Below are 70,447 nucleotides of genomic sequence, written 5' to 3'. Positions count from 1 at the left end.
GGACCGGTACCGGTCCGTGGAACATTTCCTACTGGGCCGCCGGTTTGCTGGGCACCGCCATCTTGTTTTGATGAGAAAGTGCTTCCGGGTGAGCTTTTCCGGTTGGAAAGCAGCGTTTGGGTCCTGAAGGAATCCTCGCGCCTTAGTTTCATCGAAGTGGGGGGGCTTCGAACGAAACTATGGCGCAAGGATTCTTTCAGCACCCAAGGCAAGGCGAGCTGAGCGACCGTCCCGAAGCCGTCCCAAAGCAAAGCCCATTGACAAAGGTACAAAGGAGGAGTTGAAGGTGGCGGGGAGAAGCGGGGGGACGGCTGGCTGGCCGGTCGCTCGACTCACCTTGCCTTGGTCGTGCGTGCTGATGCCAGTACCGGGCCGCGGATCATTTTGTGATGCCGGTACCGAGCTGTGGCACAAAAAAGGTTGGGGGCCACTGCCCTAAATAACCATCTTGAGGCCATTAATCAAAGTTTATTAAACTGAAGAGTTTTCTGCACAGAATGCACTTGGAGGCAGTAGTTTAAAATGGCTGAAATAACTATAGAGATATAAATCAGAACAAACCTCTTCCGGATCTGGCTCTGGGAAGTTCTGCTGCTGCTGGCAGGGATGCAGTCTGAAATAATAACACATGTCAGAATTAAAAACTTTGAAGAAATCACCTTATTTACCCTTCCATGAGTTCCAAGCTTTAGACCAGCAAATACACAGCACTATAGGAAATAACAACGAGGAGAAAAGCCAACAGCGCATTCTCATGCCTATTCTCTGTTAGAACTAAGAATTCAAATGTATCGTCCTATACTGTCTCTGGACACAAAGGTCTGGTTTAGCTAATATATTCACATTCTAATGCCTTTTAGAAGTTATTTAACCCAAAGCCCTCTTTGGCTCCTGCGAATTCCAAACACAAATGGCATTCTATATGAAACCGTGTTTTATCTTGCCTACTCTAAATCTTCCAGATATTTGAATTTTGTTACTGGAAAATTGAAACGCTTTGAATTATAGTAACTGAATTATACTACAAATTGTATCCAACTTTGCCATCTTAATACTCTATGTTTCCTTTTCCAAAATAACTCCCCTTCCAAACACAACTATTTTCTCAGAGGGAAGATAGACAAACCCACCCTCTCAGTAATTGTGGTTGCCCTTTGCCAGTTCTGTAGAATGGATGTTAGAAGTGCTGTAAGAGAACATACCTAAATGTGCTCTATTAACAACAAAATTGCTGATAATCAGCTGGGTATTCGCTGATTAGCTATCATTAGCAATATAATAATTTAATTCCCTTCCGCTTGTTATCTTCCCTTTTTCATTATTAAATCTGAAGGTTATGAGATGCAGAATTTTCAAATGTGAGATATTGTTCTTTTTTGCCTGGTGTCTACCAACAGCAATGGCATGAAAAAAAATCCAGAAAAGTTTTGAGTTTTTTCCCATTGTGGAGAGCAGAAGTCATACTTTCTTTAGTCTCTCTCTCTCTCTCTCTCTCTCTCTCTCTCTGTGTGTGTGTGTGTGTGTGTGTGCATATAGAATGGAATAGAACAAAACAGAATTCTTTATTCGCCAAATGTGATAGGACACACAAGGAATTTGTCTTTGGCACATAAGCTCAGAGTGTACATAAAAATAGCAAGTAAAAAGTCAATAAATATACAGGTACATGTACACATACACATACACGTACACACACATACACACACACATACATATTTATATCTTGCTATATTCATAAATGTAGAGCAGCTAAATCAACTGCCAACTATGTAATTAACTATACAAAGATTATCCCCCACTCATTGAGGGGGATAAAAATGAGATCAGATAAATGAAACGCAGAGAATACAGGGAGTGATAATTACATTATTAATAAGGTAATTGCCACAGCCAGTATTTCCTGCATTTCGTTCCCTCTGACTTCATTAGTTACAGTTCTTCCCCTTCCTATCACTCAGAATAATATGTTGGATATATCATGGCACAATACAATCACCAGACATTAAGGTGCCTTCAGATACTTCCTTGTTCTTACTGCAACAACCTAATTAAGCGACCTTTTTGGAAACGGGGAACGCAGACACTCATCTTTAAGGACGGCTTAAAGTGCTGAGCTGCACTTCTTTTTGGCAAGCATATTTTGCTTTTTTAAACCAGCCCTGTTCTCCTCCGAAGGCTGAAGATACACCAGGGATAAGAAGGGGCAGAAGTGCTGATTTAGGTTCAAAGCAAAGCATTAAAAAGTCGCTAATCTCTTTGTGAGCGAGTCTTCCTTTGTGGACTCAGCATTCATGGCCATTTCGAGAAGAAATAGTGGCATTAATCACAGGCAGTGACGTCACTAACTCAAGAGAACAAAGCAAGTAGGAAAGTCTCGTTTTCCTTTTCAATTCAATTGATTTAGTCTTAACCCCGAAGTTCCAATAAGCAAGCTCCACTCTCTAACCCCAACTCCAACAACTGTCACCTAGGTTTATAGGTAATGTATATCTTTACCCAATAAAACTCCAGTTATAGGGAATACACCTTGTCAACCATAAAGCAACTTCAGCTATCCCAAAGGTATTCGTGGTTTCCAGTTTAGTCTGCAAAGACTGACTTAGAACCCTGTTTCGTGTGAGGCATTACCTTAAGGCAGCCTTAAAAGCAGGCGGCTGAGGGAGTGGATGAATTCTTTTCAAAGAAAAACTCAGCCTTGTGTATGGCATAGGAAAAGGAAGTGGACTCATTTACAACCTCTCACACAAACTTTCTGGGTGCCTGAGATTCTCTTTAGATGCTTTCATTCGGATTCCTTGCCGATGACCCCCTAAAAGGGCATTTTTCAGTTGGGTTTCGCTGCTTATGACATGATTTTTTTTCCAGGGCCGATTTGAGCTGGCAGCAACTCCATCTTTCTTTTAAGACTTTTTAGAAGGTTAGTTTGGTGTGGCGGGTAAGATGGCAGCATAAAACCAGGAGACACGTGAGTTCTAGTCCTGCCTTAGGCATGAAAGCCATCTGGGTCAGGTTGGGCCAGACACCTGCTCTCGGCACAATCTACCTCACAGGAATGGTCTTGTTGCTGGGGGGAAAGGCCCGAATATTATGAATGTTCACTTCCTTGAAATATGTATAAAAAGAATGGGATAAAAATCTATAACCCACAGTAAACATTTATCAGATTATACTTAAATGTGAAGTTTTGTAAGGCTTTATATGCTGCTGTGGTTTGATGCTGCTTTACAAGATATATTCATTTGTGATTAACTTAACTATGCAGATAGATAGATAGATAGATAGATAGATAGATAGATAGATAGATAGATAGATAGATAGATAGAAAGAACGATAGAACAGTAGATGATAGATAGATAGATAGATAGATAGATAGATAGATAGATAGATAGATAGATAGATAGATAGATAGATAGATAGATAGATAGCTTAGAATTCAGGCAAAAGGGTTCATACTCTGGAAACAAGAATAAGCTTTGTTTACCTAAACTGTTGCTTTGATCTCTTATAGCCCATGTGTTTCACAACTCAGAGAAGAATTTTTACATTTAAATTTCAAGTTTTTTAAAATCATAGCTGTTAAGCACTTCAGACTTAAACAGCACTCTAATGTAATACAGAACAAATAAACAGAGAGATTTCTAAAACCAATTTGAAGCTTTTTCCATAATACCTTGATGCAGAATGAACTGCTGGATGAGAATGGTGCTCCAGTGAAATATTTCAGTGTAAAAATCTTACTCCAATTAAAACATCAAACTTTCCTATTGTAGCACCAAATATAGTCAAGCAGAATAGATAATCCGTTGACTCCTACATTGTAATTCTTTTGCCCAAGATAGCATACTGTGCTAGAGCTTTTATTAAAAGAACTATTAAAAATCCTGGAATGTGTTCATAAAGAACCAAGATTCTAAGTACACTCTCCAACTTGACCATCAAAAGAAAAAAGGCATATCCGTGAGTCATGTCTTTTGAAGAGAAATACAATTTTTTAAAAAAACAAAAACAAATTCCTTATTAAAACAGGCTGCCATAAACAGAGAGCATAGTTTAAAATCTGCAAGGGTACAGATGCATTTGTGCGTGTGTGTGTGATCTTGTCTTTACTAAGGCCTGGTTTTTATTCACAGCAGAATAAAATGTAAAACTTATGAAATTGTAGAATGGACTACAGTATTATAATTTTTGAAACACCACTGGGGGAGGGAGGGAGGGAAGATTTTTTTAAAAAAAAATTTATATTTTACAGTACAGTACTGAGCACAGAGAAACAATAAAAAGATTACCATCATCCTTCTGGGTATTACAATAGGGAAGCAATTGGGTGTGATTTTTTTTTTTACCATTTTGGTGAAATGGTAAATTCATTGGTGATTATCCAGCAATCATTACATCAGATAGTGGGGAAAACTGAAATTTATGTAATAGCTAGAAATGGTATCTGAGGTCTCTACTTTTCCTTCTGATGCCCCCCTCTGTGTCTTTTTCATTCTATAACATCTTCTTGATCTCTAGAGTTCACTGCAAAAATTGTCTCTTTTTATTGATCATTCAGTATTGTTGAGTTCCTTCTAGAAAAAGTGAGGAGCGCTTGGCCTTTCCCTAAACAGAAGGTTTGGTTTTTAGGATACCACAGGACGCTAATGTATATATGTGGGTTTGATCATTCAAAATCCAGAAGTCAAAACACTGCAGCAAAAAACCTAGTCACACAGATGTACTTGAAATCAAGTCTAAAGATGGAATTTATTCTAAATAAAATTTTAAAACAAGCACTTGAACCTATATTCTGCTTGATAAAACATCAGAGCATGAGATGCTTATTTGTCCAGGTGGAGAGCTTCCAGCAACCAAACCACTCTGTGGTCATTGTTATATTTTCATCCCATCTTTTTTTTATGGAGAACTCAAGAGAGCAACAAGACAAGACAATGTTGGCAATATTTTATGTAACGGAAATCAAAATCTCCTGGTTTCTGGGCCAATCCCTTCACCATTACACCAAACTGGCTCTCAAGTATGCCAATCTCTCACGTCAATATTTCCTCCTTTAATAAGCTGTGCTGCCAAAAAAGTCGAGGGTAGGCTTAAAGAGAGGGTTCCAAGTTGCCCAGAGCTCAGAATGAGTGGGAATTGGGTAGCGTACAAATAGAATAAATAAAAGATGGAAAGGCTACTTTTAAAAAGTCATAGGGGCTTTGCAGGGGGACCAAGCAAAGATGAAGCGTGTCTTTGTAGGGGTTGCAAAGGGATGAGAAGGAGAAAGAGAAGAAGGGAGACAGACCCTCACAGGAATCAAAGGACCCCATAAAATCCCCTCTGGGCTCCTTCACTCAAAATAAACCCTGCCCCCCGATCTTGCATCCCATATAAATTCTAATCTGCCTAGCCTGGGCCCCCATAAAATGCCCCCCAAGTTTTGCACCCTTTATAAGCCCTAATCTGCCTAGCCTGGGACGCCATAAAATGCCCTCTGGCTCCTATACCCCATATAAACCCTAATCTATCTAACATGAGACCCCATAAAATGCCCCCCAGGTCTTGCATCCTATATAAGCCCTAACCTGACTAGAGTGGGACCCCATAAAATGCCCCCCAAGTTTTGCACCCTATATAAGTCCTAATCTACCTAACCAGGGACCTCATAAAATACCCCTCGACTCCTGAACCCCAAATAAACCCTAATTTGCCTAGCCTGGGATCCCATAACCTCTCCCTCCCCACAGATCTTGCACCCTTTATAAGACCTAATCTACGTAGCCTGGGACCCCATAAAATGCCCCCCTCCCAGGTCTTGCACCCAATAGAAGCCCTAACCTGACTAGCCACGGTTTGCAGGACAAGTCACAATGGGCTGACCTGGCACAAGAGCTAAGCCATGGCCTGTAACTAAGAAACCATAGCTAGCTGGGTTCCCACCGACCCAGAACCACCCTGACCCGAAGCAGGGCCGGGTCTAGCGGGCGAGGCAGCCCAGGAAGAGGCGCAATTAGGCCACGGAAATGCCTGGGCAAAAGAGTCCCGTCCCTTCAAGGCCCTCCCTCGGCCCTCCGAAGGGGAAAGAGGCGCACAGGCGAGAACGGAGAATCCCGCTCACCGGCCGAGCTGTCACCTCCGCCATGGCGCCTCGGTTCCTACAAGCCTCCACCAAGTGGCCCGTTGCCTAGGTGACCAGCTAGACCGGAAGTAATCGCTCCACTCCGAGGACGAAAGGGCCCGGATGTCTTGTTGCCATGGGTTACCAGAACTTCCGGGTCTCTCTGAGCCTCAACCTCTCCGGGTAGGTACAGAACCCTATAGCGGGCCGCGGCGTCAAGGCGGGGGGACGGAAGTGACGTCAGGTATCTCAGTCTGGATTAGGGTGGGCTCCAGGAAAGGGGTGGACCGCTCGCGCTCGAGAGATTCCAAGGTTTGGCTGACTTCTTCATGTCCACCATCCCCCCCATTTTTGGGAATTGGACTCGCCCACCGTGATTGGTGGCAACAAGAGGGAGTGAGCTACTTTGAACAGCCAGAGGGGGAGGAGAAAAATATGATCCAAAATCCCCTTCCTTGCAGACAGAAATAATTGTCTTGCCTTTCGGGGGATCCTGCTAGTTCGAGGAATCGGAAATTTTTGTATGCGTTATTTTGCATTTGTATGGCTCCCCTAGAGCGGTCGAAAATCCTTGCAAATGCCAACGGTGTTTTTTTTTTTAAATTATTATTGCGGTGGGATATCCAGATTTTTGCAACAGTTACTATAGCCACAAATATTGGGATGCCCTTAAAATCACGTTTCCAAACTTGGCAACTTTGAAATGGGTGGGCTTCAACTCCCAGAATTCCCTAGCCGATAATCTGGGATTTGAAGTCCATATAAATTTACAGTTGCTGAGGTTGAAGCCAATTTCCATATTTTTTTCACCCTGAAGAGTCTTAGAATAGCCTTTTTTGGGGATCACTCCATCTGGAGAGTTTTATATATATGAAAGGACCTTGGAGGTTTATCTATCTATCTGACTCTCTGCCTGCCTGCCTGTAGGACCTCCTGCTTGAGCCAGAGGGCTGGACTAGAAGACCTCCAAGGTCCCTACCAGCTCTATTCTGACTCTATCGAAGTCAACCAAGTATTTAGTCTGGATTTCGCATTTTTATCCACCTATTAAGTCCTTCCCAAAGACTTAGGATAGGCAGAGGTGGATATTTGATGGTGTGAAAGATAACACTGCAGGGTAGAAGTTGTTTCCAAGTAAAGCTGCCTTTTGCAATTGATGGATGGTCTTCAAGTGGTGCTCCAGATGTTTTAAGATTATACCCAAGGCACCCATCACTATTGGTATTATCTTTGCTTTCTTTTGCCACATTCTATTTTCTATTCTTCCTTTTCTATTCTGCTGTATCCAGGTACTGCCATTGTCCAATTATGGCCGTATTTCTCAACTTCAGCAACTTTTAAGATGGACTTCAACTCCCAGAATTCCCCAAGTGGCATGCCAACTGGGGGAATTCTGGGTGTTCCAACTCCACCCATCTCAAAGTTGCCAAGTTTGGGAAAGTCTGCCTTACATGGTTTTACATGGCGCTTATTTGTTGGTTTGCATAGTTTGGTATAAAAGATTAAAACAGCAAATTCAGTGAAGCAGAACAAGCCATTCAGGTTTTGTTTATTCCTTATGATGTCCACAATTAAGGATTCTTGGGTGTCCAAGGTAGGAGGACAAAAATTTATACACCTCACCTGTTGGAGAAAAAAATATGTTGACTTCATTCAAGCTTTAAATAGGGCACATTTCAAAGGAGAGCTTGCATAACTAGGAAATAGAAGTGCTTGTTTTCTTCCTTCATAACTTAACCTGTTCTCAGAGGTTTAATTTTAAACATCAATCATTAAGCATCATTTAATGGAACTTTGTTTACCCAAGATGCAGAAAAAACACTCCCCTACAATGCATATTGGTAAACCTGGTTGTGTTGTTCAGCAAGGCCTGTATTCAATGCACCCATTGCAAAATTGCACTTGTGCCAACGTTTAATCAAGTGATTTTAAAAAGTTCCAATGATGGAAAACAATATTCTGATCAGCACCAAGGAAATGCTGCTGTTTCTATGGGCACAGGTCTGGACAATACGGGCCATGTTGGCAGGGTTAAATTCGCTAGCTATTGAAAAATTTAAAATATCCACATACAGCTCTCAAAAATTCAACGGCATTACAAGCAGGGTACGAGAGAAGTGAAGAATCAAGGTCTTTTCACTCAACACTTTGACCTGGTTCACTGGTGTCTTTTAAGTTTCTTTCAATGCTGGTGTAAAAGATTTTATGAGCCTTGAGAATTCGTCTTACTGGAGACATTTAGAAAATACGGGTTTTCTGAATTTGCAAGAAGCGGAGCTCACATTGTCATTCATAGTCATTAGATTTCTTTTCCACTGAGTCACTTGAGGGTTATTATAAAATGGGCTAGCTTTGGATAGGTTTTTAAGAGTTGTTTACAACAGGTTTTGCTGGAAAGAGATTTTAGACAAGGATAACAAAGTCAGTTACTTGCTCAAGAGGCAGAATCTGAAGAGCTAATCTAAAATTTATCAAATGAAGCAGGAAGGTAATGGTTTAACTGCTGAACTTAAGTTCCATCATCTGTGAAGGTCACTGATCAAAGTTCATGCTAATTTTAGTCTGGACGGTTTTATTTTAATTTATTTTTCTCTTAGGAATCCCATTTGAATCTTTACAGGACCCAAAAAGTGTGTGTATATTTATCAATATTTACTGCATTAACAATTAAAACCAATGCACTTGCCACCATTTTTCACCCTTGATTGGATTTTAATATTGTATTCTTTTTCAACAAGACTGGCAAAATAATTCTGGCTCTTTGAGAGGAGAGGGTCTTTGGGTCTTCTAGGACAGGGGTCTCCAACCTTAGCCATTTTTAAGACTTGTGGAGTTCTGGGAGTCTCAGAATTCTGGGAGTTGAAGTCCACAAGTCTTAAAGGAAAAGTCAGCTATGTTCTTCTGAATTTGATTTTTTTTGTGGGGGAAGTGGGGAGAAACAGTACCAAAATCAAGATAGATGGCAGAAGGTGATGTGACTATGGGCCCACGGCAAGGCAAAAGGCAGATTAGGCTGCGTATGAAAAGCTATACATCCCAATGAGGGCTAACATCTGTTTGGCGTTTTCCAGCTGTTAACCTGCTCAAGATGTTTTCCTTGAAGATGCAAAATCACTGCAAGCGAAACACTTTTTTAAAAAAATTACAAATGAAATAACAAAATAAAAGTTTATTAGAATTAGAACGCAGTTTCTCCTTCTGATTAGCCTTAATACGGAACAGTCCGCCAGTTACAATGAAGTCTAAGAACAGTTAATTCCACAGCATGAGATGGAGGTCTTTTATGATGGAGTGGGGGATAAAATAAAATAAAAAAAAGAAACTTACAAGCCTTCAGTCATAGCCCAGCCCACTCGCCTTACCCTCTCCCTTACATGCTGGATTACAGGAGCTTTCTATACATGGAAAAGTCTGCCAAAGAACACCACTCTGGTCTCACACAATAACTGATTTCTAATACAGCAGTTTGTACTACAACACTTTTTGAGTTAAATGGTTTCGAAAACTTAAAAAGACGGTTTTGATACATACACTAGCGATAAAACCCAAATACAGTCACTTTAATGGGGAAGAAGAGAATGAGCGTGAGAAAAAAGGCCAGGATCGCCTCTTGTCGGGGGTGGCCCTCATTCCATCTGCCCATAAGATGGCGGCACAATACTGTATCTTCCAACAGATTGCACCAACCAAAATTTAAAAGTAGCCGAGAATTTATTTTTAAAAAAGAAGAAGAAGGTACTATTTGTTTTCTAAAGGATTGGGAATCAAGGAAGGAGAGGAGTATTAGGTCAAGAAATAACCCTATATAACAGAGTTTCTCAGCAACTTGAGGATGCGTGGACTTCAACTCCCAGAATTCCCTAAGCCATGCTGTGGGGGGGGGAGGGGAATTCTGGGGGTTGAAGTCCACACGTCTCCCAAGTGGCTAGGGTCGGGAAATATTGGCTTAAACCATTTGCAAATCCCAATTTTAGGAAGCTCCCCCTCCTGACCCCACATGAATACCCAGGGTTAGTAGAAGATACAGTGCAACAATGCTTCTATATACATTTCATTAAAAACAACCCTATTGTTATAATAATACAGGGGCAATGGCAAAATAGTGAGAGAAAGAGCCGAGCATGAGACGTATGTGAGGAGATAGAATGGGTTTATTCCATGGGACTCTCCAAGGAATGGACCCCTTGTCCCATCAAGCTAGTTCCAAGCAGGGATGATAAAAATGATCGATACACACACACAGACACACATGCAGAGACACACATCCTCATCTTAACTGGATTGGAAGCACTTCGTCATGTCTTACTGCAGAGGTTTTCAAACTTGGCAGCTTTAAGACTGGTGGACTTCAAACTCCCAGAATTCCTCCTCCAGTCATGTTAGCTCAGGAATTCTGGGAGTTGGGAAATCCACCGGTCTTCCAAGCTGTCAAACTTGAAGGCCCTTGTCTTATTGGGAGCATGCAAAGACTGCAGGGGAAAAAAATCATTCAAGCAACAGGGGCATTGCACTTGAAACGCAGAAATTTGGGGGGAAGAAATATGTAGTTGCACCTTTCCAAAACCCGTTGACGAATTCCGAACTTTCATTCCAGGTAGGAAGTCACAAAGCAAAAACAACCTTCTCTCTCCCTTATACCGAAAGAGGTTGTTTCGGGAACTCCGCAGGTAAGCCAAAACTAGGTCTTAAAGTCTCATCAGATGCAAAGCTGAGCTGCCCAAACAGGGAAACTGAGTCACTCCACATTTGCAGGAAAATCCCTAATCCAACAGCAGATTGTGCAAAACCCTACACTTCCTGCAGTTACGGAAATATTTGCCAGGGTGGGCGAGCAGGCTGTCCCTAACACACACACACAACCACAAGCGACACTGGCACACACGTATGAAACTAGCTGGACAGATCCTTGGAAACTTAAAATAAGTTTCTTTTTTAAAAAGAGGGGGGAAATGTATCGGAAAATCAGCCCTTTGAGAAATCAGCTAGATTTTTGGGGGTATATCCAGCTTTTTTTCCCCACCCCCTGAATTTGAAAGTAGAAATACTGCCACGTAAGCAGGCTGGGAAAACTCACAAGAGGCTCCCATACGGTAATAAACAGCTTCCAAACCGTGCTTGAAGGTAATTTTTATTATAAAAAAGAAAATATGAGACTATAAATGACTTGTATATAGTTTGATATTCATGATTTCCTCCTCATTCGGGGAAATTAAAAAATACTCAATAGCTCCAGAAACTATATAGATCAAATTCTCAACTGCAGCAAAGATGAGGTGTGGACTTCAACTCCCAGAATTCCCCAGCCAGCTGGCTGGGGAATTCTGGGAATTGGAAGTCCACCTCTCTTAACGTTACTGGGGGAAGAAATGCTACAGATTCTTGCAACTAGATGGGAATATCTGCTGCACCGAGCACTTTTTCCTCACCAACCACCACCAAACGCCACAATTTTTCCCAGCGGTTTCCAAGATCCGACACCTCAACAAGGAATGTTCCACACAGAGACCTTAACCCACATGCCCAAAATGTCCTATGAATGAACCGGTTGTGGAATTAAGAGAATTGGGATTTTCACACGGGCAAACGGCCGAGGTTAGGAGGAAATTGGGGGGGGGGGGAAGGGGGGGCATTCAAAGCCAGGGGAAAAAAAAAAAAGGCAGCCAGAATTACAACACTTTGATTTCCAAAAACGGGAAACGCACACCAAGGAAGCTGCAAGTGTGCAAGGGACGGTGTCCGTTGCCAGCAAGGAACACACACACCTGAACAAGGAATGGGTTGCAAGGCGTGGGAGGAAGAGGAAGCCCCCTAACCCCCCCAAAATAACCCCCCCACCCACAATCTATCTATCTTGTTTGAGCCAGAGAATTTAAGTTGTTTGCAGCTGCGCATGTCGCCCCCTCCCTTTCCGAATTAAAAGCAAACTGAAGGAAAAAAAAGAAGAAGAAGAAGAAGAAATGCACGGCAAATAGAGACATCTTGAAGGTTTTTAAAGAATAAATATTTTTTTTTTGTAATTAAACATTATGCAAACACGTGCCACGCTTGCTCCTTTTTTTTTTTTTTTATCCATGCATATGCGCTATTTACAATTTTGAAAAATACTGTGTTGTCCTCTTTTGTTTTTTGTTTTCGTTTTTTTTTTTTAAAAGTCATATACAAAGTGTTTTTTTATTTTTCCTTATTTGGTGCCCCTTCTCCTCCCCCCCCCCACTCCCCTCCCCGCCCTCCCCCCCCCCCACCCCCAAAAAATCATCTTTACAATAAGCCAAACAACATTCACCACCCATGAACTGGTGTGTATTTGTTACGGAGGGGAGGGGACAGGGCAGGAGGGGAGAGGGCGGGATCTCATACCAAAGTACATCAAAACGGCTGGTCGGACATGAACAGCGGCGTTCAAGGGACTGTTTTAAATTTCATCGGTCGTATGCAGAGGAGAGAACCAAAAATAAAAGTCAGCTCGGGGAAAGGAAGCTACGAGTTAAAAATCGGAGGGCTGTTTTTGTTTTTGTTTTTTTAGTGCGTCTTGTCGTACTTACTGGCCACCTAGAATACTGTTGTACAATGGGTTTATCTACCTTTTTTTTATTACAATATAATTTACTTAAAATCCTTTTTCCGTTAACAAAAAGAGGAAAGAAAAACAAAACAAAACAGAATTCCGGTACTACAGACCAGCGGTGTAATAGGCGTGGTGGCCCTTTTGTGTGTGTGTTTCTCTGTGTGTGTGTGTGTGTGTGTGTGTGTGTCTATGTGGGTTTTGTTTTAATGGTATGAGCACTCTAGATGGGAAAAGATTTTTTTTTTCTTTTTTCAGAGTTCGTTTTATGCAGGCCAAGTTTCAGTCCTCGATATATTCCCACAGGTCCTTTTCATAGCCTTCATGCACATGTTGCAATAACACCCTTCGCCGACTCTCGCAGTATCTGCAAGGGGAAAAAAAGGGAGGCGAGCGCCTTTAGATGCCAAGGCCAAACCAACATTTCCCGGGCAAAAATACATTTATAAGCCACAAGGTTTTGCCTTGGGGTGGAGTTGAGGAACTGGGTACATGGTCTGGCCAGTCACATGCAAATAATTCTTTTCCCTGTGCAGTTAAAACGGTGTATCTCAACCATGGCTGCTTCTAAGATGTGTGGACTTCAACCCCCAGAATCCCAGAGCCAGCCATGTTTTGCTCAGGTGCTGGGTCCCCTAAATTTGGCCACTTTTAAGATATGTGGACTTCAACCCCCAGAATCCCAGAGCCAGCCATGTTTTGCTCTGGTGCTGGGTTCCCTAAATTTGGCCACTTTTAAGATATGTGGACTTCAACCCCCAGAATCCCAGAGCCAGCCATGTTTTGCTCTGGTGCTGGGTTCCCTAAATTTGGCCACTTTTAAGATATGTGGACTTCAACCCCAGAATCCCAGAGCCAGCCATGTTTTGCTCTGGTGCTGGGTTCCTAAATTTGGCCACTTTTAAGATATGTGGACTTCAACCCCAGAACCCGCCAGCCAGCCATGTTTTGCTCTGGTGCTGGGTCCCCTAAATTTGGCCACTTTTAAGATATGTGGACTTCAACCCCAGAATCCCAGAGCCAGCCATGTTTTGCTCTGGTGCTGGGTTCCCTAAATTGGCCACTTTTAAGATATGTGGACTTCAACTCCCAGAACCCGCCAGCCAGCCATGTTTTGCTCTGGTGCTGGGTCCTCTAAATTTGGCCACTTTTAAGATATGTGGACTTCAACCCCCATAATCCCCGGGCCAGCCATGTTTTGCTCTGGTGCTGGGTTCTCTAAATTTGGCCACTTTTTAAAGACTTGTGGACTTCAACTCCCAGAATTTTCCAGCCAGCTATCATCTTTAAATGCTGGCTGGAGAATTCTGGGAGTTGGAAGTCTGCACATCTTAAAAGTTGCCAAGTTTGGAGACCTCTGCAATAAGAGGAAGAAAACGCACTTTTTTCGCTGAAAAGTTTTAATTGTTAATTTAATTCCTTTATTGCACATTTGGGGTTTTCTTTCATTTCAATGGTCTTGGACATTTGCTGGAATCAAAAGTGGCCGCAGAAGGAATACGTTTCCTGCCCGTTCAACCCTTCTACAGCTTAATTCAAGATCAACGATAAATATTTTGAGCCGTATTGCCTGGAGCAAAGGGGTACCTGTATTTATCTTGCACTTTCTGCTTTATATCCTGCAGTGAATCTTGAGATATATCTCGTTCCAGATACCCAGAAAGGACCTCGGTAGCATTTTCCAAATCAGCTTGATTATTCTAAAAATGCAAAACACTCTGATATAACTTCAAGTAACATTTTTAAGTAACCCCCTTAAAAACACAAAAAACATCAGAATAGCAATTTCTTTTTAAAAAATCTTAGTATAGTTTAGTATTTTTATTAGCAGGCAGGAATTAGATCAGTTTTGGAACCTCTTCAAAGCTTAAGGTATTTCTCTCCTATGGACTTTCTTTAGAAAAATCAGGAAACATCTGCCTTCCTAAATCACCAATTGATTGAGATACTTGGGACTCTGATGAACTAAAAACAGAACTATGTTAACATTCTGATGAACTAAACACAGAACCATGTTAACACAATCTTCTTCTTCTTCTTCTAATCACCCCATAATCCCTTGCGGGGTGGAGTATGAATGGAGCTAGCAGAGCGTTTAATGGCTGGGTGCCCTTCCTGTCACCAATGCGGAGTTCCGGCAGATACAGTTTCATTGTATCCAGAAAGAGAAATATCTGCCTCTACCTAGGATCGAACTCACAGCCTCCGGATTGTGAGACAAGAGCTCTACCTCTAGGCCACCGCATCACTCAACTATGTTAACACAGTGTGGAAAATAAAAGGTTGGTTATTTGAGGAACCACCTACTTTCTTTCTGTCTAGTAAAATCAGGCACCCTGAGAGTCTGTTTGACTAGACAATATTAACATCAGGACTAACAATATTAATATCAGGACTAGGCCAGCTCTGTCCAGGTGCCTTTTATGTAGAAGAAACGCCCTCTCCCCCAGGAATCCAATTGGTACTCCCACCCCTGATGACATTCAGAAAGTTTGGTCTATTTAAAGAAAGTCCTTGACTTATAACCAGTGCCATTGTAACTTCAAATTTCTAGGCTCTATCACACTACAAGACCTAAAATGGATACCTAACATCAAAAACACCCTCAAAAAAGCACAACAAAGAATGTTCTTTCTGCGCCAACTCAGAAAGCTCAAACTGCCCAAGGAGCTGCTGATCCAGTTCGACAGAGGAATTATTGAGTCTTATCATCTGCACCTCTATAACGGTCTGGTTTGGTTCTGCAACCCAACAGGACACAGACTTCAGAGGATAATTAGGACTGCAGAAAAAACAATGGCTACCAACCTGCCTTCCATGGAGGACCTGTATACTGCACAAGTCAAAAAGAGGGCTGTGAAAATATCCCCTCACATCCCGGACATAAACTGCTTCAACTCCTACCCTCAAAACGACACTATAGAGACCTGCACACCAGAATAACTAGACACAAGAACAGTTTTTCCCCGAAAGCCATCACTCTGCTAAACAAATAATTCCCTCAACACTGTTCAACTATTTACTAAGTCTGATTACTATTACCATTAATCTTCTCATCACTCCTTATCAGTTATCTTCTCTCACTTGTAACTGTATGATTGTAACTTTGTCACTTGTATCCTTACGATTTATATGGACTGTTTGCTAGTATGATTTGATTGCTTATTGTACCCTATGACTATCAGTAAGTGTTACACCTGATGATTCTTGACTCTTCACGAATGTATCTTTTCTTTTATGTGCACTGAGAGCATTTGCACCAAGACAAATTCCTTGTGTCCAATCACACCTAGCCAATGAAGAATTCTATCCTATCCTATCCTTTCTATCCTAATTCTATTCTATTCTATTTTTTTCTGTTCTGTTCTAATTCTATTCTATTCTATCCTAATTCTATTCTATTCTATTCTATTCTATTCTATTCTATTCTATTCTATTCTATTCTATTCTATTTCTATTTCTATTTCTATTTCTATTTCTATTTCTAATTCTATTCTATTCCAAACCATCAGCAAATGAATGGCTGTTAAGTCGATGGTTACCTGTACAGAGTTGCCTGCTTGACCTACAAAGGAGAATATATGCAGCTTAGGATTGAAACGAGGGGTCCTTGGTGCTCTCTGAGCCTGGCTGTTTTCTGGTTGTTTTCTGGCAGACTTTTTCTGCCCACAGCCAGCAGTTCGATCCCAACCGACTCAAGGTGTGACTTCCCTCCTTCCCTCTTTCCGAGGTGGGCGAAACGAGGACTTACCTCAAAGATAATGGATTGGTTATTCTTTTTGAGGTAGAAGGCAAAGACGTAGGTGTACATGAGCGTGGCACGGCACTGGCAGAGGACGTCGACCGCTTTCTTCAGGAACTGGACTTCGATCCAGGACATGTTGTGCTGTTGCATCTCCTCCATCTTCTGCTTGACTTGGGCGTAGAGTTTGTGCTCAAAGCGCAGGCTCTGCATGTGGTTCATGTAGCGGTTGCAGTAGAAGAGGTACCTCTGCAGGGCGGCTCGGGAGCGCTGCATTGGATTCCCCATTAGCGAAAGGGAAAAGCGAGAATTAAAGCGGATGAATCCCTAAGGGGATCCCCCGGGGGTGGGGGGAAAGGAGGAACCCCCCCACCCCACCCTAGGGGAAGAAGGGAGAGGGACAACCTTGGCCTCGTTCAGCAAGTTCTCCAGGTGAAGCTCTGAATCGGATACCCCGGGAGACCACCTGACACAACGTCCCCTGCCAGCACAAACCCCCAAATTGACTGAAATAACTTGGAAGGGGCTCCAATTTCATAAGGTCACAAGAGACTGGAAAAAAGACTTTCGAGCTGGCTTGGTGGCCACATTTTATTTAGGTACGGACGTATTTATTTATGGGTGGCTGAACTAAAAATGGTTTGAACTCTCAAGAGGATGAGGGAAGAGAAAGGGCGGATCCCCGAGTCATCCCAAATCGTAGCGGAAAGCTCCGGGTCTAGAAAAAAAAGGGGCTTCGCGATTAAAAGATCTCTACAAATGGGAAGAACAGACTTTCCCGCAGTACTAAAGATCTAACAGATTACTTTTTTTTTTCCCCCCGTGAAGGTATACGAAAGGAAGGCCCTCCAGGTAGAAGCAATGGTGTGCAGCCAGAATGCCAGGTAATAAAAGAAACCGCATAAAGAGCGGCGACATCCAGCGCACCTGTCTATCCACAGCAAAACATCTCAAGGAGAACTGCATCAAGGAAAGACATTGAGCACCTTCAATGTCCCCGTGGTACAAATTAGCCAAGAACTCTGACATCAAGGAAGCAATAAATCAATCAATCGGCCACTTGTTGTGCGTTTAAGGCTGGAAGCCAACCCTACTCCACATTCTCCCTCAGAGGGAGACTAGCAAGCGGTCAACAGCTTCCTGGGCTGCCAAGAGGGATGAACTCACCTCCTGGGCATCTCTTGCTGCCTTGGCATCATCCTCGTTGTAGCGGTTGCAGTTGTACCTGAAAGAGGTTTGTGAGTGTGTAGATTTCTAAAATCATCCCTCCCATTCGTATCTATCAGGCCAAGTTCTGGATTCATTCGTTCGTTTTTCATTCATTCATTCATTCACTTTTTGTAAGCAGGACGAAATATCTTGTGGTGTCTTTGCTAGCCTTCAGGGCCTAACAGCCGACTAGAGAAATGTTTCTCAACCTGTACAGCTTTTAAGACAAGTGGACTTCAATTCCCAGAATTCCCCAGCCGGCAAGGGGAACCACTTCAGGTCCAAAGCATCCTTCTCAGGATGCCAAAAAACCCGGCGGGAAATAGAAGTGAATTTCCAATCACACCATGATGAGTCGATCACACAATATTTCTTCAGCTCATACGAAATGTTTTCTACGCGAAGAACCGTATGTTTGCTCAAACTGATGTTGAATGATTCCCTCCACAACTTCTTGCAACATGCTGGCTGGGGAATTCTGGGAGTTTGAAATCCACACAGCTTAAAATGGGTAAAAAAGGTTGAGACAAAGCAGACTTAAGGCTTCTCTGAAGATCCTCATGTCTCACCACAAGTAATGTAAGAGTTAAAGAAAAAAACATTCATCCATATGCAGCAATTATCTGGCTCATTCCTCCTACAGAAAAAAACAAAACATTCCCAACCATCCAACTGTTCCCAAACCCCCATAAGCATTTATTTAAACATACCAGGCAGATCCATGCGGCTCCCAGGGGCCGAGACACACCCAGCAAAACTCTGCTTTACAGTTCTGGTTCCGACAGACCATGTGGTTGCAGCCGCCATCTTTTTCGATAGTCACGTGGCATTTGGGACACTCCTGCGGGCAACAGGAAGGGTGGTGAGATCCAAAACCAGCAAGGCATTATTCTTCCTATTTAAAACATCATGTCAGGGCTCCGACAAATCCACCCCTGCCCCACATTCAAATCATAAGTCTCTAGCCGCATCTCTCAGAGTTTAAAAAAACTCATTTATTAGGAGTGACCATGTCAGCGTTACTTGGGTGCAGCAGATACTAAAATACATCATTCATTTCCCCCTTGACCCTGGTCTTCCCCCCACCCCCTGGATGTATATTTTCCAATGGGACACATCCATAGCCAAGAGTCATCAATCGTGCTCTCCAGTAATAATCTTGCGCACCAACAGCTTCGGCTGCCTAGCAATTATCTGAAGCATTTAGGGAATGCACTGCTTTCCCCCACTCCCTTTCTGCTGGCAAAAAAAAAAAAGACCAAAGAAGTATTTTTTTAGTTGACACATCACTTAAGAGAGATAGTCAGTGCAGGATGAATGCAATCAAAAGACTCTTTGGATTGCAGATTTAGCTATCAAACTGCCTTAAGCAGCATAAAAAGTTGGCCTTGTGTAATGAGAACGCAACCAATAAGAATTCCACTGTTTCCAGGTCAACTTTTACAGAAAACCCTTCATGTGGTACAAGCCCTCTCTAGACCTTATAACGGTGTTTCTCATTCTGGGGCATTTTAAGATGTGTGGACTTCCATGCTGGCCCTGGGGAATTCTGGGAGCTGGAGCCAAACATAACTTCAAATGATCCAGGATGAGAAACACTGGCTTATAAACGTTAAATAAATTCTGAACGCATTGACAAGCTCTGGGAGAAGAGTGGGGAAGATACTTAGCACCTGTCTATCAAGGCAAAGACCAACACAGTCCATCATTTCGGTTTCTGGCTAACGAAATGCTGCCAGGATGCTCATGAGAAGAAAACAAACTCATCTCCAATCTATCTAAATTCTCCCATCTATCTATCCTTCCTGAATTTATCCAAATCCCTCCTCAAAGCTATCCACATTAGGGGCCATCGCCCCACCTTGAGGTCATAAAGTCCAGAGGTTATGGGCTGTGAAAAACAATGGTTTGAATCAGGTGTTATCAGAGGGCCCCAACCTCAGTATTGGGAAGAGCAAAACTCGTCTACTTTCTCCATTTCCATGGGTTGTTTTTTTTTCCCCACACACCTTAACTAGTTCCTCTTCTCCACCACCGACAACGAAAGACTGTACAGAATTTGTTGAAAAGCTTGTTGCCTAAAAAGGGTGAAACGGGCCACCCATTTTGAGTTGGGACCCATTTCCGGAAATCTGAGATTAAAAAGGGCTGTGTAGAAGCAATCAGGTCAAGTTTTGCAGTTTGCACAAAAGGATTCGGTAAAAATTTGCCTGAACCCTGGGAAAGGCACTGAAGATCAATACGGCAATAAATCAATAGCCAGACTTAGAGCACAAGATCACCTTCCTGCGTTTGCAGAAGTGGCAAAAACTGACACATTTCAGATCTGCGTTGCCTTTAATAATTGCAAATGTGTTAGTTCTCCTCAGTTAGACAATAACACCCGATTTTGCAGCAATTCAAAAAAAAATAACAACCCCCCCGCTCCCCAAAACCAGGCGTAATAGATACTGGTACTTTTTTTTTGGCTCTTCAGTTATTTGAGTTGGAAAGAGAAGAAACCAAAGAGCTATTGTTTACAGGCAAAAATTATCACTCACTATATGCAAATGGAATTACCGGACTTCACAGAACGTTCTTGTAAGGGAGAAAAGAGACTCTGTTATTGTGAGGGTGTCAAGCCAGAGAAACAAACCACCAAACCTTTGTGTTTGCTGCAATCCAATTCGAAGTTTCACTGTCATCATCACACTTCTTAATCCATTTCTTTAACCACTGTTCGGGAGAGCGGGGGAAAAAAAAATCACAATTGTTCTAATGGCATCATTGCAGGATTGTTAAATTAAGAGTTTATCAGATATAAGGGACTGCCTGCAGAAATATGGGGTGAGCCATTCAAGTTCTCTACATGATCATCTAAAAGCAAGAGGAAGGCGGCAAGAATGGACATAGCAGGATTTAAAATAAAACAATGAACGTAAAATTTACAGCTGTCATAAAATTTAAAATTCCTCATCTTGTGAATGAAACAACTAGTTGAATATATATAGACTCCTGTCACCTTGAGAAATAATTGTAAAACTGTTTTATTTACTTATTCAAGCCAGTTCAGGTCCAAAGCCTCTTTCTCAGGATGCCCACAAAAGCAGTAGGAAATAGCTAGGAGTTCATTTCAAATCTCACCATGGGGAGTTGATTGCACATTTCTTCCGTTTATATGGAATGCTTTCTAAGCAGAGCCCTGTGTGTTTGCTCACCCTGATTTTGAATGCTTCATTCCAACTTCCTTGGAATGGAATGGAATTCCTAGGATGGGCCATACATTACTATGAAGTGGGTGTGTGTGTGTGACCTGAAGTGGGAGGGTTTTAGGCAAAGCCCCTCGGCCTATTCTTCAAAAGCTGTAATTTCCAGGTGATCCTAAGGCCCTTGGTTATGTATTGCTGCTGCTATGCTGATCCCCCATGAAGCTATTACTCTTCTATACTGCCACAGGTAAGATGCAAACCAGAAAGCTTGGAAAGCTCACCTTGCATTTAACAGGATCATGCCAGTTCTCACCACAGTTAAAACTGCAACAAACGTTTAAAATATCTTTTAGTTTTCCAGTTAAGCAATATTTTCAACAGGGGAATGTTTAAGACACAGAGCTTTGCTATACAACCCAAAAGCTTAATTTATGACCAGCAGTCAGCAAACATCTGCCTGTCCCCCCAAAAAAATATTCAGCAGCCCGTGTTCACTCGGCTTGGCTATCAGAGGAAGCCAAGGCGGATTTCCCCCATCACGCCAAGGTCCCAAAATCTAACCTTGGTAGTTCTATCATCCAACCTGCTTACCAAAACTGCCGGCCACATTTACAGCGAACAGGCTTAGCATCCGGATATTGTACTTTGACAACATGGTGGCAATCTGGAGCGGGACACCATTTTAACAGTCGATTGCACTGCAAGAAACAAACGTGCCCGTTGTTAGCAGGAAGGAAAGCCAAGGGGAAAAAAAACTGCACAGCCTCACTGCTTTCAATGGAGGTTTTTATTGCAGGGAAGGCAAGAACAGATTGCACTGAAAGATGGCTTGTTAAAAGAGTCCACCCCATTCCCTTCTCGTGCCAGAAATCCTTTATCCGAAGCTTCCTCTCAGCGGAGACGAGCCTGCTGTTATTTTCTCTTCAAGATAATTCCACCGCTTTAGTTAGAAGCGAGCCATAACTTGCTCCAATGGTGCCTTTCCAAAAGGCCAACTGGACTTTCTCGGGGTTTTTTTTTTTTCTTCCCTTTCTTTGAAAACGTTTCACTTTTCATCCAAGTAGCTTTTTTCAGTTCTTCGGGAACTAAAGGAATCTCTTGGATGAAAAGCAAACCGTTTTCAAGGTGGTAGGGAAGAAAACACCAAGAGTGTCCAGTTTGCCTTCTGGAAAAGCACCTTTGGACCAACCACGGACCTGGATGGTTGAGGTTTTCCACAGACGAGTCTTAAAATTCTGGAATGGTTACATTTGGATGGCGCCCGATTTAGAAAGATTGAACTCATCATTTCAATTTCTCCAGAGGCATTCCAACTTCCACCTGTTTATCCGTGTGCTCTTTGCTGGGACAAACTGGAAGCCAGAACGAATGCATGCACAGTGGGGGGTGGGTGGGATGGGTGGGGAATATAAAGACATAAAAGACATAAAAAAATTATTTGTCATTACACTCGCAAGCGGGTGCAACGAAATGAGGTGCTCTTCCACAAGTAAAACTGGACAACACCATTGAAAGAAAAATAAAACTAAACACAACAAACCATACAATAATCTCTATACAATTTAAAAATGTAGATACCCCATTACTCTCAGCCATTAAATTCCACGAAAATCTTATGACCCTGCATTCAAACTCAAAACTGCACTTGGATAAAAACTGTTCTTAAATCTAGTCGTCCTTGTTCTTAAAACCCTGAATCTCCTTCTCGACGGTAATAGTTCAAAGAGCTGATGTCCCGGATGAGAGGAGTCATTCAATATATTAAATATCTTCCTCTTACATCTATTCCTATACAGTTCTTCCAAAGAGGGGAGTGTGGGAGGGAGACCTAGAGGTTCCTCCAAAAAACTCCCAGCTTTCTTCACGTTTTCCTATTTAAGATTTAAATAAACAAATCCAGAACTGCAAGCAAGTTGGGTTGGAGAAGAATTGCTATAATCATGCAATTAGAATAGAGCTGGAGGTCTCCTAGTCCACCCCCTTGCTCAAACAGGAGACCCTATATCATTTCAGACTGGTGGCTATCCAGCCTCTTCTTCTTAAAAGCCCCCCAGGGATGAAGCACCCACAGGTTCTGAAAGCAAGCTGTTCCACTGGCTACTTGTCCTCACCGTTAGGAAATTTCTCCTGAATTCTAGATTGTTTCTCTCCTTGGTTAGTTTCCATCCATTGCTTCTTGTCTTGCCTTCCGGTGCTTTGGAAAATAACTTGACCCACCTCCTCTTTCTGGCGGCCCCTCAAATACTGGAAGACTGCTTATCCAGGGCTGGCCCATTCCTGCCTGTCTTTTTTTGTTCAATGACCCCGTTGAGGCTGTGGGTCCAGCAACACCCAACAGACCAAACATTCACAAAGCCTGTATTGAAGGCTGCTGTTCGCCGTGGGCTGTCGAGATTCAGCCGTAGCTGATTAACATCACTGACATTTCACAAGTGCATGGTTACATGCACACTTTTCTGACAATTAAGGCCTAAAGACTGCATGGTCTCTTGCACACCTCCTAGAGTTTTGAAGCAACCTCGTTTTAGCAGTCCTTATTAGCCACCCTCCGGAGAAAAGGGCACTCCAAAGAGTGATTAAAAGGGCGCAAAAGATCAGCGGATGTCCTCTTCCCTCACTGGAGGATTTGTATAAAATGGGATGTCGAAGGAAGATACAAAAGATCTTGAGAGACCCTTCGCATCCAGGACACTCGTTGTTTGAGATCCTACCATCAGGAAGACCATATAGAGCGCTGAAAGCCAGGACAAGTAGATTTAAACATAGCTTTTACCCAAGTGCTGTGATCAGGTTAAATGCAGAGTTATGAATCTGGTGGCCTTAACATATATATATATATCCTGGTTGTACAGTTTTTAACTGTTATTTGTTTTAATTTGTTTTACATTGTTATTTGTATATGTCTTTTGGCGTTGTTCAGTTGTATGCTGTGGAAGAGCTCCTTATTTCGTTGTTCTCAGGTTTCTGAGTACAATGACAAAAAAATTTATATATCTATCCAGATCTAATGATGAATTTAATTCATTGACAGTCCTTTTGCGTTTATTATGAAATGGGAAGCCAACCAAACCAAGTGGCTAAAATACTTCTGCGAAACCGTGACCTTCACAGGGACGGGGATTTTAGATTTTGAGCCAAAGCTATATTGTTAGCTTTTAAAATGCTGTCTCATTAGAGCCAGCGCTAAACACACTTGCATCCATAAGCATTTGGCCATCAAATGCTGAGAAGGGAACCAAAAAGCAAACACCACTGACCAATCAACCACACCCCACGTATTTAAACAGCTTCTAACATATCAAGGGTTCCATAAATAAATGGAAGAAATTCCCGTAAACCAGTCACGTTAGCGCATATTTTTAAGCGGAACACTCACCTCTACAAAACTATTAGTTATTAAATGCTGGTACTTTAATTTAACTTTTGAATCTGTGATCAGGCGCCTACAAAGAAAAGAGAAAGATAATATTCCATTCAGAAAACCTTGTTCCCTTAGGAGTCCAGCCTTCTTACCAAGGAATGTGTTTTCCGAGAAAGCAAAGAGTCTCCCTTAGCAATAAAGACCCAATATTTGAAAGAGTGGCTCTTCCCCCCCGGGCATTGTTTTTGTTCTACCGCAGCAAAAGAAATAAAATCAAATTAAATCTTTACAGGAAAGCGGGGCCTTCTGAAAGCGGCACCCTGACTGCGGAAAGCCCCTTCCCTGAGAGACGCCAGCAACGACTCAGTCAAATGCCAGGCCAACAAGGAATGGGTTTGCCCAAGGCCGTTTAAATTCACAGGGTTAAATTCACTGGGCTATTTCAGACTTACAAATCAGGAAACAAGGAATGGCTCAATTGCTTGTATACGAGTCACACATGGGGACACCAAACTCCCCTGCAGCCATGTAATCTCTCTTTCCTCCCCACTCAACACATTTGTTTAACGTGCAAATGCTAGACCAGACGGTTGAGAAAACATCTCTGAAGTCACTTGGGCAGGATTACGACAGCCACCTCAAAGGGGCCAAACGGATTAATTCGAACCCGACATTTTATTCCTGGAAAGGGGTTATGCAAGAGCCCAGCCATGTCAAACAAGGCTATGAGATCATGAACTGGATTTATTATTAGATGACCTAATTTGGGCTCCGGAGTCGCTCTGCTTTGCTTCAAAGGTGGGGAAAGAACGATGAGACGTCCGGTCCCAATTTTGGGGCGACTCAAGAGAAACCATGCTTAACAACCTCGATCAAAGCCATTTCCGAGGTCTTTATCTGCTTCCATCCTGCTCCCTTCCCCGTTATGACCCTCTAGCAAAAGTACAGGTAGTCCTTGAATTCTAACGGTGACCGTTCTAAGTTACAACGGCACTGGAAAAAAAAAAGAATGACTTATGTTTTTCACACTTAAGACCATTGCAGCATTCCCCCCCATAGTCACATGATCAAAACTGAGGGGCTTGGCAACTGACTCCTATTTATGATGGTTGCAGCGTCCTGGGGTCATGTGGCTCCCCTCTGGCGGCCTCCTGGCAAGCAGCCGCTGCGGTGATTCGCTGAACGACGGTGGCAAGGAAGGGGGCAACACAGGACAAGAGTCCTGGGCCTGTTTAACAAGGCGGTTGACTCATCCGTCCGTAGGAGGAGGGGCCGAGCAACGGGAGTAAAAGCCTCAGAAAAAAGTAAAGGTTATACTGAAATTGCGTCAAGCGCAATACTTACATAACTGTATTGTCATCAACCAAGATATCACAGCCGTGAGCCGGGCATGAGATTGTCTAGCAAGGACATCCGAGAGGCGGCGGGAAGAAAAAGAAGAGAGAGAAGAACGTGTCTGATTAGTTTAGGTATTGATGTCTCTCAAAAAAACCCTCTAGAGAAGTGGGAGGGGGTCTCAATTCCAGACCAGTGCCTATTTATTTCACTTATATTCTTTCTGTTTTTCCCACAGCAACCCTGTGAAGGGAGTTGGGTGGAGAGAGAGACTGGGCCAAAGTCAACGAAGTGACTTTTGTACTTAAGGTGAAACTAGAACTCACCCTCCTCCCCTGGTCACCAAGTTGGCTTTCACGCCTAAGGCAGAACTAGAACTCACAAACTACTGGCGATTGGCCCAGAGTCACTCAGCTGGCTTTCACACCTATGGCAGGACTAGAACTCACGGTCTCCTGGTTTCGAGGCTGGTGCCTTCACCATTAGCCCCAAAGGTGCTTTCTTTCAAAGTTAGACATTTAACCACTTGTCCAAACTAGCTTTCCTCCTCCCAACTTCCAGAGGGCCAAGCTATCTGAGATGGCTTTGGTTCCATGCTTCCCTGTCTTGAAAGGAAAGGCCCATGCCAGCAAGGCCCCACCCAACTTCTCTCAAGCTTCTCAGTTTCTACTGCTGGCGCATTTCAGCAAATTCTCAGCTGCTTCCCAATTTGGGACGAGGGGTAGGGGGCTCATGAAAGGAACAGCGGGAGCATGATGCAGCCCCCTCTTTAAAAACCGTCATTTCCATATAAACACAAGATGGGAGAATTTTACCTGTCCCATGCCCTCCTCCATAATTTTGGTAGTTAAATATTCACTCCAGCACTGCATGCAAAACTTATGTCCACACTCCAAGCCAGTGAAATACTGTAAAGACAAATCGTCATTAGCTTTACTCATTGTCACAGCTGTGAAACTGCCCACGGTGCCATCTTTCACGGGTTCAGAATAACAACAGCACCACCAGTGAATTCATGGGCTGCCACGAACAGTCATCCCAGAAGCCGCCGACCAAAGTGCCATGGAATACGCGTGGGATTTCTGATCCCGCTATCCAAATCATGCTGCCGCGCTTCCTGTGGTTTTTGTATTCAAACGATGCCATTAAGATGGCTAAGGAACAAGCTGGCGTATTCCCCAAAATCTCCCGTTTACAACTGGTGGTGCTGCTGGAGATGTCCAGATGTTGGAGCTATAACCCCTGCTTTGTATCCTAGGCACTGCCTTTATCTTCATCTACAACCAGGGTCCTGAATTCTGGGAGTTGAAGTCCACAAGTCTTAAAGTTGCCCAGTTTGAAGACCCCGGATCTCCAGCATCTGCCTACAAGACTACTGGGCAATCAAGCACCCCCAATATTTTGAGGGTACAGGGATAGCTTGTCGTCAACTTACAGATGTAATTGAGTGCCCAGAATTACAGCTGTAAGTTATTGCAGTCATAAGTTGAGGCACGCACAAATAACTGGAAATAATTTTCGGCATTTTTTTTCTCACAGTGGTCATTAAGCAAATAAGGCAGTCATTTCCTAGGCTATAAAGCACCCGTTCCGTGGCCGTTGTAACTTAGAACAGTCATAAAGTGACCAGTCATTAGGTGAGGACAACCTATACGGAGGAACCTTGACCTGATCCAGAAAGATCCCTTTAAATATTTTGGTGATCAAAATATGTAACTTTGGGAGGCACCGATCCAGAATTTTTACAATTCTCCCACTTTAAATGTAAAACCAGTATAGCACTTTCCGATTCTGCTACTCCAGAAGCTCTGCAACCATTTCAATGATTACGAATTTCAACCATCTTATGTGAGATCTACTTGCTGTAGGTGGAGCATATTCAAAGATCTTTTAAGAAGCAGAAATCTGATCACAAGACAGTTATGATAAGGAGAGAGACAGGAAAGGGAAATGAAATTAGGAGATGTTTAACAAGGGGGAAAGGAACCGGAATCATTGGTATGTAATTATCTCTCTTCTACTGCAGAAGAAGGAGATTGAATATCTCTGTTAACATATCCTCAAGATATTACCAATAGGTATTTATCTGGCATTTATTGGTGTATTTGTACTATTTTAGGTCTTAGCTTTTATCTATAAGCACGCCTGCAAATAGCACAAATAGTTAAAGAACAAAGATAATGTCAGACTAATCAACAGCTAGCTAGGCCTTACACAGAGGATTACAGAAACCTTCCTGAATGCTTTTCAAAATCATCTAAAACCAGCATTTATTTTCTTTCTTTCTTTCTTTCTTTCTTTCTTTCTTTCTTTCTTTCTTTCTTTCTTTCTTTTTCTTTCTTTCTTCTCTCTCTCTCTCTCTCTCTTTCTTTTTCATTCAAGTTATAGATTGCACAATTTGGAAGGCACTCACCGAATTCGGATAGTTGAGATAGCAGATCTGACACGGCATGTCCTGCGCAGATGATCTGGTGTTCATCTGACGTGTTCGAGACTTTTTACTAGGATTAATGACATGACATTCCGCAAACAGCTTCTCTAGGTTGCCGTCAAAGTACCTACCCAAAGAAGAATGAAGCTTAATAAATAATAATTTTTTTAAAAAAAACTCTGAAAAATCCGTCTTTTTAAAAAAAAGAAAAATCCTTGAAAATAATTCCAGCTCTGGGGCCTATACTGGCCCAAACCTTCTGTGTTTTAATTCATCTGTTAGCTAAAAGAGGCAGATGGTCTTGGGTCTCTAAATCCACAAAACTATTGCTCTTGTTTCTGTTTTTAAAACCGCAAAATGCACTGTGGAAAGTAGTGGCTCACCCTGCTTCAAATTTGGAGTCATTTCAGGGCACAGATCCCTGTTGCTGTGTAAGCAAGCATCTAATGGGTGTGTCTCCTCTCTCCCCCCGCCCTCCCCCACACACAGAGTCACATATACAATCACATTAAATTTGCAAATAAATACAAGCTGCAACTAAAGAGACTCCTTCCATCTCGCCAAACGCAACTCTTGATACAATCAATGTCAGTGGGGAAAAATTGTTGGGAGACCTGAAGGGTCAGGAAGAGAGCATCCTGGAGAAACATGATCACAAAGAGTCAACTTCAAGGTCATCACAAAGACTCAACATCAATTCGATGACCCGCTGCCGATCAATAAACACATTCAAAAATATTCAGCCATACGGATGCGGCCCCGGGTGTATAACGTTGCCTTCAGCAATTAAACATTAAATTAGAACTGGTACAGATAACACAACGTTTTCCTTCTCTCCAAAGAAATATACCAACATCTCAAGTTACGCTTCTGAAAAGAATGTCAAACTGGATGCATTTAGCCTCTCGTGTTGTCTTAAAAAGTGATTTGAAATTGTAAAACAAAAACTGAAAGTGAATACCGTTGCTTCGACAGAATAATGCTTGTAGATAAACTCTCCCACATGAAAAGTATTCAAAGCCCTAATATTTCAAGAGATGATGAACAGGCCATCCTCTCAAAGCTTGGTGCAACTCCAAAATTTCTAGGGAAGGTTGTGGAAAATGCCAGTATGATTGATTACAATTAGATAAAGCCAATCAATTAAGTCTACTGATAAGAAAGGCTCATGACTATAGTTGCTAGTTAAGCGTTTCACTCGTAAAGCCATTTTAGGAGCACTTCCAAGTTTGGATTTCTTTGTCACACTCACCTAGGGTGCATTTCACCAGTCTGTTAACTAAGCAACCATATTTTGGTCCACCCAACAGATAAGGCCAAAACCACATTATATCTCTGACATAAATTTTACTAAGTAGTTCTAATACTAAGGCAGCTAAGCACTGAAGCTTATGTCTCTATGCCAATTAAACAAACAATTCCCTTTTATCTCATGTTTCAAATATCTTAACTTTATTCCGTAACAAACTCTTAACTGTTAGCATCTTTGCTAAGGATAATAGCATAATGGCACCACGTGGTTTTTAAGTATCTTGTGAGAGATATGGAATTATACCACCCAGGCTGAAATTATGAATTGTGTAAGGAATTTTGCAAAAGTCCAAACCATGTAATTTTCCAATAACTGGCCCAAGTAAAGACATTTTTCCTCCTCTCCTCCCAAGGGACCTCAATAGGCTTCTTTGATTTCTAAGTTGCCTCAAATGTCAAGGCGTGATGGGCTTGGCTCACAAACATGGCCCATTTTCTACTTTTATTTGTTGAAAGAATATAGGAATCAACAATAGTTGAGTTCTCGCTATTCTGACTACCCAGGAGGAAGACCAAGCAATTATCAAAGTTATTTTGTTTTTCTGCTTGAGTTTCTTTAGCTATATTATTAATCCCTTGCATCATTGCCTCACTGTTGCAGGATAAAGAATCGATTTTAGGAATAAATTTCTAACCAATATTGCATATGTTGCAATATTTATTGTGAAGCTATCTTGACTCATGATGGCTGCCTTCTAAGGGAGAAAATAAATAAACCCCTGACCTATAATCTTTTGAGAACAAGCTCCTCCTAGCCAAACCCTTGCCTTTTCTGCTCACTCAGTCACCCCGTTCACTAAGACCAGAGGACTCCAAACTTGGCAACTTGTTAAGATCTGTGGACTTCAATTCCCATAATTCCTCTGCCAGCCAGGCTGCTGGTTTAGTAAATTCCGGGAGTTGAAATCCACGGGTCTTCAAAGTTGCCAAGTTTGGGGATCCCTAACCGAGACAAAACTAGAGTTCATCTCATATACACACGAAGAAACCACCTCACTTACCTCTCCATCAGCTTTTCTTTATCCCAGTTGAAATGACTGAGGAGTATTCTGGTGATGGTGGCCGGATTCTAGAAGAGGAAGAAGGAAAATCATTTTAAGGAATGGGAGCAGCAGCTATGCCGTTTCTCCCAAAACTTCATTCCTCCCCACCCCCAAACTCCCAAGTATATTTGATATAACCGGGGTAGTTATTTCAAAGGCAAATCCAAGTTGAAACCAGTTGCATGGTTAGCACTGGTCAATAGTGAGTGCAATCTAAAACTGTGTAACCTCAAATTTTCTTATGACACCTCTCACCATGGAACATGTCCCATAGAGTTCCCCAGTTCCCATAAAACACACTAGAGATTGGGGGAGTCTTTGGGGGTCTGTGAGGTCGTTTTCTTGCAAATGTTTCATGACCCAACTAGGTAACGTCATCAGTGTTAGAAGGGGGGAGAGGATTGTGGGATCCACAGTGCTCTCTGAACTTGGTTGGTTTTTTGCAGATGTTTCATGACCCAAGTAGGTAACATCAGCAATGTTAGAAGGGAGTGGGATCTACAGAATAGAGGAGGAGAACTGCTATGGGATTCTTGGTGGTCTCTGAGTTTGGTTGTTTTCTTGCAGGAGTTTCATGACCCAACTAGGTAATATCATCAATGTCAGAAGGGTGAAGGAGGAGGATTATTGTGGGGTCCATGCTGCTCTGGGCTGTTGTCTTGCAGATGTTTCATTTCCCAAACTAGGGTGAGAAGTAGGGTCTGTGGAAGAGGAGGATTGTGGGGTAGCCTGGTTGCTTCCCCGTAGGTGCTTCATTATCCGAACTAGGTAACGTTATCAGGGCTAGTAATGACACCGTCTGCAAGAAACACCACCCATCTCAGAGAGCATCTTTTCAACCCTGAGCTGCAAATAATCTCTTTTATGGGTAAACCAGAGAGAACGTGGACCCTGTAAAAAATGGGGACTCACCCACCCACTAAATAAACTAGATCTAGAGTGTTTGGCTTTCATTCATTTTCTTTTTTTCACACATTCAGGCAATGTTAAGACCAGGCTCCAACAGGCTAACCCAAGAGTCCACTAGCCTTTTTAAAAAAAAAAATAAAAATCCAGATTTTATTTTGAATGTTCCATGCTATTTACATACCCCACAGATACCAATGAAACTGAACAGGATTACTAGTACAGATTTCCACAAATAGAAAGGCAGGTAAGGCATACAAGTATAATCCTCTTAGCTATTAAATGTCAGTTTAATGTTTCATTGTGCAACTGGACTTACTGGCACAACAAATACCTAAGCCCAGCTGACAAATACCAGGAGCATTCACATCTCATAATAAACAAAATATCTGGGAGTTTTGGCTTAATGCAAGAGAAGAAAGCTCGTGCATGCAAAAAGGTAGCTCCCACTTCGTTCCTCCTGGAAGAGGGAGGTGCAGAACTAACCCAAGAGATCTGCTTTTGTCTAGTTTACCTACCAACCATGGTAAAACTCTGGCAGAAGAAACCAAACGGATCAAAGAAGGATGCACCAGAAAACCAGAATTCTTGGGAGATTCCACCCTATCATGACTTGTGAAGGAGCCCCAAGATTTAAAGGGTTGAAAGATAAGCAGTGTGCCTTTGGTCTTGTCATTTGGCTTTATTTTACATTAAATAGCGTTTACAGTTTGAGCACAAGTAGTCCTCGATTTACAACAATTCATTTAGTTCCAAGACCGTTCCAAGTTACAACTGCACTGGAAAAAGTGTCATGTCCGTTTTTCACAGTTATGACCACGGCAGCATTCCCCCAAAGTGACATGATTAAAAATCAGACACTTGGCAACCGACTCGTATTTATGACGGTTGCAGTGTCCCGGGGTTGTGTGATCAGCGAGAAAGGCAGAATCACTTAACAACCATGATACTAGCTTAACAACTGCAGTGATTCACTTAACATTCGTGGTAAGAAAAAATGGGGCAAAACTCAGTTAACAAATGTCTCGCTTAGCAACAGAAGTTTGGGGCTCTACTATGGTCATTAAGTCGAGGACATGTATTTGACAAAGGAGATTACTGTCACATTAAACTTAGTCATTTAAAAAAAAAAAAGCATAACTATACAGCATTTGGAGGAGTTGCTGTCACTGAATAAACGAAGATGTGAAAGAAATTGGAATGGAATATACCAGAGTACTACTAGAAGTTCTATTCTCCACCCAGGCAATACCATTGCTACCAAATGTAGAACACCACAACCTATTTATTTACTGGTGAGACTGCTCGGAAAGGAAATTTTATCTGGCTGTCAATCCCACGCAGACATTATCTGGCAGTATTTCCATGTATTTTCTCCCAATTCTGCCTCATATGCTGTATGCAAAAAAGGGGGGGGAAGGGTCAGGTCCTTGTCTGTATTATTTTAGTGCTAATGTTTACCTCTTTGGCCTGTTCATTAAAGCCAGAATTATTATTACAGCCAGGAACAAAAGGAGGAAAAATGAGCAAAAATGGCTTAGAAAAACTCACGATCGACCAAGTTAAATGATCTCCACCAAGGAAATCTATTAGCAGTTCTGAAGAAAAAGTGAATTTTGTCTTTCAAGACTTCAGGACTTTTTTTTTTTTAAATCTACATTCACAGATGTTCCTTGAAAATGGAACTATGGCTCTGCTATATGTGGTTCACATGGAGAAAATCCCAGGTTCAACCGCATTTGCAAAAAAGAGCTGGCAAAGACTCCTGTCTGAAGCCCTAGAAATGGAATCCAAGCAAATAAGGCTGAGCCAGGCAGATGAACAATATAAGTCACTTTCTTACATTGAATTACATATCCTATCAGGTTGAGGAAGGATTTTGTTTGAATGTATTTGATTAGTTATAGGATTATTGCTCTTTATTCAGAAAAAAAAAAGTATCTTCCAAGGATTTGTTGTTCAGGCAATAATGAAAAGCCTTCCCATCTTGGAAGGTTTTGACCTCTGCAATTTTCAACTTTATTCAGAGATTAAGTATGTAAAAGTCATTAAATGTATTAATATAACATCTATACTATGGGTAGGAATACCATTATATTTGAACACCAAAGAATGCAAGAGAAATGGGAATAGAATACAGACTAATTTAAATATAATTCAAGCCTATTTTTAGGATATGTAAGACAAATACATCTATAAAATCAGCTCTGGTGAACACATGGACATATAAATAATACAGGAATGTTTTGCCAATGACTTCTTTGGGAATTTTGTTTTTTACTTCTCAAAACAATGAATGGACCAAACAATCCTGTGTCAAGGTTACATGAAAGATAAAATTGGACGTTGAAAAGAGTTAATTTGATGTTAGCAACCGAAGCATTTTTTTACAAAAATCTCAACAGAATTCAGGATAAATATCACAGGCCTTCTCAAAATACAGCTAAAAGAACTGTAAACTCTAGTCGTTAATCAAAAGCCTTACCTATTTAGAAAATATTTGCAGCCTAAAAAAAACATCCAAGTTCAGTCATCTTATTCTAAGGCAACATGTTATATAACATTTCTTTTCTAGTTAGATCTGTGCTGGCATGATAATCTATCTACTCTGTTGCTCTAAGACTGCGAGTGATTAAAAAAAAAAACAGCTGTCCAACCCCTGCAGGCAGCCCTTCCAAAGTTAAAAATATATCCAGGATCTGTAAGGCCGTTTCAACCTTACAAGCGATTGCTTCACTAATAGTATTAATTTCTGGGATGGCTGTCATAATTAGTTCAGGTTCTATTTTACAGCCATAGACACTAAGAAATAATTTAGAATATAGCATAATCTAAATGAGATAAAATACAGAATTTGCCATGTCACTGAAATGTCACATGTGTATAATATTAGGTACGTTTGTGCAACCGGGAACACGAGGATGGCAAATTGCTAACTGCAGGGAGAATTCCAAAGGTGGGTTTTTTTCAAGCGGCATTTGGAGTTTCTGGTTTTTCTTTGAAGAGGTTTTGCTCCTCATCCAAGAAGCTTCTTCAGCTTTGACTTTCCTCACCATCCAGTCAGAGTTGAAGAGGCTTCTTGGATGAGTAGCGAAACCTCTTCAAAGAAAAACCAGACACTCCAAATGCCGCTTGAAAAAGCACCTCTGGGACCACCATGACTTGGATGGCTGAGAATCTCCAACAGACATTTGCAGGGATAGCGTATTCCCAAACTTAGCTGCATATTTCTGCGTCGTTCTAACATTGCTTCCTCTCCCCAAGGCTCACTTTAATCTGAAAACTGTGTGAAAGGCTGGCTGGCTCAAAGTCCACCAGTCACATCATCATCATCGCTTAATGAGAAACCTACAGTTTAAGCCCGAACCTCCATTCTCCAGCATCAACGTATTGCTTTCCTATTCACTACAAAGTATAAATTAATCATTCTCACAGCCAATGCTATCAGAGAGAAATATGAGTCTACCTTCAATCCACTGTGTAAAAAAAAAAAAGAGAGAGAGGGCTGTATAAAAAAGTAAACAGGTTGATTGTAGGTTAACACAAAGATGGCGACAGTGTTGCAATTCGTACAAACTTTAGTGTTGCAATTTGCACCACCAGGAAAACCCTTCCAAATATTCAACCTAAATGTCAGGATTGTCGATTTCTGAGGATATCACAGCAATAATGAAGTCATAACCTTTTTTTTTTTTTTAACATCAATCCTTTCCCATTTGGGATAACGGGGGCAGAGTAACAAATTTGGTTAAAAATCAGAATTCCAAAAACTGCTAAGAAGTTTCTGTGAGACCTTTGAGTAGTACAATTGGATACAATCTAATAGATACAGTAGATTGGCACATCTAGACATCATCAGTATGAATTAGTTCACAACTGGATGGAATAGTCTCCCATTGAGGGTTTTGGACCACAACCAAACTCTCTGGTCGAGACTGATGTTTTTCAGCTTTGCAGTTTAGGGCTGAGAGTACAATCCCTTTGGTAAGCAACAGAGTTACTTATGTGCAGTGGAGCAGCTTGGAGCTTACTACACAAACCAAGAACGTAGCAATGGTTTGAATCGGACCCCAGGCCATACATACTAGACATAACACATTTCATATTCAATTTTCTTCTTCTTCTCCACAGCCTTAAAAAAAGAAATAAGGCAAACGAAATGTTAAGAGGTTTCATGTTTCCAAAATGTTAAAACATGTTTTTGAATACAAAAAGGAATCTGGCCACTTTACATTTAAGAAGGGCCAAAACACAGAGACTTGACATAGCATCCTTGTGTTAAGTATTCTGGAAGACATTAAATACCAGCTATCTAAAAGGAATGCATGCACATTCACATATAAAGAGATACAAATCACCTGACGCTATTAATTTTGCAGGGTTTCCAGGCAATATTTGAATCCTTCTCAATAGCATGTACCATTTAAGGACTGGGATACCTAAACACCACCATGAAGTGGTCATTTGACTAGAGGGGCAACTCACTCCTCCTCTCTCGATCCCAAAATTAAACAAAAAGAGAAACGAAGAGACAAACCAATGTTTATTTTGTGAACAAAATTTGACTACCCAGCAAGCAGCAGCAAGGGTCAAACGTTGAGCGACTCATTCATATAAAGACCCAGTCATTCTAAGATAAGACCGTTAACCAAGTTGTCTTAATAAGGCCTTCTTAAATCTGACCTTGGACCTGCCAGACACAAAGACATCCTTCACTGTCAATCTTTAACTTGCCTCTGTAATCGAAGATTAGGGCAAGATAAGCTCTGGATTTGGGCCTGTTCAATTAGAACTGGAAAGCGGAAGGAATATGGTCCATCCACACCCAGGATTACTCACCCAGCTTTAACTACCACTCAGTTCTTGGCATCCAGGTCAAACTGTTCTTCCCTTTCCCTTAGCAAGTCTTCAGAGAATTAACGTCACCTTGTTTGTGAGTTCTCATTAGTTCAGGTGTTTTCCACCTACCCAAAGTCAGAGCAAATCTCCAGGTAAGCATAAGACTGCGGTCAGTGCTAACCACAGAAGGGGGACAAGGAAGAACTCATATCGTAGGGGAGTTCTTTAAAATACAGACTAAAGTTCACCACCTCTGTCATTCTCGCCTTAACACATCATGAATGACCCTTGGAAGTTTGAAAAAAAATAGGTATGTGTATATTTGCAGAGTTTCAGGGACATGAACGCCAATGTCTGGGCCCATCAAGCCAACCCTAAAGAAACTTGGGATAGAAAGGGGTTTTTATTGCAAGCCATGTCAACAGCACCTCAACAAGGTCTTAGGTATGCAATGTTACAGATAAACCATGCAATATTTACATAGGAAAGGACAGAAGCCTCTTGTGGGCTGTCTGAATGCTCACTCAAGAGAAGACCAGGGGCCTCTTGCTACTCAGGTAATCTTGAGAATCTGAATAGCTCTTGGAAGCAGAAATACATCTTTCTCATCCACTGAGCATAGGTCACTCACCAGAATTGGACATATTTATGGCACGACAGGATTACAGATTACCATTCCTCTTCCTCACAGGACATTGTCATCCTTGGAAGATGTGGACACTTATTCCCAGCAGCTCCCCATCCTATTCTAACCTCAGTTTCCTGATTACCTTCTGAAAATATTGATAAAAATGTGTGCGTGTTTCTATAGGCACCTCTGTCTCAAAATAGTCATTATGCTAAAACCAGGAGTTTTCAAACAAAACCAGGAAATCAATTCTAACCAAGCCTATCCGTCATTAGCACTCGGCAATTATCATTAGCTCAATGCAAATTAGAGGCAAAAGTTTTCCACAGCTTAAAACTTAGCAATTAGTCTACCTCCTGACCGCGTTCGTTTAATTTGAATTGTCTTGAAGGGTTGTTCCCTACAAGTCAACCTGACCATCGCAGGAGCAAGACTGATCTTTAGAGCAAACTCTTCCTAGACAGAATTAACACCTTTGCTTACTTAGCAACAGGAAATGCAATTACACACCTGTGCTAAAACCATTTTATTGTTTATACCCAGTGCAACTTTGGATGCCAGTTTCAGCTGGAAGGTATAAAATGCCCAGATTATGAATAACTCAAGCCTTTAATCTGGGATTTTCCTAACCTTGTTTTCAGAGCCAGCAATGTGAAGTTTCGATATGTGAACTATAACCGTGTAATTGTAACTATAACCCTAACGTGAAATAGTATTTATAAATGCTAAAATACTTAAGTCCCCCTTTTGTATCAATGACATCAGCAGGAAGCTATACAATCTCAACAGACAGCCAATCCTATGCAAAATACACTTGCCCACAATAAGGGGTTGTTGAAAAGTTCCAGGAAATAAGAAACACCCTCTCTCTTATCACATTTCTAGAATATTTTTGGTAGCAACGGAAACGCCACTCCATATTGGACTTAACTTGTACCCAACCTGAGCTAATCCCTTTCAACAACTGTGCACACAGTCCTGCGGAACAAAAAATGCCAAGGCATAGGTACACATTCCTGGGCCCTGCCCTTCTTGTCATGTTGCCATCCTGAGCAGCTGCCCAGGGTCACCCAAAAGGATCCATGCCAGTATCAACTCGACCGCAGGACTGGGGTGGCTGAGCCTCCCTACCACACAAACCCTTCCAAGAATATAAAGTAAGATCCTCGGTGCTGAAACTACAAAGCCTGGGCCCCCTCTGGGTGACACCAATAGGAGGGCGATGACTCTGCCTTTGCCATTTTCCCGTTTGGGTTGGCGGGGGCGACCAGTCGTTGCTTACCTGGCATGCGCCGAAAGATGCCACCGAAACCCCTCCAGTTAAGCTCTTTACCTTCATGCATTTCTTGTGCAACCCATCTACTCTCTTACTTACTATCCTTTCTTCTCTAAGGACCCCAATTCACCCCTATAAAGGGGGGGGGCAACTTAGTGCCCACAAACCATGGTTCAGAAGGATTAATCGGGCCCTTCTTAACAGAAAGGATAACCACGCTCCCCCCCCCTTTCCCCAGTTGCTTTGTGGTCACCCAGATTCACCCCTCTGAAGGGAGAGGGCAGAACCCAAAAATCAAAGGGGGGTGGGGGTGGTTATCCTTTCTTCTCTGCTAAGAACCCAGATTCATCCTTTTGAAGAGGGGGGCTTACTGACCACAAAGCAACTGGGGGGAGGGTAGTTATCCTTTCTCTCTGCTAAGGACCCCAATTTACCCCCCCGCCCCTAGAAGGAGGGCACCACAGTGACCACAAAGTGGGGGGGCATTTTAACCCTTTTCTGGCCGTCTCTAGAGCACCCTCTCTCTTCCCAGGCTGGGGCTGCAAGGCCGGAGATCTTTCCAGCCAGTGGAGCGGAGGGTGGGGGGGCTGAACTCGGCCTGGCAATGCCGGGGAAAGGATCCACTCGCCCTTTCCTGCGGGGTGGGGGTGGAAGAGGAAGGGGGGGGTCCTGGCTCCAGCCCCAGCAGCAGCGCCCCTGGAAGGCGTGGCTGGCGATGTCCGCTCCGGCCGCTTCTCGCGGCGGCGCCCCCTCCTCCTCCTCCCCCCCAGCCTTTCCCTCCCGCCGGGCCTGCTGTCTTCTGCTCCAGCCCGCGCGGCCCCCCCTTCCTTCTCTCTCCCTCTCTTCCATCGGCGGCGCGCGGCGGGCACGCGCACCTGGATGACCTCGTTGACCTCTCGGATGCACTCCACCATGTGCTGCAGGATCTGCTCGGCCGTCAGCACCTCGTAGCGGTAATCCTCCTCCTGCTCGTGGCCCAGGCCGCCGCCGCCGCCGCCTCCTCCTCCTCCACCGCCGCCTCCAGAGCCCGGCCCGCCTAGCCCGCTGCCGCCCAGGCCTCCGCCGCCGCCACCGGGCCCCAGGCCGCCCGTCTCGCCGCACAGCAGCCCGTCGCGCTCGCCGCCCACGCCCAGCCCGGGCTCGACCAGCTCCACTTCGCCCAGGTCGAGGTTGTCGTCGGGCTCGTCGTCGTCGTCGTCGTCGGGCTCGTCGTCGTCCTCCTCCTCGGCGCCGCTGTCCTCGCTGCACTCCTCGTCCTCGTCGAACTCATAGTTGTAGCCTTCGTCCGAGTCCATGGCGGCGGCGGCAGCGGTGGCGGCGGAGGCGGCGGGAGGGCGAGCGAGGGAAGGGAAGGGAGGGAGGGAGGGAGGGAGGGCGCGCGCGCGCGCGCGGACGGGGCGGGGGAGGGGGGGGAGGAGAGCCGGAGCACGCGAGGCGGCGAGACGGGCCCGCGAGCGGGGCGGCGCCTCCCTTCCTCCCGCCTCCCCACCACCACCACCACCACCCGACCGGGGATCCGAAGGCTTCTTCGGCCTTGCACCGCCTCCTTTTCCTTTCGGCGGACCGATCGCCACAGCCCGCCCGCCCGTCGCCGCCGCCGCCGCCGCCGCCGCTCCTCACAGGCGCCGCTGAGCCAACAAAGGGACGCGTCCGGCCCGCTCCGTCACCTCGACGCACGCCAGCACGCAGGCACGCACTTACGCACGCACGACGGGACGCGACGAGCGCCGCGCGGCGGAGGGCGGCGCCAGCGACGCGCCGCGCCTTCTTTTTTTTTTTTTTTTACCCCTTCTCCCCTCCCTCCCCCAGCCGGCTCTCTCCGCTAGGCCTCAGGCGAGTGGGCGGGGTCCCACGTCCATCTTGAGCGTGGCTTAAGAGGGAATTCGTCACGCGGGGGAGCCATCTTGGGAGGGTGCGCGCGCGCCTGCATTTGCTCGCCAAGGGATGGGGGGTGGAATAGATAGGAAAGGCGGCCGCCATCTTGGGTGTGGCTAACGCTGTTCGGGGGTGTGGGAGGGGGATGGATGGGTTTCCTCACGATACCTGCGGCTTAAACGCGGAGCCGGCTTGGCATGGCAAATTCTGTGGCTGGATTCGGCCCTGCTGCCTTTCTGACCTGAATTCTGCCTTGCAAAGCTGATCAAGCTGGGTTTTGGAGTAATCAGGGGCAACTGTGTGGCTTCACCCGTGAACCCAGAACATGGGGCTAAATAAACCATGGTAGAGATACAGATAATCACAGTTGGGACCTTATTGGTCATCTAGTCCACCCTCCCCCACCCATGGTTAAGCATCCTGGACAAATCCTAGACTAATTTGCTTCACATACTCTCTTTCTCTAATTCTCTCTCACTCTCACTTATTCCTAGAGTCATTTTGCAGTTTTTAATCTTTTAAAGGGGCATTTGAAATACGGATTTACAGGCGGCTGTTACATATAAGCTGGGTTGACAAAATCAGAAACGAGGGGATAAGCCGCTTGGAAAAGCTGAGGGAAATCATCCAAACCATAAAAAAGCAAAAGTTAGAATATTTTGGATATGGGATGCAACACCCAGGAAAAATACGGCATCATTCACTTCATCCTCTAAGGAAAGATTGAAGGCAAAGGAAGGTCAGGCAAAAGAAGAACATTGTGGCTTCAAAATCTAAGGGATCGGTTTGGACAAAACTCAGCAGCACTTTTTTGTGTGGCTGTTGATAAAAATAGGATCGCCAACATGATCGCCAATGTCCAATAATGGATGGAGGAGGAGGAGGGGAAGAAGAAAGAAGAAGAAGAAGAAGAAGAAGAAGAAGAAGAAGAAGAAGAAGAAGAAGAAGAAGAAGAAGATCATGATCATCCCTGCTTTTTTAGATCTTTTTCCATGCTGATCATATTTTTTTATTTCCTAATTACGAGGTGACTTGTAAATTCCCAAGAATTAAGCTGAGAATGTCAGGGTTGAAGCTTTATTTACAAACCATGATGGCTGGTTCCTGACCAAGCCTGGAAGACCCTCATCTCACTTAAAAAGGACCCTCACACAGCATTTGGTTGCATGGGTTTTCTACTTAAATATTAAAATGGACACTTTCATAGAATATTTATTTATTGAACCTGGTAATCAATGCCTACGTCTTAGATGTATGGATCAAGCCTTCTATTCATAATTCTGCACCTTAATGTCAAGAGTATTTTTTTCTGAATTGTCTATTATATTGGTGTTCTAATATATATTCTTCCATTTTTACTGCATCTTAATCTTATTCATGTAACAGAAGATGTGGAATAGAAGAGACTAGTTAAGGCCATCAAGTCCACTCCCAATTCAATGAAAGAATCCAAAAATAGCCCAAGCCCACACAGTAGACCAAAAAGAAACTCACAGCTTCACTTCCTTTAGTCAGTGGTCCTACTCTCAAAAGAAGAGCTGTTAATAACGGTAATAAACTAGAGTGGGGCATTAAAAAAGCAGCTTAGGAAACGGCTCTAACTGTCCACTTCCTTGAATAAAACACCACGGCTGGTGTTGCTCAACCTGTTGCTCAAAGATCTTCCCTTTGATTTGCCCTGCCAAGCCGGCTTCTTGCTGGCGGGATGGAACTAGATTTCTATTTGTAGGGCCAGGCTCCTGTTAAAAGCTTTGCTTTATAGGGTGAGATGGGTGGCCTATAAATTGAAGTGAGAGAGGAAAGGGAAAGGAGAAAAAGACAAAGGAAAAGAGGGAAGGGAAGGAGGGGGTGAAGAAAGGAAGGAAAAAGAAACAAAAAATAAGAGAAAAAAAGAAAAGAGAAAGAAAAAAGGGGAAAAGCAAGGACAAGGTGAAAGAAAGAAAGAAAGAACGAGAAAAAAAAAGAGGAAGAAAAAGGAAATAAAAGAGGAGGAAGGAAGGAAGGAAGAAAGAAGAGAAAAGAGAAAAAGGAAGAGAAAAAAGAAGGAAGGAAGAGAGAGAGAGAAAGGAAGAAAAAGAAAGGAAAAGAGGAAGAAAAAGAGGAGGAAGGAAGGGAGAAAAAGAAGAGAAACAAAGAAAAGGAGGAGAAAAAAGGAAGGAAGAGAGAAAGAAAGAAAAAAAAGGAGGAAGGAAGAGAGAAAAAGGAGAGAAAAAAGAAAGAAAGAAAAAGAAAGGAAGGAAGAGAGAAAGAAAAACAGAAAAAGAAAGGAAGAAAGAAGAAGAAAAGAAAGAAGAGGAAGAAAAAAGAAAAGAGGAAGGAAGAGAGAAAAAGGAAGAGAAAAAGAAAGAAAGAAACAAAAAGAAAGGAAGGAAGAAAAAGAAAAGAGGAGGAAGGAAGGAAGAGAAAAAGGAAGAGAGAGAGAAAGAAACAGAAAAAGAAAGGAAGAAAGAAAGAAGAACAAAAAAGAAGAGGAAGAAAAAAGAAAGAAAAGAGGAGGAAGGAAGGAAGAGAGAAAAATAAGAGAAAGAAAAGAAAAAGGAAGAAAGAAACAGAAAAAGGAAGAAAAAGAAAAGAAAGAAGAGTAAGAAAAAAGAAAGAAAAGAGAGAAGGAAGGAAGAGAGAAGAAGAGAAAGAAAAGAAAAAGGAAGAGAAAAGAGGAAGAAAGAAAGAAAGAAACAAAAAGGAAGAAAAAGAAAAAAGAGGAAGAAAAAGAAAGAAAAGAGAGGAGGAAGGAAGGAAGAGAGAAAAAGAAGAGGAAAGGGAAGAAAAAGGAAAGAAAGAACAAGGGCACAGAGCCAACCCCCCGCATCTCTCCGGCCTCCCGCGAAACTCCCCCCCCGGCGGGCGTCGGCCGAGCACGTGCTGGGGGTCGCTCCCAGCCGCCCGTCACAGGCCCGGGCTGCGTCACGTGACCCCCGAAGCTTTCTTCCTGCTATTAGTCACAGCGGGGCAGCCCCGCCGCCTCTGCTGCAGGGATGGCGGGCACGGCGGGCGCGCTGCTCCTGCTCCTGGCGGCCGGTTTGGGCGCTGCCCTGTGGCCGCAGCCGCAGTGGCTCCTCCAGGACCCTCAGAGCCGATGCCGGCTCAGCTCCCGGCAGTTCCGATTCGCCTATGCCAACGGCTCGGCGGTGGCGCCCGGCTGCGAAGTGCTGGACGGGGCGTTCCAACGTTACTGGCAGCTGCTTTTCCCGCCCGGGCACAAGGAGCCATCAGGTGCGGGAGGGGAGAGGGGGACAGCGGGGGGAGGGAGGAGCGCAATTGGGGTCCTGCTTGCGCCCCTGTTTTTGCACGCTTTGTTAATGCCGGGCAGCAAAGATGCGCAGCGGCCACGTTCATACGATCTATATTCTCTCTGCGGCGCTTCGCTAAGATTTTTCCTTGGGGGTGGGTGGGAGGGGGCTTCGGTTGGGGTTTCGCTTGGGTTGGCCAATCCTTTGGTTGGGTTGAGGTGTTGCTGCACAGCCAACAGGATAAAAGAACTTTGGACTCTATCTTCGTGCGACCCCCCCCACAGCCCTCCCAGTAGACCTTTCCCTTCTTTTCTCCTGCCCAAGAGTTGACAAAACAGACAGCAGATCATCAGAGTTGGAAGGGACTTTGTAGGTCATCTATTCCAACCCCCTGCCCAAGCGGGAGACCCTACGGCCTACACCATTTCTGACAAAGGGCAGTCCAATCTAGGTTGGCGTGGCAGCCTGGCATATTTCAAAATAAGCCAGAAATCTGAACTTTTCAGATAAGAACAGGGTAATCATCCTCTGGAACAAAGCAGAACTCCCATGTCTCCTGACTTGGAAATAAATCCCTTTTGAAGTCGCCAAAACGCCACACCCAAGAAATGCAAGATTGTGTATCTCTCATAGTTGTGATCTTGAGCATTTTTCTCCAGGAATCAGCTGACAAACCCAACAGCCAAATCAAGGAATCAACTCAGCAGGAATGTAAAAACCATTTTTTAAAAAAAAAAAAATTGAGAGTGGCTCTAATAACAAAATCTTGCACTTCCCTCCCCTTATACTTCTGCAAATTAAGGAAGTGGCTGTCTTTGCTGCTTCCATACATCGTCTCATTTGCTCTGGAATTAAATGTTTCAGCCCCTTTTGGCTAGGGGAACAGGTCTTGCATACTAGTAACGTTTGACTTACGGCTGTAATTGAGCCTGGAAATACCAGTTATAAATTGGGATGTTCAAAAAGCAGATCAAAGCAAACCAATTCTTGCCACAGTAAATTTACTTACAGTAAATGCCGGTCATAAAATATTATAAAACACAGTCACGTTCAGTAAAGAGCCATGTTTTTCAACCTTGGCCATTTAAGTCATATGGTCTTCTTGCTAGCTTGGGAAATTCTGGGAGTCGACGTCCATGCTTTTTAAAGTAACCAAGGCTGAAAAACCGCTGGTATAGAATGACCAAATATTGCAAATAGTCTGGATGGCCAAGAGATGGCAGCTCTCGGGATCTCTTTGCTACCAGCAATAGTTCTCCTGGATTTTTGCACTCCAAATCTGCTCACCCAAAACATTTCTGACTTTAGCTGGTTCCATAAGCAAAGAATTTCCTAATGGTAAAAGGAGGAAGTAATAAAAATGAGCTGTCACAAGCAGGTTATAGCTGATCAGAGTTCCTCATCCCTTTGTTTTCTAGTTTCCTACCACATTTGGCATTCTCTCCTAGAATATGCAATCTCAAAAGTCCATCTGAGTTTTGCTGTGAGACTTCACACCTATTCTTGGCCTGCAGGCACTCGGCTGCTTCTTCAGTTTCTCTGCTTGACTTACCAGTACTGTCTTTGATTTGTGATCGTAACTGAGCCCAGAATTACAGTTGAAAGTCGTTACTGTCATAAATCATGTGACTGACTATAATTTTTCAACATTTTTTTTGCAACAGTCATTCGTCAAATCAATTTTCCTCAACGGGTGTTTGGTTTTTTTTTTTTTACTGGAATCATCAAAAGTAAATGCTGAAAACCAGCAAAACAAATGTTGCAAATGGTAGTCACAACAACTGCAGGAAGATGTAAAGGTGAGCCAAGCACACAAAAGGCAATCAGGTTACCACAAGGGATATGTGTGTCATAAATTCAAGAACGGGTCAGAAGGGGCTTTTGTGGGACTGTCGTAACTTTGAATCATCGTTAAGCAGCAACCAGTCATAAATTGAGGGCCACAGAGCCTAATGGGCTGAAGTAGAGACACGATTGCCCACTGCAGCGCAAAAGCAGACACACTTGTAGGTCAGTTCTCTAGGCCGGGGGTCGCCAACCTTTTGGACCTCGGGGAACATCAAACTCATAATTTTAAATCCCGCGGACCATAGACCCTGGGAAAATCCCCCAAAAAGTCTGCAGGAAAATTCCTCACCCCGTTTTCCTATCCATCGACCATTCTTTATTTGGGATGGCACCATACCGTCTTCAGCTCCGTTCTCAGGGGGAGAGAGAGAGAGACTTTTGGCTTCATGCAAGGAAAGCAGCAGAAGCAGCAGAAGTCTTTCTTTCTCCTCTCCCCCAAAGTCCACCAGAAATGAGTCTTTGTGAGACTTGTCATGCTGGCGAAGCCTCCTGGAGCAGGAAGCCTTGCAAGGTCCCAAAGACTTATTTCTGGCAGAGTTTGGGGGAGAGAAAGAAAGACTTTGGCTGCTTTCCTTGCGTGCAGCCAAAAGCAGAAGAAGAAAGGAGCAGAAAGAAGCAGCCCAGTAGCCAGGCCAGGCACAGGGGATGAGAGGGGCAAGTCCCCCCCCCCTCCGCCCTTTCCCCCTCCCCTCACTACCTCGTGTTGTTTGCAATGGAAATGACACAAACCTTATGTTCCTGCGGGCCTTGTGTTCCTGTGCAGCCTGGATTAATTGCTTTGGGGGTGACATTTCTCTGCGGACCACCAAAGTTTTCTCACAGACCACCAGTGGTCTCCAGCCCACTGGTTGCCGACCACTGTTCTAGGTTTAATATTCTTGCTTCTTCCTTCCACCCTCCTGAACTCGCAGTTACTTGGCAAATATCTTAGTGCAGGGGTCCCCAACACCAGTCCAGCACTGGGCCACAGTATGCCAGAAACCAGGCCGTGCAAATAAGCCCCATCCATAGGATGAAACACCCTGATCTGTGGAAAAAAATTTCTCCATGGAACCGGTCCCTGGTGCCCAAAAGATTGGGGCCTGAGGTAGTTGTGATATCTTTACAAAACAGCCCCCTCTCGCCTTACCAGCCTCAACCTCCTCACGTCAGGCCTTCAAGTAGACTAGGAATCACAAAAACTGTATTTTCTTATTTTTCATTTTAAAAAAATTCTAAGCTTTTAAGACTGCTTTGTTTTTTAAAAAATGAATTGTTTTTGTTTTAATAATACTCTCCAAGTAACTTCTAGCTTTGCTTTATTCTCAACTAGCTTGATACTTGTGCTTCACTACGAAACTATGTGGTTGGGCTTAGTTTTGGGGGAGGAAAATAAGGGGGCGGGGGGGGGAATTCTGCCTCTGCCTACCAGCATCCATCAGTATTCATCTGGCTAGCGTCCTGTCCGTGTGTGAGAGAGAGTTGAGGACTGTTTGGAAACTGAGACAGTATTTGCTGTGTGAGCAAGAAGGAGACAGCAAGGAGCCTGGGCATGGCTTAGCTCAACCGTTCTGTACTAAAGCTGCTTGGTGCTGTGAAACCAAAACTGAAACTAAAACTCCTCTCCTCGGCTTGTGTTTTGCATTTGGAACAGATTTCTTTCCAGGTGAGGAGGGGGAGTAGAACTCCTAAGCATCAGAGCGTGTTAATAATAATATACGAAATACTAATGCTCTGGTGGTTATTTCGAGAAAAATCCTTTCTTAGTGAGCACCTAGAAGCCAAGAGGAACATAGGTGCCAAATTTCAAGTTTGTAGGCTTTACAGTTTCTGGAGATTTTGTGATGATGCGCGAGGGGTCTTTCGCTTTTATATAGAAGATTTTCTATTGCAGGGAGCAATGTGGAGAACCTGTGTCCTAACCTTCTCGTCTCGGTGGCCCAAGCAGGATGCAGCGGCTATCCTACCCTTGAATCTCCAGAGAACTGTAAGAAAATGGCGTCTTATCTTAACACTCATGGCTGGGTTGAGCTTACGGTCAACAGGGTGCCCTTAAGACATCCTTAATCCCTTACCTGGCTGCCATCTGCAGTTTTATTTTCAAAGACAGGAAGTCAGGAATATTCTTATCTAGGAGCGGTCAACTTGGGTTGGGGAAAACATCTGTAATACTTGGGGAAAGAATAAGAATAGGGGTGGAACCATTTAGGGACAACCCATGAGTTTTCTCTTTTTTCCTCCAAATTAATAATAGTTCTGTAACATTTTAAAATGTTGTATTCTTCATTAAAGTTGTGCGCTGCCCAAACTCCCGAAGATTCCGGGCGCTTCAAAGAAACGAATGAAAAAAAAAATTACAATAAGATCAATAAAACATGATGGCAAGTGGGTTCAAGTGAGGGGGGGGGTCTCAGCCTCCCTTGCCAAAGACCTGAGGGAAAAGCTACATCTTCACACCTTTATCAATCAGAATAGAGCTGGAAGGACCCTTGGAGGTCTTCTAGTCCAGCCCCATGCTCAAGAAGGAGAACCTACAGCATTTCAGACAAGGGACTGTCCAGTCTCTTCTTAAAAACCTCCAGCGATAGAGCACGCACAACTTCTGGTGGCGAGCTGTTCCACTGGTTAATTGTCCTCACTGATGGGAGGTTTCTCCCTAATTCCAGGTTGCTTCTCTCCTTGATTAGTTTTCATCCATTGTTTCTTCTTTTGCCTTCTGGTCCTTTGGAAAATAAGTTGACCGCTCCTCTTTGTGACAGCCCCTCAAATACTTGAATACTGCTGTCATGTTACCCCTAGTCCTTCTTTTAGCCATACCCAGGTCCTCCAACTGTTCTTCATATGTTTTAGTCTGTTTTAATCATCTTCTCTGCACTTTCTCCAAAGTCTCCCCGTCTTCTTTGTAACATGGGGACCAAAACTGGACCTCTTCTAAACAACCCCAAATGGCTGTCCAGATTTTAGGGGAGCTTCCCAGTTTTAGTCTGTGCAGGCCGCCTGCTCCCAAAGCAACCCCTGAAATTATAAATCCTCACTCCTAATAAAAAGTATTTATTGATTTGATTTGTCAATCGTTTATAAGATAATAGATATAAGTATAAACATGGTTATAAATACATGAGATGGATACATATAAGAATAATAAAAAGAAACAATAGGACAGGGAGGGTAGGCACGTTGGTGCGCTTATGCAGGCCCCCTACAGCCCTCTTAGGAAAGGGGTGAGGTTTTTGCAGAATGCCAGCTTCCAAACTTTAAAAAAAAATTCTTAACTCGACTGCTTGTTTTTTTCTCCAAATGAACTTCCAGATAAGCTCAGCATTTCGGTGGATCTGATGCTACTCACAGCCCCCAGTATCTGGGGCGCTCTCAGAGGTAAGACGAGGGGTGGGGACAGTTTTCCATCGCTGCCTTGGTAGCTTGGTGCGCTGACTTTTGGTTTGATGGATGTTGTTCTGCTTTGTTGCATAGGATTGGAGACCTTCAGCCAGCTTTCCTGGAGGGACGACGTTGGGACAGTGAGTAGCGGGTATTAGGGAGGGGTTTGCAACTTCTGTGGTTAATTGCTTTGTTTGGGCGTAACTGTATATTTATATTTTATATTTATTTGATTTGTCAATCGCTTACAAGATGATAAGTATAAGGATAAGCATAGTTATAAATGCATGTAATGAATACATATAAGAAAAATAAAAGAAACAATAGGACAGGGACGGTAGGCACATTGGTGCGCTTATGCACGCCCCCTACAGACCTCTTAGGAAGGGGGTGAGGTCAATAGTAGACAGTCTAAGTTTAAAGTTTTTGGGGTTTGGGGAAGAAACCACAGAGTCAGGTAGAGTATTCCAGACATCAGCCACTCTGTTGCTGAAGTCGTATTTCCTGCAATCAAGTTTGGTGCGGTTTACCTTGAGTTTGTATCTATTGTTTGCTCTTGTGTTGTTATGGTTGAAGCTGAAGTATTCATTGACAGGTAGGACATTGCAATGTATGATTTTATATACTATACTCAGATCGGACCGAAGGCGGCGTAGTTCTAGGTTGTCTAGGCCTGGAGGAGGAATTCTGGGAGTTGAAGTCCACAAGTCTTGAACTTGCCAAGTTTGAAGACCCTTGGCTTACTCTGTGAGCTTATGCACCAGAAACAAATCCCTTGTGTGTCCAATCACACTTGGCCAATAAAGAATTCCCTCTCCTCTCCCCTCCCATTTTATCCTTCCAGTCTGAAGTTTGATCTAATTTGAGCGATCACTTGCAATTCAGCTTGCTAGTTGTTACTTTGTTCTTCAAAGGACTTTCCAGCTTAACATGGGGCCAGGGAAAATTGTGTGGCATCTCATAAATCCTAGGTCTGAATTCTCGAAGAGCTTGTTCAGTCCTCCAAACAGGCGGCCTGATTTTTCACTCCCATTAGAGAAGGCAAGATCCCTGGGAGAAGTCTATGCTGGACATTGGGTCAACTGTGTTATCTTCTCCTTCCTATAGTTCTACCTCAACAAGACGGTTGTGGTTGATTTCCCTCGCTTCCCTCACCGAGGTCTGCTCCTTGACACGTCTCGCCATTTTCTGCCTTTGAGAGCCATCCTGGAGACCCTGGTAGGTGAACCTGGAAGCAGTCTAGAAGATCCTGAGAGATCTTGCGTCTGATGAGCATGCTGTTATATCGGCCGACTATCATCACCATCTTCTTCCTTCCACGAACCTTGGGACCTTCTGATGTTTTCCTCTTATGCTCAGGTGGCTCTGTGTTGTCAGTGCGAGGAAGTGGCCTCATGTCTGCACTTGTAATGGGAGGATTGGTACCCTGTTTTCACGAAAATACGACCTGCCCTGAAAGTAAGTCCTAGCTTGATTTTTACCTGTGCGCCCAATATAAACCCTACCCCCAAAATAAGCCCTAATTAAGATCCCACTCACCCCAGGGTGCATGGGTAAAAATTAAGCTAGGGTGGGGATGGGAGAGTGGAGCTGCCCTACTACTTACCTTTGGATAGTTGTAGCCAGGCCTCGCCCACCCCAACACCTGCCTTGATGGCCCATTTCTTCTGCAGCTGGCAAGGTTTTCCTGAAGGCCTCTATAGTTGAAAACAAAGCTCCGGATCGATCCAGAGCTCTGTTATCAGCTGCAGAAGCCTTCAGGGAAAGCCTTGCCTGCCTCAGAAGAAGTTCCTGAAGGCCTCTGACAGCAAAAAAAAGAGGCCGGGGGCAACGCATGCAAGTCAGGTTAGTCAGTGGATGACATCCCCCTGAAAATAAGACCTAATGCCTTTTTTGGTGGCAAAAAATATATATATAAGAGTCTTATTTTCGGGGAAACACGGTAGGATAATCAGTGTAGTGTTCTTGTTTAGGGTTGGACTCCATTCAGCCATGGAGGATGGGGAATTCTGGGAGTTGGGCGTTGCTAAGGTGGAGAAGCCCTGCTCTACGGTATAAGAAAAGAGCAATATTTCAGGGTGAGGTGTAATGGGCGAAGAAGACTTCTTAGTCTTCAGAATATCTTAACGGCCTCTGCAGGTTTTCTGAGCCATAGTTGAATTCTTGCTTCATCTCACTACTGTTGCTAAGGAAAGGAAACCAGCAGCTTTTGCTAACCTCTTCTCGTTCCCTCAGGATGCCATGGCGTACAACAAATTTAACGTGTTCCACTGGCACATTGTGGATGACCCGTCGTTTCCGTTTGAAAGCATGGTCTTCCCAGATCTCAGCTCGAAGGTGAGCAGGTCAAACATCTCCCACTGAACCCCCTGCCATTTTGTTGGCTTGTGGAGGGGATTCCTGTTCTGACCCAGGCTTTGTTCAAATCGAGGAAACACACAAGCTGTGTGTAAAAGCAAACCTTTCTCAATGCAACCCTGGGAATTCTTTGCATTCCCAGCCAAAACTCATTTAAACACGATTGTCTGAGATAAGAGCACTCCTTTCAGGGTTGTAAAAGGCTGCCAACAAACAGGAGTCCAATGACTGAGAAATATCAACCGACCGAAGTTCCAGCAAAGACAAACCAGAGTTCGCAGGGCTTCAATGAGGAATCAGAGTCTAATGAACTTCTTTGCTTCCTGCAAAGAGTACATCCCCGAGGGCTGACTTTTATCCCTTATGGAAGGGGCAATCACCTCCTAGCCTTACTCCCGAGTCACCCCTGCTGCTTCAGCTGCTTTCTCCTTCTAGCAGCCCTGCACACACGCGCACTGGGAACAGGATCCCCGGGGTCCTCTGCTTCGCTGCCGCCAGACTCCAGAGGCAGCACCCCACTCCCAAATGGTCCTGGTCCCATCCCTGCATCAGATGCAGGACCTTCGTCCAAGTCCTCGCCAGACACCCTGACTGGTTCCCTTTCGTCCTCAATTGTCCAATACCTCTGCCGTCTGCACCTCCTCCTGGAGAGCCACAGCAATTCCTCGTGTCCCAGGGAGGCCTTTGAACCCCTGTCCCTCAATTTGAGATGACAGCAATGGGCAAAAAAAGGCCATCTTTTGCAGCAGCATTCTTCTCCCAAAGGAAGCTGAAGATCTGTTGCCTGGAGTTCTGTCTTCGGGGCTCAGCGGTCCTTTCTAGGCGTGCGAGATAACATTCATGCGGCACGCAAGCATTCCTGACCATCTTTTCTAGAACAGATCTCTACATCAAGACAAGAAGTTGGCCTAGACCGTGATGTTCTTACAGGGGGTTGCAATTGTTGCATGCTACTTGGAAGTACCTCGGTGTCAGGATTCCGGCAGTTGCCCCCAGTTAAATCGTGAGTCTCGAGCCAAACTTCCAAAACTTCAAATGGATTTATTGGGAGTTTAGCATGCCGGCACTGCCTGGGTGTAGCCGACTCTGAGGCACATCATTCACCCTCACCCTTGAGCCTGGTTTTCCTCCCACCCCTCTGGGTGTATCATAATTCATATTCTCCAATGGGACACATCCATAGCCCAGAGTCACCAATCATGTTCTCCAGTTAGATAATTGTGCGGCAGGAACTTCAGTCATCTTTGAAAAAAAACTATTTACGGAATGCACTTTCGATTTCCAAGCTGCCGCACTGCTCTTTCAAACCCCTTTCCCCCCTCCCTTTCTGTTGGCAACTCTGAAAAGATCATAGAAATATTTTATGAGTTGACACTCAGTTTATTTGAGGGCCAGCAACATTTCTGAGCTTTAGTCACAGCGAGATCTCAGCCAGCAAGCCATAGTCCTCCCGTCGGTATAAGATTTGAAGGATGTAGTTCCTTCACTCTACCTTGACTTGCCATTCAATAGGAACCTTTGATATATATATAAAGGTATGTTTATATTTTTAGGGATCCTATAACTCGGCTACTCACGTATACACTGCTAGCGATGTGAAAATGGTGATTGAATACGCCAGGTTGCGCGGAATTCGAGTGATTCCAGAATTTGACACCCCTGGACATACACTCTCTTGGGGAGCAGGTAAGAACTGTCTTGGGGATGAGAAAGCAGGGGTTTTTTGAACACGCGTCAGTGCCGAGTTCGAATGTGAACAGACACCCGTACTACTTGAAAAATGGTGCTGAAATGACCTCAGAGCGACCCGCTCACCAGGAGGGAATATTCCAACGACAAAAAAAACAAGATTATGGTTTGCTTTGTTGGTTGTAAAAAGAGAGAGAGGACAAAGCTGTGTATGATTTCAACGCTTCCCATCTGGATCAGCCAGCCCCATTCTTTAAAATCTGCTGGGTTGAAAATGCCCTGAGAATTTGTTAGGCTGAGGCAGTGTTCCCCAACTGCGGCCGTTTTAAGATACGTGGACATACTGGAAGCCCACACACCTGAAAGTTCACAAGATGGAGAAACACCGCCATAGACCAACACATCTCTTTTTCTATAATATCTAATTACACTTAGTAGTTTTGTGGATGTTTTGTTTGTTTATTCCCTTTTCCTTCCTTCCTTCCTTCCTTCCTTCCTTCCTTCCTTCCTTCCTTCCTTCCTTCCTTCCTTCCTTCCTTCCTTCCTTCTTTCCTTCCTTCCTTCCTTCTCCCAGGTATCCCAGGTTTGTTGACTCCTTGTTACGCTTCCGCAAAACCCAGCGGGACCTACGGGCCAGTCAACCCCATTCTCAACTCCACTTACCAATTCATGGCTTCGTTTTTTGCTGAAGTTAGCTCCATCTTCCCAGATTTCTACCTTCACCTGGGAGGAGATGAGGTGGACTTCTTCTGCTGGTGGGTTTTGTTTTCCTTGGGGAATCTGGAAGGGGAGAGATGGAGAGAAGGCGAATATCTGGTGGGATGAAGGGAAAAGAGTGTAATGGCGATTGGTGACCTCTTGGGACGGAACAAACAAAGAGATTGATGGACATAAACCATACATTGAAAAACCTGCCATGTTCACACCTATTGTTAAACTAAGATGGATCCTGAGGTAAAAATAAGAACATGCCCCTCACAAGGATATAGGTATCCATGCTTCAGGGGAACCATAATGTATCCATAACTTACTTAGCTTATATTCATCAGTAGCCCTATTTGTCTGGTGGAAAATTTCACTCCATTGAATCCTTGGAGAGAGATGGGATGAACCTAGGTCAGGTAAAGAGCATGGGAATGGTGATGAATGGGTATTGGATACCTGCTAGCTTCACTTTGGACCAAGCCCTCATTTGTCCTAACATTGGTTTACTGAAGTAACCTTGGTTCTAACTTTGGCTGACCTAAGTAACCTTGGTTCGTTGACTAAGCCACAATGGGAGGCCGTCACACAGCATTCCGTGTCACAAGTCACAAGGGCGAAATTCAAAACCGTGTTAAGTTGAGGGCTGGAATCACGAGTGGATCACGATCGATCCTGCTTCATGTAGCTCAGGGCCACTGAGATTGGCCACTTTAAGACTTGTGGACTTCAACTCCCAGAATTCCCCAGCCAGCCTTCCTGTCCAGAAGTCTTAAAATGGTCAAAAATTTGGCCACTGGTGGAGCTGATATATTTGTAAAACACGAGGGATGTTTCCATTTTGATTCTTGATGGCCTACCGAACAATCCTCTGAGGAGCTAGACTTTGGAAATTTGGAGCATCCAACTTTTTCTGTTTCCATGTAGGAAGTCTAACCCAGACATCCAAGCCTTCATGCAGAAGATGGAATTTGGCCAAGACTACGCCAAGTTAGAATCCTTCTACATTCAAAGGTAAAGTGTTCCTTCCCCTCCATTGCGAAGTATTTGTTTAGGGCAAGAAAACAGGGCTACCCTCCCTCAAACAGGCCCTTCCCAAAGATTATGGCCCCTTCCTATCACTCTCAGGCAAGCCAAGGTGCAGAACAGGTTAGCTCTTCAGACGCGGCTTCTAGGTAGACCAAGGTAAGAACTGTGCCAGGCCGAGCTTCCTGTTTTTTGGGTTTCTCTTTCTTTTGCCCTCAAACTGACTTCCCCTCCCATGTCAGGAGACAATCTTGATTTATTGGAGAGTTGCCAGGCGAAGGCAGGAACAAAAGAAAAGTCTGATGCAGGGAAATTGAAACTCTTGCGGGCTTATGAGGTGCTTTCTCCTCTCCTTGGTTCTCTTTGCTCCAGGCTGCTGGATATAGTCGCATCTTACAAGAAAGGTTACATGGTGTGGCAAGAAGTATTTGATAATGGTGTGAAGGTAAGGATTGTGCTAGGACAGTGATGGCTAACCTTTTGGGGCTCCTGTGCCAAAACTTGTGTGCACGCTTGCGTGCAACCACCCAGAAGACAATGTGGGCGGGGGCCCCCCATGCCTCTTATGCATGTATGTGCAATCTCCACCCCATCCCCGCCCCCTTACCTACACTGAGCCTCCCAGCTGATTTTCAGCCCGTTTGAGGCCTTTTCCGGCCTCCTAGAGGTTTGAGGAAAACTTCTGCAGCCTTTGCAGGCCGAAAAATGGGCCCATTTTGTCACTTCTAGTATTTCCGGAAGTATAGAAAGTGATGGAACGGGCCTGTTTTTCGGCCAGCAAAGGCTTTCCTCAAGCCTCTAGGAGGCCGTAAAAGGCCTCAAACAGGCCAAAAATCAGCTGTGATGCGCGCACATGCACAGTGGGGTAAGTTTGGGGGGCAACTTTTCCGGCCTCCTAGAGGCTTGAGGAAAACTTCTGCAGCCTTTGCAGGCCGAAAAATGGGCCCATTTCGTCACTTCTAGTATTTCCAGAAGTATAGAAAGTGATGAAACGGGCCTGTTTTTCGGCCAGCAAAGGCTTTCCTCAAGCCTCTAGGAGGCCGTAAAAGGCCTCAAACAGCCCAAAAATCAGCTGTGATGCACGCACATGCACAGTGGGGTATGTTTGCCTGTGGCTTGCATGCTGATACTGTAGGTCCTTAGCCTGCTTCCGTTCTCTCCCTTACCTGAATTACTTCCTTCTGATTAAAGTGGAAATGTATGGTCCTCAAATTACGACCCCAATTGCCACTGGACTTTGAGTCATAAACTATTGTGTTGCACAAGAATCTAGTCAACTAATGGTCAGCACTTGATAAAGGTCAACAAAATTCACAGGCGGCTGGACTTAAGACTGTTTGTGGCAACGTAAGAATTCTAAGCTGATGACACTTTTAACTCCGCCTTCCAGCTCAGCCTGTTCTCCTACAGTTTTCCTCTCAGTATTGTCGATATTGGAGCCCACTCCCAACCACACATCCTTTGTTAATGCACGTAAACCTCCTGTAGATGCCTTCTCCTGGACTTCAGTCCCCGTTCTCTGTTTTTGCCAGGTGAACCCTAATACAGTGATACACGTGTGGAAAGGGAACTTTCAACAGGAGATGTCTCGTGTCACAAAGGCTGGTTTCCGGGCCCTCCTGTCCTCTCCTTGGTACTTGAATATCATCTCCTACGGGCAGGATTGGTTGGCAGCATATCGGGTAGAACCCCTGGCCTTCGAAGGTGGGTTTTTCCCCAGTGTAGCCACATCAACATACACTGCAATACGTAATAATACTAATAATCTACATAGAGAACCAGTTTGCTCTGGTGGTTAAGACGCTAGTTTAGAAGACTGAGCTCTAGTTCCACTTGAGACATGTAATCCAGCTGGGTAAATTTCGGCCAATTACCAGGAGACGGTGAGTTCTAGTTCCACTTGAGACATGAAAGCCAGTTGGGTGACTTTTAAGCCAATCACTAGGAGACAGTGAGTTCTAGTTCCACTTGAGACATGGAATCCAGCTGGGTAAATTTGGGCCAATTACCAGGAGGCAGTGAGTTCTAGTTCCACTTGAGACATGAAAGCCAGTTGGGTGGCTTTTAAGCCAATCACCAGGAGATGGTGAGTTCTAGTTCCACTTGAGACATGGAATCCAGCTGGGTAAATTTTGGCCAATTAGCAGGAGGTGGTGAGTTCTAGTCCCATCTTAGTCATGAAAGCCAGTTGGGTGACTTTTAAGCCAATCACTAGGAGACGGTGAGTTCTAGTTCCACTTGAGACATGTAATCCAGTTGGGTAAATTTGGGCCAATTACCAGGAGGCGGTGAGTTCTAGTCCCACCTTAGGCATGAAAGCCAGTTGGGTGACTTTTAAGCCAATCACCAGGAGACAGTGAGTTCTAGTTCCACTTGAGACATGTAATCCAGCTGGGTAAATTTGGGCCAATTACCAGGAGGCGGTGAGTTCTAGTCTCACCTTAGGCCTGAAAGCCAGTTGAGAGACGTTGTGCCGGTCTCTCTTTCTCAGCCCAACTTACTTCGTAGGCTGGTTGTTGTGGGGAAAAAGAGGAAGAAGGTGTGTTGGATACATTTGCATCCTTATGTGTAAAGATAACCAAGGCAGGATATAAATAAATACATCAGTGTCTCTTCCAACAGGCAGTGCAGAACAAAAAAAACTGGTTATTGGCGGAGAAGCCTGTATGTGGGGCGAATACGTGGATGCAACTAATTTAACCCCCAGGCTGTGGTAAGACTTTATTATTGCATTTCAACAACAGAATCTTGCAAAACCAAATCTGCTTCCCTTCTCCTTCCCTTTCTCTTCAAGGGAATCACGGATGGTTCCTTGAGGCACTTTCTCAAAATACCTTTCGGCCCTGGACTCAAATTTCTCTTATCTGACTGTTGGCCTGGGTTGGGTGTCTTCCTCAAGGTTTTTCTCACAGCCCATGACAGATAGCCAAAACCACTCCAGTTGTGCAAAAATATATATATGTTTCTGTAGAAATGTTAGCCTGCTTTCCCTCCCAAGCGTTGTTCATTCCCTGCCAAGTCTTCTGTTCTTCTGATGCTCACAGGTGTCAGCTCTAGACGGACACATTTTTAGTGGTTCTGTGTAGGAACACTGTCCTGGAGTAGATTTTGGTTCCAGGATGTCGGCCGGAAGGGCTGCCAAGAGGGCAACCGAGACGATACATTTGACGTCTGTGTGCAAATAATTCCCCTTACGCCCAAACGTGCTTCCTTTGTGTAACCACACCATGACCCTTGGACCATCACTGTGATGTCCTCTTGGCTGTTCCTGGGCATCTGTGCGGCGATTGTTGACTTAGCAGCGGCACAATTTACAAACCACAGCATTACTTAGAATAGAACTCTAACCTTTGTTACGGCAACAGATGTTTGCATTAATTTGCAAGCTGTCTAGGAAGGGTTTATCTAGGGAGATTCTCAGTCATCCAGGTCATAGTTGTCCCAAAGGCGCTTTTTTTTTTTCAAGAGCCAAGTGGACTTTCTGGTTTTTCTTTGAAGATGTTTCGCTTCTCATCCAAGAAGCCAGTGGTGGTATTCTACTGGTTCGGCCCAGTTCTACCGAAACCGGTAGCGCCGATGAGCAGTGGAGACCACCTGGGCTCCCATACTAACCTTTACGTCCTGCTTTTGAAGCGCGGCTGCTTTGCGCGGCAAGCAGATAGCCGCGCGGCAGCTGCTCAAGCAACAGGGACAGTGCAGGCTTGCAGGAGGTGAGTCAGAAAGCCTCTGTGCCTGTGCAAAGTGCGTGTTTGGTGCGTGTGCGCGCAAAGTGTGTGTGAATGTGCAAAGTGCGTCCACCAAGCCATGCCTACTGAACCGGTGGTAAAAATATTTGAAATGCACCACTGCAAGAAGCATCTTCTATTCCTTGACAACACAGTAGCCTCAACGACCCTTTAAAAGAATACAAACGACCAGCTGTCTGCAAGGAGTATAAATCTTTCCATTCCCCCCCCATCCAGTCAAGAGCTGAAGAAGCTTCTTGGATGGGAAGCGAAATGTCTTCGAAGAAAAACCAGAAAGTCCAATCCAGTTGCCTCTTTGAAAAAAAGCACCCTTGCAACCAGGAAGGGTTCCTGTTCTTTAAAGTAGCCTATAAACTCTCCAAATCAGGGGGGTCTCCAACCCTGGCAACTTTAAGACTCGTGGACTTCAACTCCCAGAATTCCTCAGCCAGCAGAGTTGAAGTCCACGAGTGTTGTGGTTCGCCGGCAGCCGGTGCAGCCGGCAGCGGAATCAGACGATGTGGAAGAACAGGGACCAGTCCAGGAGTCTGGGGAGGACTCGGACGAGGGTCCTGCGTCCGATGCAGAGATGGGGCCAGGACCATCTGGGAGTGAAGTGCTGACTCTGGAGTCTGGCAGCAGCGAGGCCGAGGAACAAGGGGAGCCTGTTCCCAGTGTGCGTATGCACAGAGCTGCTAGAAGGCGAGAGCAGCTGAGACAAAAGGGGCGACTCGTGAGTAAGGCTGGGCGGTGATTGCCCCTCCCCTAAGGTATAAAGGACAGGCAAAGGTAGAGAAACCTTTGCAGGAAGCAAAGTCGTTCGCTCTGTTCAGATTAATCCTTGAAGCTCTGCGTGGACTTTGTACTTCGGTTGATTTTTTATAATTCATTTGGCACTTTAGTTGTTGGCAGCAATTCAAAGGAGAGAAAGGTGGGTGCTTATCTCGAGGGACTATTTGGGACTCATTACCAGTTGGGAATGAACATAATTCCCAGCGTTGAAATAAACCAAATGTTGTTTGGACTAAGCGTGTGCTTAATTATGGTCTCGGGAAGCCTTGGTCAGAACAGGAAGTCTTAAAGTTGCCAAGGTTGGAGACCCCTGCTCCTCATCGAGCAACACCTGTTTTCTCTCCTCCAGGCCCAGAGCCGGGGCTGTTGCTGAGCGTCTGTGGAGCAACCAGACAGTTCGAGACCAGGAAGATGCCTATGAGCGCTTGTCCAATTTCCGATGCACTTTGCTCAGGTAATGTTGTTGTTGTTTCTTCCTCTTCTTCTTCTTCTTCTTCTTCTTCTTCTTCTTCTTCTTCTTCTTCTTCTTCTTCTTCTTCTTCTTCTTCTTCTTCCTCTTCTTCTTCTTCTTCTTCTCCTCTTCCTCCTCCTCCTCCTCCTCCTCCTCCTCCTCCTCCTCCTTCTTCTTCTTCTTCTTCTTCTTCTTCCTCCTCCTCCTCCTCCTCCTCCTCCTCCTCCTCCTCCTCCTCCTCCTCCTCTTCTCTTCTTCTTCTTCTTCTTCTTCTTCTTCTTCTTCTTCTTCTTCTTCCCCTCCTTCTCCTCCTTCCTTCTTCCTTCTTTTCTTTTTTCTTCTCTACTTTTCTTCTCTTCTTTTTTTCTTCTTCTTTTCTCTTCTCTTCTTTTTCTTTTTTTCTTTTCTTCTTTTTTTCTTTTTCTTTTCTCTACTTTTCTTATTCTTCTCTTCTTTTTCTCTTCTTCTTTTCTTCCTCCTCCTTCTCCTCTTATTTCTGCTCGCTCTTTGGGGCTACATAAATCACTCCAATAGTTGCGTTTATTCTGGCATCTCATTGCCCGTAATTAGATACTGGGTAGTCCTCAACTTACAACCACAATTCAACCAAATTTCTGTGGCTAAGCAGAGACATTTGCTAAGTGGATTTCGCTCCATTTTAACGACCTTCCTTGCCATGCCTGTTCAGTGATTCACTGCAGTCGTTAAGCAAGTTGCCAAGCGAATCGGGCTTCCCCGTTGGCTCTGCTATTTGGAAAGTTGCAAAAGTGACCCCACCCCACCCCAGGACACTACAACTGTCATAAATATGAGTCAGCAGCCAAGCGTCCGAAGTTGGATCACAGGACCATAGGAATGCTGCACCGGTCGTAAGTGTGAAAAGGGGTCATCAGTCACTTTTTTTCAGTCCCATTGTAACTTTGAAATGGTCATTAAATGAAGTGTTGTAAGTCAGGACTACCAGTACGTCTGAAAAATTCATCTTCCTTGAGTGTTTCATCAATTGTTCTCTCTTCAGTTCTGTTGTTCTGCCGAAGAAACTTGGTAAACTGGGAAGTGATGTCAAACTTCCCCAATCTAAGGAACAACTTTAAAATGTTGGTTGAAAATTATGGGGATTTCAGAATGGAATTCCATCCTCTTTTCCAAGCTAAGGTCTGCCGTTGGGCTCAGCTAGCAGGAGGAACTAAAATTTCCGGTTATTTACATTCACATTTGAAATAGGGATGACATAATCATTCTCCAGAATAATTGGCCCTTTGGTTGCTTAAGCAATACAGTTGGGTTATAGCAATAGCAATAGCACTTAGACTTATATACTGCTTTATAATGCTTCACAGCCCTCTCTAAGTGGTTTACAGAGTCATATTGTCCCCCAACAATCTGGGTCCTCATTTTACCCACCCCGGAAGGATGGAAGCTGAGTCAACCTTTAGTCTGGTGGGATTTGAACTGCCAAACTGCTGGTCACTGATAGTCAGCAGAAGTGGCCTGCAGTACAGCTCTCCTAACCACTGTGTTCTGACCCAAACCGTTTTCCAATAAGACAAACAATAACCAAAGAGAACAGAAAACTTTTAATGAGTCTTACGAATCCCCCAAATTAACTTTGATAAACACAGACCTTGCCAAAACTGTGCGAGGCTGCCAAAAATCACAGATAAATATTTCACAACACAAGAATCTTCAAATACCAAGTTAAGATACTATAATGTCCACGAGGCTGAGTTTCAAAACGTCTTTGCTTTCTGCAAAGAACGCTTTTCCAAACCTGGCTTTTATCCTCTTGAGAGAGGGGCCATTACCTTGCAGCCTTACTCCTGAGTCGCCTGTGCTGCTGTAATTGTTCTTTCCTCCGAGTAATCCTTCGTGCACACGCACTTGACACGGGCTCCTCAGGAGCCTCCTCATCGCTGTTGCCAGCCCCCACAATCTCTGAATGTAACAGTCCACTCCCTGATGGTCCTGGCCCCTCATCCTTGCTCTCCTCAGCCGTCCGCACCTGCTGCCGGCTAACCACAACACACTGTGCCAGCGAGGCTCATAGTTCTGGAAGGGGCGGAAATATCTTGGACATGGTTAGTTTTTGATAAAACTTCCGTTTCTGGTCTCCTCCTCTGAATTGTTTTTTTTTTTTTAGTTTGGTTGGCTTTCTGAAAAGGCACAGGTGATGTCTTTGAAAAACTCTGGGGTATCTACTTTTTATATAGATTCTTTTTTTAAAAAAAAGCTGCTAACGTCTTCCTTAAATATCGTCTTCTAACAATATTTTTGTTTTGTTTCTATTTTTTTCAGGCGAGGTATCCGGGCCGAGCCCCTTTATACAGGATATTGTGAATTCGATGTCCTGTGATTTTACAATCCCTCCTTCTTCCTCCCCCAACCCCACCAAATATCTGTATTTTTTTAATACGTGCGGAAAGAAGCACATTTAAAACTGTCATCTGGGTCCTCGTTTTTTGTTTTTTTTTTAAAGGAACAAATGGACGCTCAAGAAAAAGAGAAAACTTTGGTGATGGTCGTCTTAAATCTGGAGAACATACTAGAGCCCCCACTCCACCCCACATCTCTGGGGTAAATGAAGAAAATCTGGAATTAGTTTCTTAGCCATCGAGCTCAATGATTTGAGTTGGTTTGGGTCACTTCCTCTTAGTTAAATCTGCTCTGCAGGATCCCGTTGAGATCCCTTGCGCAGGTATTTTCCTCGGCTTCGTTTAACGGAAAGGAAAAATTGAACACCTAGGGGTTAAAAAATGAAACCATTTTAACGTGATAAGATTTCCACCATCTCTGGCAAAAAGGGAACTGCAACTGTCACGCCTGATTGAACAGGAAATCCAATATTCTTCCTCTTTTAGCCATGTAGGGAGTTTGAAATTTGGGGATTTTTGCAAAGCAGTCACTGAATCAGAGTAGAGATGGGAGGGATCTCAGAGGTCTTATAGTCCAACCCATTGCTCAAGCCGGAGACCCTGTAGCCGTGATGGTGAACCTATGGCACGCAGAGCCATTTGTGCCGGCAAACTTATCTCACTGAGCATGTGGGCGCCTCACAGCTGATTGGGTTTTTTGGGGTTGGTTTGAGGCCTTTTTTGGCCTCCCCGAGGCTTGGAAAAAGCCTCCGCAAGGCTTTTCAGGCTGAATTATAGGCCTGTTTCGTCACTTCCGGTATTACAGGAAGTGATGAAACGGGCCTATAATTCAGCCTGAAAAGCCTTACGGAGGCTTTTTCCAAGCCTCGGGAGGCCGAAAAAGGCCTCAAACCAACTGAAAAATCAGCTGTGAGGTGCAGACGTTTCAGGCAAATGGCTACCCAGTCTCTTCTTTAAAACCTCCAGTGATGGCGCCCCCGCAACCTCTGAAGGCAATTGTCCTCGGTTTCTCCTTAATTCCAGGTTGCTTCTCTCCTTGGTTAGTTTCCATCCGTTGTTTCTTGTCCGGCCCTCTAGTGCTTTGGCAAATAATCTTCTATGGGGCAGCGCCTCGAATACTGGATTTCTGCTATCGTGTCCCCGCTTTGCCTTGGTTTATTTATTTTATTTATTTTGGCAAGGTTTCTAATCCTCCTGCAAAAATTAGCCAGTTTTGCTGGCATTTGTCATGCGATGCCAGCAGGTGGCAGTGCTAGTCTGGGGGATTAAGCTCTCCCCCCCCCGCCCCCCCCTGCACACACACACCCCTTCTCCTTCCCCTTCCCTTTCTCTCCCCCTTTGGAGGGAAAATTTCTGAGTTCCTAGGGTGCCAGAAGGAGTAGAGTAATTACTATGCACTGCTATTCTTTTTAACAATCGCTGTCACTTGGCTTGGCAGTGCAAATTGTTACCTTTTGCGGGAGCCTTTGTTCCGAGAAAAGAGCGGGGGGGGCGCTTCGACAAACGCACACACACACAGGGGTGGGAGAGAGAGAACGAGAGGCTTTGCATTACACGTTTTTGCAGGTTGAGAGCTGCAGAAAGGGAATTGCAGGGCAGGGCTGAACGCCCTCTGCAAGAGTTCACTCCGTAAACATTTTAACACCAGTTAAAATTCTTTTTATCACACGAGCCTTGAAATGGCCCAAGAGAGGCACGGAAAGAATGAAAAGAGTTGCCAGTCAGGGAAGTTTTTATTTCTATCCCTTGCAAATCTGATAGTCTTTTCCCCTATTTTTGGCTACAGACATACCGGCAGACTCATCCCCACCTGTGCCCAGTGGATGTTAGCTTTACAAAACAATACAAAGAGATCCTGTTGCTTCCTTCCTTTCTGAACAGTCTTATCTTTTTAAAATATACAGAGAGAGTTCCAAAAAAAGGAACGAAGCAACAGGCTCTCTTCGTATTGTTTTGTAAAGCTTCGTATTGTTTTGTTTGTATGCATGTATGTATGCAGGGGTAGGATTCAAATTTTTAAACAACCAGTTCTGTGGGCGTGGCTTAGGTGGTGGGCGTGGCTTGGTGGTCATGTGACTGGCTGGGTGTGGCCAACTCACTCACATCGAGGCACGCATCTTGCCTGGCCTCTCATGACTGTGGGGATGCTGCAACAGTCGTAAGTGTGAAAAACGGTCATAAGAAGTCACTTTTTTTCAGGGCCATTGTAACTTTGAATGGTCACTCCGCACAAGCAAAGTACCAGCAAAGGAGGGGAAAAAAACTCCAGAGAAGTTCCTGAGACAGGAAGTCTAGTCCTGCCAAGAATGTAATAAGGGTTAATGGAGAGGCAGTTTCTGTAAGCAACACCAGAATGTTTCCTTCCTGCCTTCCTTACAGGATTAGGCCAGTAATTTCTTCTAACAACTGGTTCTCCGAACTGCTTAGAATATTAACAACCGGTTCTAGAGAATAGGTGCGAACTGGTAGAATCCCACTCCTGGATGGATGGATGGATGGATGGATGGATGGATGGATGGATATTAATCAAAGTCATCTTCCTGCTGAGAAAATAGAACACTTTTGTTCCACTCCCTAGAGACCTTTATTTTCGACATCTCCTGGGGTGGGAGGAATTGGGTGCCAGGTGGGCTTCAAACCTTGCAGGACATAGGTGCCAAGTTTCTCTTGGTTGGGCATGATCTCATCCTTGCAAGCTAGTGGTTGCTGACTCCCCAGGAGCAGGGAATGGGAGAAGGAAAGCTGAAGTTGGTCTCCTAGCAACTGTTTGCCCATTGGAGTAGCAGGGTCTCTCCTGGTTGCTATGACGGTTGCCGGGATACAGCTATTGCTCAGCTGGGGTGAGTTGCCAGGAAAGAGAAGCCTGGAGGAAGAGGAGGAGGAGGAGGGGGCTGGACAAGTTAGGCCGGGAGCGCATCAGACTTTCTGAGGCAACCGAGGCCATTTGGAGTGGCTGTTTTCAGATACACCGAGTAACCTCCAAGCAAGCTGGTTTGGAAACACCGGCACAATTCACACATGCAGTCAAACCCGGGTGTTGGCTAGTCCAGGGGTCGCCAACCTTTTGGACCTAGGGACCACCAAACTCATAATTTTAATTCATATTCCACTAATGTGAATTTTGACTGACAGTGGCTTGCTGGCGTTGGTGAGAAAGTCAGTCCCATATTCCAGAGCTGCAGTAGTCACAAGACTGGCCCTTTGGTCATCCCAGAGCTGCCAGTCCTGTGCTTTTCCTGCAGAGACCCTGGGAAAATCCCCCCAAAAAGTCTGCAGGAAAATTCCCCACCCCGTTTTCCTACCAATCGATCGTTCTTTATTTGGGATCGCAGGATACCGTCTCCAGCGCCGTTCTCGGGAGAAAGAGAGAGAGAGAGACTTTTGGCTTCATGCAAGGAAAGCAGCAGAAGTCTTTCTTTCTCTCCCCCAAACTCTGCCAGAAATGAGTCTTTGCCATCACAGCCTCTTGGAGCAGGAGGCCTTGCAGGGCCCCAAAGACTCATTTCTGGCAGAGTTTGGGGGAGAGAAAGAAAGACTTTGGCTGCTTTCCTTGCATGCAGCCAAAAGCAGAAGAAAGAAGCAGCCCGGTGGCCAGGCCAGGCACATGGGGTGAATGGGGCAAGTTCCCCCCCTCTGCGCTTCCCCCCTCCCCTCACTACCTCGTGTGGTTCGCAATACAAGCGACACAAGCCTTGTGTTCCCATGGGCCATGTGGATGGTGCAGCCTTGTGTTCCCATGCAGCCTGGATTAATTGCTTTGAGGGTGACATTTCTCTGCTGACCACCAAAATTTTCTCATGGACCATCACTGGTACCTGGCCCACTGGTTGGTGACCACTGGGCTAGTCCCACAACAGATGAATGAATTGTCAGATCCATAAACTAAAGCCAACTTGGAAGGTCAAAGCAGTGTAATGACACATTGATCATTCTTCAACCAAGATTGTTAGCCAGATCTAGCCGGAATGCGCCATCGTGGTTTTTCCCCTTCGTGTGATGGACCACCTATGTTCTGATGTGTAAACCACCTATGATGGCTTGGTGTACTGCAAGCATTCAATTGCTGTAGCACTACGAATTATTAACTAATATTTCTGTGATGTCTTATTATTCACTCTAGCATTAGGCTAATTCTCGTGATTTATTTCGATAGGAAGCTGTGAGGCCCATCAAGGAAAACTCTTAATTCTATCTTCTGTCCTCCCTCCTCCAACTTCACCTCTCTGTAAATCTTTCTGCTTTGACCATTTCAAGACTCTTCTATTGATGAGCACCTGTCTACCGCTGTGGACAAGAGACATCAAATGTATTGATGGGTCAATCAATCCATCATGCTATTTTTCTAGCTATATCAGCAGTTGGGTTGTTCAGATAGGACGATATTTTTTTTTCCCGTCTTTGAAGAACTGTTAACACAGGAGGCGAAACCTTGGCATTGGTCTTCGCAATTCCAAACTGAGAGCGTAGAACCCACCACGGAGGGAAGCAAGCTATTCCATTGATTAATGGTTCTCGCTTCTCAGAAGAATTTTTTCCCATAAAGCAGAATATATGTATGTATCTCAAGGTTGGAATGTGAGCTTGGTTTCCTTACAGACATTTCATTTTCCAAGATAGTAAGACCATCAGCAGCGATGATGTCACCCAGTATGGGTAATGGGACATCCGCAAGAAAACAACCAAACTCAGATAAAATGTCTCCCTTAGTGTGACTGCACTCTTTATAGTAATCTTTAAACATTTTGCAAGCTTCGAAAGACCTAAAGGTTCCGATTGGAGACAGATCTTGGAGACAATCCATATAGTCACTGAGAATTGACACCTTGGCTGCCTTAAAAAAAGCATCTCAACGACGTCAGCCTTGGAAAGACTCTAAATCAGGATTTCTCACTCTCAGTAACTTTAGGAAGTGCAAACTTCAACTCCCAGAATTCCTCAGCCGGCATGTTAGCTGGGACATTCTGGGAGTTGAAGTCCCCGCCTCTTAAAGGAACACAGCTCTAAACAAAACTGTTTGGAAGGGCTTGCTACATTCCTGCCCAGGAGAAAGACTTTAGGATGCCAAGTTGATTTAGGATTTAAACTTTCTGCTGCTGGTTCTCTTCTTTAGGGGATGGGGAAATCTCCCCGGCCTTCTACCTCGGTGGGCAGCTCCCCGTAAAGGTGTTTCTTTGGCAAGACAGCGGGTGCAGGAATCCAATAGATAAATAATAACCCCCACCCCGTCTTCCCGCTGCAGAGATCAAAAGAACAGTGAGTTTTTAATGAAGCTAGCTTGGAGAAAGAGAGGCAATAGGAGGTGCAGAGCGGAAATCCAGGATCAATACTTGCAATCCAATTCATTAGCTGGCTTTTAAAAGACACGGTCAACCTGTCAATAGCCCTGTATTCATCCAAAGCCCATTAGCTCCTCACGGATAACCGTTTTCCCAGGTTGACAGGCAGAGATTGGATTGGCAAGGGGCTTTCTTTTCTTCTTTTTTCTTTTTTTAAAAACTTTTTGAAAAGGGCACTGGGCCACCAGGATGGACGTTCGAAGCCAGGGAGAAATTGTCGTCCTCGCAAAAATCTTTGGGGCAACTGGAGGGATTCCCCTCCTTCAAGCACCTGATCGGTCAAAAATTGAACTATTCCTCTTAGAAGAGAAAATATTTGTAGCCTCAGGGTTGGACTGTGGGCTCCTTGATGCTCTCTGAGCTCGGGTTGTTTTCCTGCAGACGTTTCATGATCCAACTAGGCAATGTCATCAGTGCTCGAAGGGAGCGGGGTTTGCAGAGTGGAGGAGAAGGAGATGGGAGGAAGAGGAGGAAGTAGAGGAGAAGGACTCTGGGGTTCTTGATGGTCTCTGAGCTCAACTGCTTTCTTGCAGATGTTTCATGACCCAAACTAGGTAACATCATCAGTGCTTGAAGGGAATGGGGTTTGTGAAGAGGAGGAGGAGGAAAAGGAACAGGAGGAAGAGGAGGAGGACTGTGGGATTCTCGGTGCTCTCTCTGAGCTTGGTGGTTTTCTTGACCCAAACTAGGTAACATCATCAGTGCTAGAAAAGAGAGAGGTTTGTGGAGGAGGAGGAGGAGGAGAGAGGAGGTAGAGGAGGAGGAGGAAGAGGAGAGAGGAGGAGGAAGAGGAGAGGAAGAGGAGAGGAGGAGGAAGAAGAGAAGAGGAAGAGAGGAGGAAGAAGAGGAGAGGAGGAGAAGGAGGAAGAGGAAGAGAGGAGGGAGGAAGCGGAGAGGAGGAGGAAGAAGAGAAGAGGAAGAGAGGAGGAGGAAGAAGAGAAGAGGGAGAGGAGGAGGAGGAGGAAGAAGAAGAGGAGGAGGAGAGGTAGAGGAGGAGGAGGAGGAGAGAGAGGAGGAGGAAGAAGGGAGGAGAGAGGAGAGGAGGGAGGAGGAGGAAGAGGAGGAGGAGAGGAGGAAGAGGAGAGGAGGAGGAAGAAGAGAAGAGGAAGAGAGGAGGAAGAGAGGAGGAGGAGGAGGAAGAGGAGAGGGGGAGGAGGAGAGGTAGAGGAGGAGGAGGAAGAGGAGAGGAGGAGGAAGAGGAGAGAGGAGGAAGAGGAGAAGAGGAAGAGGAGAGGAGGAAGAAGAGAGGAGGAGGAGGAAGAGGAGAGGAAGAGGAGAGGAGGAGGAGGAGAGGAGGAAGAAGAGAGGAGGAGGAAGAGGAGAGGAGGAGCAGAAGCAGGAAGACGATGACTGTGGGGTCCGTGGTGCTCTTGGAGCGTAGTAGTTTTCTTGCAGATATTTCATGGCCCAACTAGGGAACAAAGTCTTGGCGCTGATGATGTTCCCTACTCAGTTAACGCAACATCTCCAAGAAAACCCCCAAGCTCAGAGAGCACCGAAGACCCCACAGTTCCGTCCTGATCTACCATCGAGCTAAAAGACAGGCGCCCGTTTGCATTTTAGGGGGCGCCTTGTGAAGGCAGGAGAAGAACAGCCTTCCTGGCTCGTGGCCCTCCAAGATGTGTTGGCACAAAGATTGCCCAACAGAGCCCAGCAGGGTCTGCAAAATGTATCGGCGTGTCCTTCTCCTCTGCAGATGGGCGATTCCGCAGCCCCCCCTCCGCCCCCCGGTAGTCCTGCCCAGCCCATCCCCTCTCCGCCAGCCTAGAGGAGCCAAGAGGACGATAAAAACGATCATCCTTTCAGTCCCTTCATCCAAATCCAAGCATCTTGTTCTGCTGATTGACACCCGATTGTCAGCCAACTGGCTCCCGTCGGTGCGCTTCGCAGCCATGCCGATTCCCCGGCGCACAAGGTTTGCTATTAACGGCGCTATTGATTTGGCCGCAGTTCAGGCCTAATTGAAAACTCATCAGGAAAGGGGAGGGCTGCTAAAGGCCTCCCTTCGTCTACCTCAAAACCAAGTTTGAAAACAGGGCAACGGGCAAGCTTGAAATACCCAGGGGTTGTATCGAGCAGCTTAGGGCAGAGGTCTCCAACTCGATTTCATCAGGGTGGTGTTAACCTCAAGCGGGGCCCAGTTGCGGGACCTCAGGGGACCCTGGATGGGTATAGCCAACTCGATGTCACTTGTCAAGGTTCTGTTGGTGGCCTCCTGCAGCCCTCGGCCAGCGAAAACGGAGCTCGAGGGGGCTGTGCTCAGGGGCGGGATTCAAATTTTTTAACAACTGGTACTGTGGGCATGGCTAGGTGGGCGTGGCCATGTGGCTGGGTGGGCGTAGCTTCTTTTTTTGCAGCACCCCCCCCTCCCCAGGTTTACGTGCCTCCTGGGCCTCAGGGAAGCTGCCTGGGGGGGCGTTTTTGCTCCCAGGAAGGCAAGAAAGGGAGCATAGGAGGGGCACGCAGCACTCCCCATGCCCCTCCGTATACCCCCTCCCCTTTTTTTTGCTCCTGGGCCTCAGGGAAGCCACCTGGGTGAAGCAGTAAGACAGGGAGAGGGATCCCGGCACAGCTGATCGTCGGAACAGCTGATCATTGTGAGAGGGGGAAAAAAATACCTTATGGTGTGACTAGGCGGAAGAGAATGCAGTCAGTGGTGTCGTGCATGTGCAATAAGGACTGACAGTGCGAGGAGGGGAGGGGCAGGCGGAGAGGGGCGGGGCCAGCCAGGGGAACGATTTGCCGGTTCTCCAAACTGCAGAATCATAACAACCGGTTCTATTGAACCGGTTAAAACCGGGAGAATCTCACCCCTGGCAGTGTTCAGGGAGGGGCTCAATTTTTGCTGGCAGAGAGCTGCAGGCGGCTGTTGCGGCTGAAAACAGAGCCCGAGTGGGCTGTGTGCAGCCTTCCCAGGCTCTGTTTTCACTGGCAGAGGCACCGCGGGCCGGTCCTTCACTTTTTCAAGCTCCCCCCCCGCCCCCAGCCAGATCTAAGCAGGGGTGGGATTCTACTGGTTCTGTCCACCTCTGTAGAACCGGTAGTTCTGAAGAGCAGCAGGCAGAGTGCATACATCGAACCGGTTCTCTGTCTGCTACTGTTTTGGCCCACTCACCCGCCCGGGCTCTTACCTGATCTTTATTTCCTGTTTTTTTCAACCGCAGCTGCTTTGCGTGACACAGCTGTGGTTGAAAAAGCAGGAAAAAGGGGCTTTTCCAACCGCTGCGTCCTTGCACAGAGCGCTGCTCAGCAGTCCCGGCAGTTCAGCAGGTCATAAATTGCACTCGCGTGACTCGCACATGCGCGCATGACGCAGAGCGACAGAACCGGTAGCTATACTGGTCGGATCCCATCCCTGGATCTAAGCACCTAAGGGCCTTGAGTTTGACACTCCTGGCTTAGAGGAACAGGGACAGGCAGTGACTTAGGGCAGGTCACAAAGCTTTCGTTTTACCCTGGGTTTTTTTTTAAATTGAATTGAATTGGATACTTTATTTGGCCAAATGTGATTAGACACACAAGGAATTTGTCTCCAGAATTACAGAGTTGGAAGGGACCTCAGAGGTCTTCTAGTCCAACCCCTCCCCGTGGCATGAGATCTTATGTCATTTCATCCTCCAGCCTATTCTCGAAAACCTCCAGTGATGGAGCACTCCCACAACTTCTGGAAACAAACCATTCCATCGATTAATTGCTCTCACCATCAGGAAATTTCTCCTTCGTTCTACGTTAGGTCCAGGTTTTGAATGACCTTCCAT

The 70,447-nt window shown here is 44.8% G+C and overlaps 3 protein-coding genes across 6 annotated transcripts in view; 1 reads left to right on the top strand and 2 right to left on the bottom strand.

Annotated features, from left to right (window-relative positions):
* BBS4 (Bardet-Biedl syndrome 4) overlaps window positions 1-6,314 on the bottom strand; it is a 37,568-nt gene extending 31,254 nt beyond the window's left edge. The window contains exons 1-2 of one of the 4 annotated variants that reach the window (XM_026709968.2): window positions 6,098-6,314; window positions 562-613 (exon numbers count right to left, since the gene is read on the bottom strand). In XM_026709968.2, coding sequence (XP_026565753.1) covers window positions 562-613; window positions 6,098-6,121 — 76 coding nt within the window. In that variant the 5' untranslated portion in view covers window positions 6,122-6,314. Of the gene's footprint in view, window positions 1-561; window positions 614-5,859; window positions 5,878-6,097 lie in introns of those variants that run through there. The other 3 variants (XM_087941504.1, XM_026709970.2, XM_087941505.1) reach the window with 3 other exon arrangements.
* Window positions 6,315-12,076: 5,762 nt separating this feature from the next.
* On the bottom strand, window positions 12,077-39,609 carry ARIH1 (ariadne RBR E3 ubiquitin protein ligase 1). The gene is made up of 14 exons (XM_087941503.1): window positions 38,804-39,609; window positions 30,238-30,305; window positions 27,908-28,052; window positions 26,310-26,402; window positions 25,504-25,559; window positions 24,175-24,241; window positions 21,390-21,496; window positions 21,080-21,122; window positions 20,254-20,325; window positions 18,321-18,451; window positions 17,569-17,626; window positions 16,411-16,671; window positions 14,247-14,359; window positions 12,077-13,026 (listed from the first exon to the last, which is right to left on the bottom strand). The coding sequence occupies exons 1-14, from the start codon at window positions 39,221-39,223 to the stop codon at window positions 12,942-12,944; spliced, it is 1,719 nt and encodes a 572-aa protein (XP_087797629.1). The 5' UTR covers window positions 39,224-39,609; the 3' UTR covers window positions 12,077-12,941.
* Window positions 39,610-42,744: 3,135 nt separating this feature from the next.
* Window positions 42,745-61,420, top strand: HEXA (hexosaminidase subunit alpha). Its single transcript, XM_087941502.1, has 14 exons — window positions 42,745-43,016; window positions 46,755-46,847; window positions 48,170-48,235; window positions 48,332-48,378; window positions 49,346-49,456; window positions 50,474-50,575; window positions 52,150-52,282; window positions 52,860-53,040; window positions 53,915-54,001; window positions 54,386-54,458; window positions 55,546-55,717; window positions 56,636-56,726; window positions 58,880-58,984; window positions 61,277-61,420. The coding sequence occupies exons 1-14, from the start codon at window positions 42,779-42,781 to the stop codon at window positions 61,332-61,334; spliced, it is 1,557 nt and encodes a 518-aa protein (XP_087797628.1). The 5' UTR covers window positions 42,745-42,778; the 3' UTR covers window positions 61,335-61,420.
* Window positions 61,421-70,447: the final 9,027 nt, after the last annotated feature.

Source organism: Pseudonaja textilis, chromosome 13 (assembly GCF_049901715.1).
Source record: "Pseudonaja textilis isolate UNSWEBS1 chromosome 13, rPseTex1.2, whole genome shotgun sequence".
In the NCBI taxonomy this organism is placed as follows: domain Eukaryota; kingdom Metazoa; phylum Chordata; class Lepidosauria; order Squamata; family Elapidae; genus Pseudonaja; species Pseudonaja textilis.
This window is presented reverse-complemented; position numbering and strand designations above follow the sequence as displayed.

Coding starts and splice junctions, on each gene's coding strand:
- ARIH1 (XM_087941503.1), bottom strand. CDS start 39,223: ATGGACTCGGACGAAGGCTACAACTATGAGTTCGACGAGGACGAGGAG. Junction 25,560..26,309: donor TGGAGGAGGGCATGGGACAG/GTAAAATTCTCC, acceptor TGTCCTTGCTAG/ACAATCTCATGCCCGGCTCA. Junction 16,672..17,568: donor CAGCAAGAGATGCCCAGGAG/GTGAGTTCATCC, acceptor AATCCAATGCAG/CGCTCCCGAGCCGCCCTGCA.
- HEXA (XM_087941502.1), top strand. CDS start 42,779: ATGGCGGGCACGGCGGGCGCGCTGCTCCTGCTCCTGGCGGCCGGTTTG. Junction 49,457..50,473: donor GAGCCATCCTGGAGACCCTG/GTAGGTGAACCT, acceptor TCGTTCCCTCAG/GATGCCATGGCGTACAACAA. Junction 58,985..61,276: donor TTCCGATGCACTTTGCTCAG/GTAATGTTGTTG, acceptor TATTTTTTTCAG/GCGAGGTATCCGGGCCGAGC.